We start from the raw sequence: 72,089 nt of genomic DNA, 5'->3' as shown, positions 1-72,089 counted from the left end.
ATGAGAAGAAATGAGTGTAAACTCTGTCCACTCACCTGCAGGGGTGGCCGTGTATATTGCTGAAGGAGGAAAGCTGTGGAGCCAGGGCAGGACACCCCAGAACTGGCATCTATGTTTGTAATGTACTTGCATGAACAAGAGTAGGATGCACATAACTGAACCAGGACTTCAAGGGGGTGGGGAATGGGGGGAGTGCGGGAAGCATTTTCTTTCTACTCCAGATACCACTAGTTAAGAAGATAATCCAGGGCTTCCCTGGTGGCACAGTGGTTGAGAATCTGCCTGCTAATGCAGGGGACACGGGTTCGTGCACCGGTCCGGGAAGATCTCCCATGCCGCAGAGCGGCTGGGCCCATGAGCCATGGCCGCTGAGGCTGTGCATCTGGAGCCTGTGCTCTGCAACAAAAGAGGCCGTGATAGTGAGAGGCTCGTGCACTGCGATGAAGAGTGACCCCCACTTGCCACAACTAGAGAAAGCCCTCACACAGAAATGAAGACCTAACACAGCCCAAAATAAATAAATTAATTAATTAATTAAAAAAAAAAAGAAGATAATCCAGTCCTTGCATGGACATTTTTCCCATGTCAGGTGAATGCCAGAGGCCCCTCTGTGAAGCCGTTCCCTGTCTCCCCGTCATCAGGCGCCTTCTCTCTCCTGCCTTTATTTCCCCCATGGAGCTGCTGCCGGTCTTCTTTGGCCTATTTTAGCACTCATACAGGGGTCTCATTTACCCCTATACGATTCTGAGCATTTGAACCCCTCTACCTAGGCCAGCCCGGCATGCAATGGGGGTGCAATAAATGCTTTCCAAAGCTCGGGAATGGGAAGAATCATTTAATCAATCATTTGGGGGATAAATTCCTAACAACTGGGGGAAATGACTCGCTGAGAAATGCACACAAATTCAACTCCAGGGACTTCCCTGGTGGTCCAGTGGTTAGGACTCCGTGCTTTCACGGCCGAGGGCATGGGTTCAATCCCTGGTCAGGGAACTAAGATCCCGCAAGCTGAACAGCATGACCCAAAAAATAAAAATAAAATTTAAAATAAATTAAAAAAAATTAAACTCCAGGAGAATTAAACAACTCAATTTAAAGAAACAAATATTCAGCCCATTGCCATGGTTCCCAAACTTCAGGGACGCCAGCACCACGTGGAGGGCTTGTTACAACACGGGCTCTGAGCCCCATCCCAGAGCTTCTGATTCCACAGGGCTGCAGCGAGACCTGCGCGTCTGCCTATCTAACAAGTTCCCAGGGACCACAAGGCCCCACATTGAGAACAGCTGCTCTGTGATCTCAGGGTAAGTTACTCCCTTTTAAGCAAAGGAAGAAAAGACAAACAGAAAAGTGAGATTGGACCCAGGCTTCCCAGGCGTGGTTACCCATCAGAATTAGACCCCTGGCTTCAGCTTTTTGAAATACAGAGTCCCAGGCCTGTTACCCTCTGAAGCTGAGGGCAGAGCCCAAGCGTCTGCATTTTTTGGAAACAAATTCCCCCAGGCATAGCCAGATTTGGAAACTGCTGGATTTACCTAATGTAAAACCTCATGGGCTGAAAAATAACACTAGAATATAAAAGAAAAAAACCAGAAAGGTAGGAGTTTTCATGGAATACGGTAGAAAGGTAAGTGACTCTGCTATATAGAGAGCTTGTTCAAATGTTTAAGGAAAACTTCGAAGCCCCAGTAGTTAAACAGAAAAAGACCTGACAAGATCCGATTCGTAGCCATCAGCCCCCTCCGGAACTCTCTAGAACCCTTTGCGGGTGACTTCTCTGATCGAACAATTCCCAATGCTTCTCTCCTATGGACCCACATGCATCCAGAGAGAAGACTTTAGAGCAAAGGGAGCTTTCACCAGACTCCTCCCATCCCCCTGGCTGGCTGTCTCCAGAAGCACTGCAGGGCCCCGGGGCCACCCCAGCAGACGTGGCCATGGCAACAGCAGTCCTGAGGGCATCAGTCACAGCAAGTTCCTGCTCTGGGTCAGGATAGCACCAAAAGCTTAGGGACGTTCTCATTTAACTCCTGGGTTATTTTACACGAGGAAACACAGGCTCAGAAGTGTTTAAATCCTATCAGTGGCAGAGACAAAAGGAAATTTGGGGCTCTCAAAATCTTCATGAGCATCTCAGCGCACCGCCCATCTTTAAAAATGACATTTTCTAGTTTATGTGAAGTCCCGTGTAAGTGCAGCTTCAAGACCCACCCCCAGAGAGCCCCTTAAGACCGTCCAAGTCAGCACTAAATAAAACCAACAACAGATACCATTTCTTGGGCCTAGGCATGGGCCCCTCGCATGACCTCATAACAAATCCGTGAGATTGTGCAGTTATCCCCATTTCACAGACAAGGAAGCCAACGTCAGAAAAAGGAGGCGATTTACCTGAGGTCCACTGGATGGGTTTTTGTTTGTTTGAAGAGTCCCAGCTGTGTTTTCTTTTGCTGGTTTTCCAAAATAAAAGATGTGGCTTCAGGCCAAGTGAATCCAGTCCCAGATCAGAGTCTTTCCTGCTCCACCACAAGGAAGCAAAGTCCTGAACTGTCCCCACAGTCCGGGCTCCAGGGCCAGCACCGGGTGGGAGCCGCAAAGAGGAGACGCAGATCCGGAGGCCCGAGCAGGAGCTGGGTGGGCGGCGCCAGCTCCTGGCGTGGAACACGTGGGGCACGTTGGCCCTAAGACTTCTGGGAAGGCGAGATCCCTCTGCAGCCCAGGTGTACCTCCTGAGGGCCGTGAAACAGGGCGAGGCTGAGTGGAAGCAGGGGGAGGGAAGGCCTGGGAGGATCAGCCCCTGCTCCGAGGACGCTGGGAGCTGCCCTGGGGGGACGGGGCTCAGGCCCTTCCCTCCCACCCTTGCAGTGCCCTGCTAGGGTGACCAGGCTAAAAGTGCACATACACACACACGTGCATACACACATGTACAGGATGTCCAGTTCAATTTGAATTTCAGAGACACAATGACATCTTTTAAGCATAAGTATCTCCCAAATAGTGCACGGGACACACTTATACTAAAAATTGATCGTGACTCTGAAATTCAACTTGAACTGGCTGTCCTGTGTGTTACCTGGCAGCCCTGTCTGCCTGCCTCCCCAAGCCTCCAGGGCGTAGAACTCGGCTGGTAGGGGACTGGCCGGAGGCCCCTTTAACAGCCTCCGAAAGCAGACCCCCATCCGGTTTCTAAACAGATCTGCTCTGGGTCAGGCCCAGCACTTAAGCTACGCGCTAAGCACTGAAATTTTCATCATTATTTCTTCACTGACCGTTAAGTTACTTAGAACTAGTTTTACATTTCCAAACGTGGGAGGGCATTTTTGCTTGTTATTTGATTTATTAACGTCTAACAACTGCGTGGGCCTGAGGGAGCTTTGCTCTGTCCGCTCTCTGCCTCGTTCCCTCCACTCCAGTCCCGGCGGCGGGGTTATTATTCCTGCTCTTCAGGTGGAAGTGATGGATTCAGATCGCAGAGAGGCCAGGTGCGCCCGCCTTTCTCCTTCCCTTCCCCCTCATTCTCACCAGCCTCTGAGAAGCACAAACAGTAACCCTCCCCGTCCCCACATGGCAGGGACACGCCAAGCACAGGGAGGTCCCGTGACCCAGCCCCTCCCGGAGCCCGTGTGAGGCTCATTGCCAAGAGTTGCCTCCGCGGCTGGAGAGAGCAGGTGGAAGGGACCCTGGAGACGCCCTGGTCCAGAGCTTCTCTGGCTGTTGTGGGCATCGGAATCCCCTGGACCCTTATTTAAACCTCAGGCCCCCAGGATACCCCCACTGGAGCCTCAGAACCCCTAGGGTGGGGCGTGGGCTCTCCAGGTGACTCTGAAACCCACCCCGAGGTAAAAACCGCTGCTCTCATTCCACCCCTGTATCGTTACTACTGGGAACCCAAGACCAAGGGAGGGAATCACCCGGCAGGTTAATGGCAGGGTTACGGCAGGAACTCAAGGGTGGGAACCCCAACGCAGAAGCCAGCAGCCTCCCCAGGAATCCCTTAAAGCAACTTTCTCTCCGTAATCATTGTGTTCTCTGAGGCTGTCAGTTTATCAGACTGAGTGCTTTCAAATAAATGAACAGCAACAGCACACGTTGAGGCTGGAATGATAAAGGTCACCAGAGCTTGGGGCAGGCCAAGCTGTTCCAATGTTGCCTCTTTTAATCCTCACAACTGGGCCAAGAGGCAAGATTACGACTGTGCCCATTTCGCAGACTGGGAAACAGCGACCTTGAGCGGACAGCTGATTTGGCTGGGCTCGGGCAGAACTAAGGCTGCACGTTGCCGCTGCCCCCAGGTCCCTAATACTTAGCCCGCCTGTGCGATGCTGGGTTTAGCCCTTTACCGAGACTAAAGCACTTCGGCATCAGATCAGCCCTGGGAGGTAGGAACTATTATTATTCCCGTTTAACCGATGACTCACTGACAAGAACGTGTAGTGAGGCTTACGGTGTAGCAGGTGCCTTGCCAGATGCTGTGTCCATGCCTCTTGTCACTTAATCCTTTCAACAGTAGGTCCAGTTTCTCTACCCATCTTAGAGACTGGGAAACTGAGACTTGGAGACGTGAGAGACCTGCCCAAGTGCACACAGCTGCTAAACGGCACAGCAGACTCCGCTCTGGTGCTCTTCGTCTTGAGAACGTGGGCGCCCTGAGGGCAGCGCTCTGGCTTTGCACCCCATTTTCCCTTGGGACCACGCACAGCGGCGGGCGCAGAGTAGATCTTTAATTAATCCAATTCAGTGCAATTAAAAATCCAACTCGATACAACAGACTGAAGTGTTAAGCCTCTCTTGGAAACCAGTAGAACCTGCCATGCACACCTCGCCTCCCAGGGCCCAGCACAGGGCCTGGCACCCAGTAGGTGCCAGTGAACATGGCTTCCAGAAGGAGGTGTTCTTTCCCCCTGTGTGTCCTTGGAGAGGGTCTGCAGAGCGGACTCTGTGTCAGCTACACAGCAATCCCCCCAGCAGGTGTGTGGCCCTTTGGAGAAGGCAGAGCAGAGAGCAGGAGCCTTGCTCTGAAAAGGCCGAGGTGGCCATGCAGAATCCCCCCGTGTCCCTCCCCCACTGCCCCATCACCTCCCGCTACTCCCTCGCTGCCCACTGACCCTGGGGACCTCCCTCAGCCCCTCCTGCCAATTGGCCTCTGGCTCCAAGGTCTTCAGGCTCGAAGCTCAGTCCCTGAAGGGACTCGGTCTAAACCCATGTGATGTTTTCCATGAAGCCCTTTAATGGGCTATTGTCTGTCACCTCCGCCTGCCCCGGAGACAGGGCCTTCTCAAGTCTCTCCTTGGACAGGAAGGATTTAGCTCCGTGAAGTTTTGATTTTGCCACTCAGTGTGCACAGGTGAGCCAGAGGGCGGGGAGCGGCCCAGGTCATCACTGTATCCCGTGCTCTGCTCAACAGCTCCAGGCAAACTCGGCGTCTTCAGGACCTGACTCCCCAGGTGGCCCTGTCTGGACTCTCCCCATCTCAGTGGATGGAAGTTGCCCGAGTCAAAAATCTCGACATCACGCTGCCTCACTTTTTCTCACCGTCCATAGCCCATCTGTCAACAAACCTTGTCAGGTCCACCTTCAGAACGTACCCAGAAATGCACCCCTTCTTTCACTGAGACCTTTTCTCTCCCTCTCTCTCTCCCATTTCTTTTCATCGCTGTCGATTTCTATCTCCATCTCATCATGCGGTTTTATTTCCTCCAAAGGACTTCGCACTTTCTGAAATTATCTTGTTTATTTGTTTCCTTGTGTTTATTTTGTCTCCCCCCACCATGAATGTAAGCTCAAAGAACACAAGGACATTGTCTTGTTCTCACATGGACAGATGAAGAAATAAAGGAACCAGAGAAGCTGTGTTCTTAAGAAACGGGCAGAAAGCTTGGCTCCTTAGCACCAGAAAATTGGCAATGGGAGGTCTGTTCTGCCTTTACACTAACGCTCTGCCTCTGTTTCTCAGTGAGTGTTCTTGTGGGTCCCAGTCCTAATTCGCACACACCTGAGTGTGTTTCACCCCGATCCCCTTTCAGATCCTATGGTTTGTCCTTCAAAATGCTTTTGGCACATTTAACGGCAAGGCTCTGTCGCCAAGCCTCCATATGCGTCTGCATATCTTCTGTTGTGGTTACTTTGAAGTTTGTTGAATTGTTTTGTTTTGACAGGACTGTCACATCTCGAAACTTATTGCTGACTAAAAACATATGCACGACTTTTTTTCCTTCTCTTTTTTCTTTATTTTAATTTTTAAGAACTCCATCACCGTCTTGCAACTAAAAACAGGACCACAAGAGGGCACCCTGAGGCCGTGCTTTCCTCCGTGTAAAATGGATGGAAAATTTAGAGATGCTGGGGATGGTGCAAAGCCCTGGGACCCTTAATCATTCTTCGTTCCAAGATCTGCATCTCTCAGGGGTTAGTACACCCTTCGGGGAGCAGGCTTGGAAGAGAACATTAATAATAATAACAACAACAGCACTAAATAACAAGCTGCAGAACTTTGTCCGGTTAGTAGGAATTTAACAAAAGTACCGTATTTATTCAAATATGCTTCTTTCTACGTTCTTTTATCAGGGTTGAGTGACAGTGTATAGATCAACAGCTAGAAGCATAAACCAAAGAAATCTGAAGATCCTGTAAATTACAGCCTCTGGGAAAACTTCCTGCATGATAGAATCTCCAGACAAGATGACTGATGGAGAAGTTGAAAGGGATAAAGTGGACTTAGGCACTCTTGTCACAAAAAGGGCCATTGCTACTCCATCAACTTCTTAGATAGTAACACCCTCAGAGGGAACTTTTGACCTTCAGTAATACTGTAAACAGGATGGTTTGATGGATGCATTGGAAAGAACTGGGGTGGGTGGGATAGGAAAAGGTTTTAAACATGCAAGTACATGTTATCAGTTGCCCTGACATAAGGTTGAGGCCAAAGGGAAAACTGACATCAGAGAACCCCTTTGGATGTTTAACTAGCTGTGTGTCATTAGAGAGATTAGTTAGCCTCTCTGAATCAACTTTTAAAAAAATTTCTACACTAGGATAATAAGTACCTATTTCCAGATTGGGAGTGTCAGGAAAAGCAAATCTAAATCATCTGATGCATGACGGATGCTTTGAAAGGGCTAAGCTAAATTATCATTTATCTCACATGCTCAGGCTCCTGGACAGGTCACATGACTGGAAAAATGACACCTCTGGGTGTCCATAAAAGAAATGTCTCTGTGTTGCTGTGGAGTATGAATTAGGTCCCCTTTTGAAATTCCACAAGAGATGCCAGGAAAGATTTCAGGAGTTTTAAATTCAAATAAATTCATGAAAATTATCACTGCTTGATAAATGCCATTTGCTTCAGACCTTCCTACCACAGCAGACAGAGAGATATTTAAGGACCTACCTTTAGATGTTGACATCAACATCCGGTCAATGGCTGAAATAAGAACATCTTCAAAATACTTTAGGAAGCATTTGAATGACACGGGTTTCACAGAGCATCCAAAGCCTGCTTAGCTCAAATTTCAGGGAGGAGAGGAGAGGAGCTGGGAAGAGGGGGACTCAGAAAGGCCACACTCTGCTGTAAAGGAGTCTCTCTCCATAAAAATGACAGGAGTTTCAACAACAAGAGTTACCTCAAGCATTCACTGGAAGATCACATCAGCAAAATGTAATTTCAGGTGTCTAGCGATCACAAGAGTTTGTAACCAAGGCTGGTGAGATGCTACTTGGCAAATTCATCTCTTGATACACCAAGATGTGGTTCCCAAACTTTGGGGTTTTATTAACTAGGACGCTTCTGATTTCTGCTCAGCAAAGCATCACATATTGGTTTTTACCCTCATCTGGGTCTCCTCAAAGGAGAAGATGGCTGTTCCCTTCAAGACTTGGGTCTGAGTTACATGTAAGAAGAGGATCCAATATGTGATGCTCAGGGGAGGGAAGAGAAAGGGCAAAAGGCAAAGGGCAAAGGATACAGAAGCAAAGAACAAAGCCCTTTCTCCCAGTGAAGAAGCACTCCCTGTGGAACTCTGCCTTCACATCACTGGCCAGAGCTGTACGACATGGCTGCTCCTGGGACCTAAGGGCCACTAGTCACCTCTGCAGCCTCTAGAGTAAAGACAGGCAAAGGGAAAGGGGATGATCATGGCTTTGAGTGTATCTGTCAATAGTCTGCCGCGGGGCCGAGGGTTCTCACTGTTTTATTTTACCAACTAAAGACACTAACACAGCACCATCTCTCCAGTTACCTCCATCATTTCATAAAAAAGAGATTTTAATGCTTCAAAGAGCAAAGACAATCTCAGAATAATGATGTGTTCTATACCTCACATCCATTTAGTTAAGTGAGAGATTCTCCACATCGTCCTTGGTTTCTGCATTTGTTCAAAACCCACTCTGGAAACGGTGTGAGGACGGGCTGCCCTTCTCATTGGCAGGGAGACCCTGTAAGACACGACACCAAGGAGCCTATGGTTTTTGGAGACACAACACAGAAAAATCCCTTTTTTTTTTTTTTCTGGATGTGTTCATCCTCATGACCATGGAACAAATCCTAGTGGAATTAAGTCTGGGCACAAACTTCTATGAGCTGTCGTAAATGAAGATGTACCATATTGGGCCAAACTCACACATCTGTCTGTTTCTGTTCCAGAGCATGACTAATATTCTATTATTAGAAACCAGGCTGGGACGAGCTTCTGAATGAGAAGAATGACGAGGGAGCAGCCAGGCGTCCGTCAGTCAAATGCAAAGAACTTCATGAAGGGGAGAGCGGTCTGGGCCAAGTCTTGACCAAGTGGACCTAGGGAGCCAGTCCTCCCAGGCTGGGGACCCCTGACTCGAGGCATCTGATGCCAACTCAATGGCTCCACCACCGCTGGGACCACAACTGGCAATGACAACCACGGTGGGACAGTAGCTCCAAGGGGGTGAGTTGTCATTTCTCTTCTGTGAAGACATAGTTTGACATTTTCCCTCCTTTCCCCAAAGAAGACTGCACCTCTCACAAGAAACCATCCCATGTAAAGGAGGAAAGCAAATTTCACCTGGAAGAGAAAAAAAAAAAACTTTCAACCTTTTGTCAATGGTTTTATAAATTATTTCTCCACTGGATAACTTATAGGTGTTTCAATTATTGGTAGTAACCCTTCAAGCCTGTTTTTCTGCTCATTTTTCCTCAACCTTGGTTAGTTTCTAAATTGTCTTAAATGTAGGACATAGCTAGCCATGAGTGCTTACACACCAGGAGGACAGCAGTACACATTAGAACAACAACCCCTTAGAACAGAGGTTAGCAGACTTTTTCTGTAAAGGGTCAAAGAGTAAATATTTTAGGCTCAGTGCACCCTATGGCCTTAGTAGCAACTACTCAACTCCGCCCTCATAGCAAGAAAAGATCTGTAGCCAGTACATCAGAGAACAGGTGTGGTGCATACCAATAAAACTTTATTACAGACACCGAATAAAAACACTAAGTGTATCTTTATGGCCCTTTATTGTATTTCAAATAATTTTCACGCATCACAAATTTTTCTTTTCTTCCCATTTTTTTCCCAACCATTTAAAAGTAAAAAACTATTTTTTACCTCAAGGGCCATACAAAAACAGGCAGTGGCCCTGCTGTTTGCCCACCCCTGAGTTAGAGAAATAAAACAGATAATGGATTCAGGAGCAAACTTAACAAGAAAAACATGCAAAACCTACATGAGGAAATTAAAAAAAATTTTGAAGTCAAAAAAAGTAAACTTGGGACTTCCCTGGTGGCACAGTGGTCAAGAATCCACCTGCCAATGCAGGGGACACAGGTTTGAGCCCTGGTCTGGGAAGACCCCACATGTAGCGGAGCAACTAAGCCTGTGCGCCACAACTACTGAGCCTGCGCTCTAGAGCCCGTGCGCCACAACTACTGAAGCCCGCATGCCTAGAGCCCGTGCTCCGCAACTAGAGAAGCCACCGCAATGAGAAGCCCGTGCACCGCAATGAAGAGCAGCCCTCACTCGCTGCAACTAGAGAAAGCCCACGTGCGGCAACAAAGACCCAACGCAGCCAAAACTAAAATTAATTAATGAAATTTTTTAAAAGTAAACTTAAACAGAAAGATATCGCATACTTGGTTAGAAAGACTCAACATCATAAAGATGCCCATTTTTCCAGTTAATTTAAAATTGTGGACCTTTAAAATGTTTATGATTGATAAACAACAAGGCATCTGATAGCACAGGGAACTATATTTAATATCCTATGATAAACCAAAATAGAAAAGAATATGAAAAAGAATATATATATGTATACCCAAATCACTTTGCTGTATAGCAGAAATTAACACAACATTGTAAATTAGCTATACTTGAATAAATTTTTTAAAAGATGTATTATGATCAAATTAAAGTACCAACAGATGATTTTTCTGGAATCATACAAGCTGATTCTAAAGTTCATATGATATAGCTAAAAATACTGTGTTATATATTGTAAAGTTGGTAAGAGAGTAGATCTTGAATGTTCTTACCACAAAAAAACACATGGTAATGAGGTCTTGGCTAACACTATTGGTTATAATCATTTTGCAATACGTAAATGTATCAAATCAACACGCTGTACCCCTTAAACGTACACAAGGTTATACGTTAATGATATCTCAATAAAAGTGGAAAAAAATTAAGTTCACATGAAAAAACAAACAAGCAAGATTAGGTCTGGAAAACCCAGAAAAAAAAGAGCAGTGAGGAGGAACCAGCTGTACTAGAAAGTAAAATACACTACGAACATCAGCACTGAAACCAACGTGGAATCAGCCCGCATATGGACAGAGCAACAGAACAAAGTGAAAATCCAGAAATACACCCACAAGCAGCAGCATAGCACAGGGAAATCGTCTTGGTGCTTTGCGATGACCTAGAGGGGTGGGATAGGGAGGGTGGGAGGGAGGCTCAAGAGGGAGGGGATATGGGGACATGTGTATGCATAGGGCTGATTCACTTTCTTGTGCAACAGAAACTAACACAGCATTGTGAAGTAATTATGCTCCAATAAAGATCCAAAAAAATTAAAATAATATATATATATATATTAAAAAATACAGAAGTATACCCAAATGCACCCAGGAATTTACGATGTGTTAAAGGTGGCCTATCAAATCATTGTGATAAAGATGAGCTTTTAAATAAATGATGTTGGGCCATAAAGACACACTACACATCAGGATAAACTCCTGATGGACCAAATATTCCATGTGAGAAATGAAACTATGGAACTTTAAACAGGGGAAGGCTTTCTAAAAATAAATTCTAAAGGGCTTCCCTGGTGGTGCAGTGGTTCAGAGTCCGCCTGCTGATGCAGGGGACACGGGTTCGTGCCCCGATCCGGGAGGATCCCACATGCCACGGAGCAGCTGGGCGCATGAGCCATGGCCACTGAGCCTGCGCGTCCGGGGCCTGTGCTCCGCAATGGGAGAGGCCACAGCAGTGAGAGGCCCGCGTACCACAAAATAAATAAAAAATAAAAATAAATTCTAAAAAAAATTAAATCCAGAAAAGATTAAAAGAAAAAACTCAAATTCAGCTACATAAAAGTAATGTTTGGCTTATGATTTTTTTTTTAAGCAAAAACCATAGGAAAAAGACCAACTTGGGGAAAAAAGATGATTGTAACCCATGTCATAGAGTAAGGGTTAATTCCCATAATATATAAAGAGCTCCTGGAAATTCTAAAGAGAAAAACCAACAACCCAGTAGGAAAATGGGCAAGTGGGTGTGGGAGGGAAATAGCAACAGCCCTTAAACACACGAGAGCCCCACAGGGTTGGTGATGAGGCCATGGAAGCAGGCACCCACCCTCACAGCTGGTAAGAGGACGGAATGGCATCACCCCGTGGAGGGCAATTTCTGGGAACCACCCAAATGATTGCAAAGTTACCTTTCGACTCAAGATCCCACTTCTGGGAATCCACCCGACAGTGCTGTGCATGAATCAGATGATATATTGGCAAGGTTATTCATGGAGGCACTATCGTAGCAGCGAAGATTGGAAACAAGTGTCTATCGCCCTATGGGATACAGCAGAGAGAATGAGGACGGTCTCTAGGTTGGGTGTGGGGTGAGCACCAGGACCTATTAACTGAAAAAAGCAAGGAGCACAACTGTACTCAGCAAGATACCTTCGGGAAGGACAGAGACATAAGACTATATATATTTAATTCGCTTGTATTTACATCAGGAAACACTGAAAGAAAAAGCAAGATATTAATAAAAAATGGTTACCTATAGAGAGTTGGGGGAAAGGTAGATGGAGACAAGGGTGGGAGAGAGCTTTATGTAATCTTGACATTTTAGGTATTCGAAAAATCTAAGTTAAAAAATGACTTCCTTCCCTGGTGGCACAGTGGCTGAGAATCTGCCTGCCAATGCAGGGGACACGGGTTCGATCCCCGGTTTGGGAAGATCCCACATGCTGCGGAGCAACTAAGCCTGTGCGCCACAACTACTGAGCCCGTGTGCCACAGCTACTGAAGCCCGCACGCCTAGAGACCGTGCTCCGCAACAAGAGAAGCCACCGCAATGAGAAGCCTGTGCACCGCAAGGAAGAGTAGCCTCCCGCTCGCCACAACTAGAGAAAAAGCCTGCACGCAGCAACGAAGACCCAACACAGCCAAAAATAAAATAAATAAATAAGGACTTCACTTGTTCATTTTTTAAAACTTTGATTGAACAATGTCTCAGGCTCCTATGAGTATGTGGGTGGGGGTGAAGAGTGCGGGGGTAGGTGGAGTGTGTGATGCATGGTCATAAATACGCCTATTTTCACATATTCAAAAAGCAATCTGAATATCTTCTTTGGTGCACATGGAAAACAATTAAGTCCCATTATTAAGAAGCCAAATCTGGTTATTAATTGGAAGGGCATGAGTATAAGAAAGAACAAAGAATCAGAGAGACCCTCCTGAATTCTCAGAGACAGACAGTGGCTGCCCTCCAGGGAGCTGAGCCCCTCTGTGGGGCACAACCAACACACTCAACACAAAATGTCTTTTTTTTTTTTTTTTTCCGTTACACGGGCCTCTCACTGTTGTGGCCTCTTCCGTTGCGGAGCACAGGCTCCGGACGCGCAGGCTCAGCGGCCATGGCTCACGGGCCCAGGCGCTCCACGGAATGTGGGATCTTCCCGGACCGGGGCACGAACCCGTGTCCCCTGCATCAGCAGGTGGGCTCTCAACCACTGCGCCGCCAGGGGAGCCCAAATTGTCAGTTTTTGACACCCGATTTAAGATAGAGCTACTGCTCCTCCCATCCCCCCACTGCCCATCGTCCTCCCTTGTTTCACCTGGGTCCTTAGAGGTAATAACTGTCTTACATACATTTCTACTTACCTTGTCTGTCTTCATTAATTGCTGTGTCTCCAGGCCCAGGTTCACAAGTAACCCCTTAATAAATACGTCTGGATGAACAAAGTAGCAAATCACTGCCTGGATTGACTGATGCCTCTTTCTGAGACGCTGGATTCTAGCATCCTGGTTTTATCTTCTCAGAAATCTGGATGCATCTCAATCACGGAGGGCCAGCGGGAGTCGTGGCAGTGGCCACAGTGAGGGCATGTGCAAAGTGGCCGTCCCTTTTCATACTCTTATCCCTCTAATCCAGTGATGTGCACCATGTGTGTCGAAATTAATCGCCACTGGAAATGTCTTTATTTTTTATTTTTATTTTTTGTTGTACGCGGGCCTCTCACTGTTGTGGCCTCTCCCGTTGCGGAGCACAGGCTCCGGACGCGCAGGCTCAGTGGCCATGGCTCACGGGCCCAGCCGCTCCGCGGCATGTGGGATCCTCCCGGACCGGGGCACGAACCCGTGTCCCCTGCATGAGCAGGCGGACTCTCAACCACTGCGCCACCAGGGAAACCCTGGAAACGTCTTTAAAAGGCTTATGCTGTGATCCCGCATTGAGACCACAAGTTGGCATGTCCCCCAACCAAAATGTGTGTGTGTGTGTGTGAGACCATGTCCTGAAAGTCACAGAAACGGAACAGCAAGGAGTAAATCTTTGACATTAGAAAAGCAAGTATTCGTTATTGGGAAAACGACTGAAATTACATATTTTCTTGCCAAGCAACAACCAAGAGTTTTGCAGAGTCTAAGAAAGAAAAAAATACCCACAAAGAAGTGAAGCTGTGTTTTGTTTCATTGCAGCACCATCACAGGCCACAGCAGGGCAGACGAACTGCAAACTTTGCCAGGTGACAGTGAGGCTGCTGTGACCCGCGAAAGGTCTGTGCAGGAAGAGCGCTCAGCCTGTCTCATGCTTCCATGGGCGGCTTGTTTTCTTACTTTACATAAAGTAGCGGTGTATCTTACAATGGAGATGGCTTGAAATATAGTATGTGGTTTGCCTGACAGATAATTCATCCTTCCCTCCACCACTTCCCCAGGGGCAAGGACATCTATTTCACACACAATAATTCTTTAAGGATTCCTTAAAATCCAACGGCTTGTTTAGTTGTTGTTGTTTTCCGTAGAGGGGGGTTGGAGGGGCTGATTTTTTTACATGTCTCAGTGTCAAACTGCTCACACTGAGCAAACAATGGCCGTAAGTCAAAATATCATGAGGTCCCTTAAAGGAGGCCTGTTGTTAAATAAATTATGGTTCATCTACCACTGAAATACTATGCAGCCGTTAAAATGACTGGGGTAGCTTTCCAGGTACTGATGTCAAAGAAGTATCACAAAAATATACAGGGAAGAAAAAAGGCCAAGGGTATCTCAATGTGTGTAATGTACATTCACTACGGAAAGGAAAGCCAGGGGAGAGGTAGGGACCACCACGGTGGTTTGCAATGGAATTAGGTTATCTTTGGAAAAATACAATTTCTTCAAAATGCTGCTTTTTTGAACTCATATGCAAGCAGCGCTTACTACATGCCCGACTCTTTTCTAATGGTTAATCCTCATAACAGCCCCGTGAGGTTGGGACCTCCTCCACATCTTACAGTCACAGGTCACACAGCCAGCAAGTGGCAGAGTTGGGACTGAAACCCAGGGAACCTGCCCCAGGATCTTGACTGTCAGGCACTAAGCCCGGCTGGAAAGGGCACCTCCCTTGGGGTTCAGGAGGAGGGTGAAACAGAGGGATTTGAAGGAACACTAGTAAGACAACAACAGTCTGGTATATATTGCTCTGCTCTATTTGAATTTTTGCCAGGTATGCATTATCTAATTTTTTAAATAAATTTTAAAAAATAGATGATATACTCAAAATGTCTAGCTGGAAAAACACGGGTGATTAAAAAAAAGATGTGAAGCTAGATTGTGAAGTTCATGGAGTGTGAAACCAAGTGCTTGGGTTTCTGACTGATGAAGCCTTTTGATGTACCTGAACTTGGGCAGGTCTGAGTGTCTCTGAGAACCTTCAGATACCGGAATGGCTTTCTCTCTGCTGCCCTACTAAGTCTACAGGTCTCCTACGACTAGACAGCACCTAAGCGTAATAGCTAAAAATCATTGGGCTTTGGAGTTCTCACCTTACACTTTCGAAGGGTCCCAGGGCAAGTTGCCTTTCTTTACATCAAGAACCCCGTCTGTAAAATGAGATAATATTAAGCATCTCATAGGGTTGATGGGAAGGTTAAATGAGATAATGCATTACACTTGCTAAGGATACATAGAGCATAACGTCAGCGCTCAGCTGGTGCTTGCCATTATTACCAGGTACTGACCAGGATTGAAACCTCGACTTTGATTCCAGCAAAATTGTTGTATTCCCCAGGGACAAACCCTATCTCCCCCTCCATGACTCTCCTCCTTAAAAGAAATACCAGGTCCTGGACTAGATCTAGCTTTATGCCCATAATTACCTTGAACGCTCCCAACAATCCTACCAGGAAAATAGTTATTTCCCCCACTTTACGAATGATGAACTGTAATTTTCCCAAGGAACCTCAGGTGGGGACTCTGAAGCTGTCACTTAACCCACGTCTCTGTACTCTGCCCATTGATACCGTGCTACCTCCTTGGCTGTCCTGCTCACCTCTCAAGGCCAAACTGCACCCCACCTCATCTGAGACACCTTCCCAGACTGCCACAACAGCACTAATGTCTGTCCTGTGCAAGTCGCAAGCTGCCTTTTGCTAAAAACTTGCCTAGTTATTGTTCTCCAAGCATGACTGAATGGACTGAGTTTACTCCTCTAGCCCCCCAAATACACAATTCATACAAGTTGCCACCTAAAAATTTCAGGTTCCCAGATTGAAAGTGGGAGATTATGTGCATTCCTAAATGCATGTGAATTCTGGTGGTGACAATTAAGCTTAACCTCCCATTCTGCAGCACTGCAAGCAATGGAAAGAAAAACAATGATCCAAAATGAAGACGGCCAAACACTAACCATGGATTTACCCCTCAAAGTCTCAGCAAACATAGGCACCATTAAAGGCCTTGCAAACGTATTCAACCGCCAAGATTTCTTGAAGCAAAGCATTATCGGCCAAATAGCAAGTCCCGTTAATAGCACATTAAAGCAGGACTTTGCGAGTTTAATGACACAACTTACCACTTCCAGAAACACCTGTCCCCAATCAGGCAAGGGTGTAGTGTGGTGACTTTCTATAGGTCAGGGGGGGCTGGTCACACAGTCACAGAACTTTGTTATTTGGACGCATTTTCTGGCGATTCAGTCTATCTGCCCCTGGATTTAGGAACATCCAATGGCCTATACTGCTCCCAAATCCACAAACTTTGCAAAAATGAAAGGCTTCAGGGATGAACTTGGAACCCTTTTAAAGCAGGGAGAAAGTAGTCCCAGGAATCAAGTGTTTGTGTAGCCAGTATCCACAAAGCCCACTTAATTTCAACTGTTACCACTTGCTAAGCATAGGACTAGCTCGCAAGATTATAAAAATCAGTAAACCAGTGGAGTCTTCTGACTAGGACACTGGGAGTTACTGGCATTTTTGTGTATTTGTCATTATTTTTAGTTAAAAAAAAATGCATTGCTTTTGGGAAGAAAAACTCTGAAAGCGTACAAATAAATCCAAAGACCCCAGACTCAACTGAATTTTACACTGGAAAAAAAAAATCTGTTAAAATACAACAGTAGTGTACTCTTCATTCTAGATGGGCAAGTGGTCAGAGATCATGCTTCTTATTCCTAATCAATAGAAGAATCAGTCTTCGTATCAGTTAACCCAAAACTCTATACTAGCTATAGCATTTAGTAAATAATAAAGTGGGGAGAAGTTAGAAATCAAAGATGAGAAGCTGAAACTCAATATTTAAATTCAGAAACATGCTGATTAATACTCCTATCTTCTGAGTCGAGAGCCACAGATGTCACCACTTACTATCACCTACTGTGCAGTAATACATAGGAAGAAATGAGAACCCAGAACTGAAAATGGAATCCACCCTCTCCATTGAGGGCAACTCTACACTTTTAACCATGTAGTTGTCTGAAACTGCCATTTCTAAAATGATTCTAATACAAATAGCGTAGATCTGTGCATGACAACTAGTGCCAAATTATGCCAAGAGAAATTTTTACATGGTAAATCTTGATTTTACTGATCCCAGGTACGAGTTGCCTAGCAGAGAACAATCGTCCATTCAACTCAGATGCACCATCTCTGTGGAAACACCCTGTTATCACTTAAGCAACAGAGCTGTAATGAAGTCATGCGGCTCCTCTCCCTATGGATCAGGAAATGCTTGTGCATCTTAACGTACCTAAGGTGAGAGAAAAGGGGGCACTGGAGGGAGGGAGTGTAAACTATTAATGGCAAATAAAGTAATTCCACACATAAAGATATTCTTCTAGTTTATATTTTATTGCATTATGAAAATAATACATTTATTTGGCAAAGTAATCTAGGCTCCAAGTTGATGAAATAAAATTCTGAAGAAAGTGTACTAATTATTTTTAAAATGTGAAATATTAGATGTATTCTAACCAATACATACTAGCATTCTTGCTAGGCCAATAGTCCAATAAACCTAATTATAATAATTCCATATGAAATTACAAGGTGTTTTTGCATTCATCCATTTTATGATTAGCACAAATCTCGAGAGAACTAAGCTTCATCTGATCAAAACCAATGTATTTAAGAAACTCCTGTTCAGAAGACATTGTGAAACACTATCCAAAATTTTTATTTCCTTTGGTTCTACAAATTGCATTTTTGTCCTTACCACACGTTACATTTCTCATACTCAAACATCGTAGCTTTAGATTCTGCCCCAAGTATCTTTATAAGTAAACTAGTATATTACAATTACATTATTTGAAAAATTGCTGACTTTACAAATGCAAAAATGCATAAGTACATGCCTATCTACACCAGCAAAATAAAACACTCTGAACCTCCATGCTTTAACAGGCCACGCCTTCTTACCCAGGGTTTCTGGGGATGCCTTTCCAAGCCAGAGGGTTTTATAGCTCTGACAGGCAATTTCATTGCTCCATCCACACTTCTGAAAGGTGTAGTTACAATAAACCCTAAGTGGATTAAATGTATCTGATAATCAAACATATAAAATATGACATTTTCCACTACTCATTTCTGTCTGCCAACATTTTCAGAACTGAAGATATATTTTAAAAAATGTACTGGGATAATGTTTTCACTTTCTTAAAAGAGAAAAGTGCTGAAAGTGTATTGCATGTATATTCTCGCTCTCCTCATCAACATTTTAAATTCTTTTTACATGTTGGGTTCAGAGTCTAGAGTCTAAAAGGTAAACGATCTGCTCAAGGCCAAAACAGAAAATAATATTTTAATCACCAAAGTCCTAATTCTTCATTTAGATCTTTTAATACGACTTTGCTGATGTGTGTTAAGAAAATGTGCCTAAAATTAGCCTTCTAAAAATACACATCTGAATCAGTTACTATTAGAACTGACATTTCCATGAAGCAAAGTCTGTGTAAGTGCACCTATGCATATACTCGAGGAAATTTACTTCCCAATGGACATCGTATCTCCAACCAGCTGAACAAGGTTTCCCAGTTTAACTACCTAAGTATTCCATCTATCCTAAAGAAAATATTCCATGAGCATTCTACAACTATCTGTATAAACAGCAACAAGTTTGATCTATGATCAACATAAGAATATCTAATAAATATTAAAACTATTAAACTATAGATTAAAATGCAGATCTCTCATAGAGTTGAGTGATGGCATTTTGGTACATTCACCATTATTGTACTTTATTTAATAAAGAAATACATTTGCCCTTGCCAAAACAGCAACTGCAAGTTTACAAATAAAACCACAGACCTCAAAGTCATGACGCTAAATCTTCAATTTATATTTAACAAAAGTAAATCAGTTTACAAGTGGTCCATGGCACAATTAAAATAAAAAATATCAAAAGGTCACAGAATCTTAAAGAATAGGTTTATTGACAATAATTTCATAAATATTCTAAAGAAAATTTCAAAATTTCTGAACTTAAAATGTTTAAAATCTGCTCTCATTGGCAAAATATCCCTCAAGAAAATAAAGACTAGGTCACTACAAATGAATGTCACATTTAAAATCTGCTTCATTAACATTTTTGCAAAATTTTTTTTAAAATTTACAACGTGTGATTTTTTTCCTCCCCTCTTGAATAACAGTAAATAAATCAATACTCAGTTTTTATTTCAACTATGAGACATATTCACAAATATATCATCTAGCTGCTGTAAACCTGACAGTCAAGTCAGTCAGTAGTATAATATCCTACAGACATAAACGGAGCCAACTCATTTTGGTATTTTTAGTCATAGCAACTGAAGTAGGCAAAATGCAAAACTTGTGGTTGCCGCCCAAATCACCCCAGAGCATATGATACAGTGTCAGAAAATGTTTGCATCAGTTTTATAAGTTCATCTGTGTACTTCAGGTATCTGAAATTAAAAAAAGGGATTCTTATATATTTTGATAAAAATGTACTCAAATATTTCATAACATTAATATTTATTGCTTTATATGAATACTGTATTGAAAGCCCAAGCATTCAGTTTACACACAGAAATTATACAATTATATACCGCTTCACAAAGGCAGTGAACACATTACATTCTACAAAATCTACTTTACAGAAATTTAAAAATTCTAAATATCAAAAGGTACAGCTGAAGAAACAGGTATAAATTTGGCAGCCAGTAATTTAGACAGGGAAATTGCAGCTTGCATGACTTTAAGTTATGTGAATTTGAAAATATTGAGTTTAGAGTAACCATTGTGCTTTGTGTTGATCTGAAAAATATAACACTGGCTGTCGAAGAAGCATGTTCAAAAATATTTAATTCACTTCAAAATGTCATACAAATTACGGTGGTTTTTATGTACCCCTAAAGCTTCAGTCATTTAGCTCTGGTACATTACTAAAGTAATATATTAATTCTTCCAGTACAGTGGTGTTTCATACCATTGACATCTGTATACTCTAGAATAATTTAGAAAGAAATGTGTAGTATTCACACTGTTCAGAAAAGCAAGCAAAAGGTAAAGAAACCTGCCTGGTTCTTCTGAGATGGTTTCATGTCAGCTTTATAAGCATTCATTCTACAAAACAGTAAGCTAATGTTTGAACACAATTTCCAAGATAAAGCACATTTTCTCATAAATAATGAAGTCTTTTTCTCAGGCACCTCAGAAGTATACAAAAGAATTTTAGTTTGAACAGATCTCTTGGAATGTGTTTAACCTGGCATTTCAACAGACTTAAGATTTCCAGGGTTCCACAAGGGCCAGATTTTATTTGAATTACTCAGAAGAGAAAGAAACTGTCTTCTGAAAGAGGTGAACTCAATCATTACCAATAGAAAAAGTATCCACTGTATTCATCTCTTATAGAAAAAGAAAAATATAACATTTCCCCCCTTAGAATAATATATATATATATATGTATATATGACTTAAAGTTCCATAGTACATAGTCAAACAATAAAATCTGGAAACCAACATGAAACCCTATAATTCATGTTAAAATGTTGAAACTATGACCAAAATATGAAAACTGCTAGAGCTGTCAGAAAGAGACAAGACAAAAAGCTTTCTTGCATATGTATAAACTAAATGTGATAATCTCCAAAAGTTTTCAAAATTATAATTATTATCTTCCAGTTTAAAATTTTTAACTCTAAATTAAAAAAAAAAACAATCTATACACAAACCACTGATCTGACCAGAGCAAAAGAAGTCAGCGGTAAGCAGGACCCCGAGGAGCTGGTACTCACAGTTCTTACATGTGCGACTCTTTCAGGATTGATCCCATACAGTACTTTATTTTACAACCTGCTTCTCTTGTAAAACTAAAGGTCCACTTTATTACATAAAAGTTTTATACAGTGTGAAACCAGAACTGTATGGAAAATACTGCATCTAAATATTTCTAAATAGTTAGTCTTGTTCCATTGGTTCATCTGTGACTTCTGTGGCTTCCATGGAAGATTCTGAGAGAATCTCTCCAGTTTTACTGGAATTGGATCCTATTAATTCTTCCGTTTCATGGCAACTGGAACTACTTACAGGGCCGGTATTTTCACTACCTTCAGAATGTAAACCTCTCTCAACTTGAGTCAGATCAGATTCCTCCATTTGATTATTTTCCTCAGAAGTCTCTTCATTCACAGTTAAGGCATCATCAGATTCTTTTTCTTGATTTTTCCTTTCTGGGATCATTTCTCTTGATGTCATAAAAGACTCTAAAAATAAGCAAATGTTGTTGTAGTTAAATTTCATTTTCAAAATACCTCCACAGTAAGTTTCATGAATTCTGATACTCTACAGTTCAAATCATATCCCTGAAACTCAGCAGCAACTACAGAACACATAAAGGTGGGAGAAAAGCCCAACATCAGCATTATAAGGAGTTCCATTATGTGACATTCTTTCACGCAAAAATGAAGTACAAGAATTTGAGGATCTCCTTACTCCACCCTTTTACAGATGGTCTCTAAATACCTTCTTCCTCTTCATCCTCTTCTTCATCCTCTTCTGTACAGTGCTGCCTGGTACAACTAATTTCTTTGTCGTTATTCTGAGATGAAGATGGAGCTTCTGTTTCTTCTACCATAACTGAAGAAATTTCACTGGAAGATGTCTGACTGGCCATCTCTCTGACGTCGCTTTCTTTGTCAAACCTGAGTCTTTTTACCTCACGCCCCTCAGCTTCCACAGCATCTTCATCTGGATGTTTATTTTTTATAGGGCTCACTGAGGAACCTTCTGATTCAGATGTCGAAGAGTCACTGTAAATATTGTTTTAAAGTGTCATTAGTAAGACTGTTTCTTCATCGTTTACATTCTCATTTTTAAGGTCTAATAATGTTTAACTGTATTTCAGTGTCAAAGTTAAATTATAACATCCGGGCAAAGAAAAACACAAGAGAATAATTTCGAGGACACCTAAACTGTTTAATAAATATTTCCCACTAGCAACTTGTCAATAAGTTACATGACCTTTCTGTTCAATTCTCCAGTAAGTTAAATGTCCTCCTATAATAAAACTACGAGTCTTCCACAGGGACATACTCTTTTCTTTTCCTTAAGTTATTGTGAAATATTTTTAAACTCACAGAAAAAGAACTATCATATCCCCCTAAAGCAGATCCCCTTAATTAGCAACTCACTGCATTTGCTCCATCACCCTGTCTCCATCTCTGTTTATTCTTATTGTCATTAGTAATTTTCTGAACCATCTGAGAGTAAGCTGTAGATAAGATGCTCATTATTCCTGAGTAAGTCAGAACAAAGACACCTTTCTGCGTCATCACCAATTTAAGAAATCAGTTCTGATAAGACCCTTCTGTCCAGGCAGGCCAATACTCTTTAATTCCTCTCACTCATTCTGTCTTCCTTCCCTTAATGTGATGTAGAAAATTTGAGATGGGATATAAATAAAAAGGTTTCCTTTTATGATCTACAATGAGAAATAATTCACAAAATTTCAACTCATTTATAAATATCTTCTCTTTTCAAGTAACTTTCAAAAAGAAGTAAAAAATGTACCATGACCACTTTCTTAACACCCTATTATAAATAAAATCTCCCCAAATTAGCAGTTTAAGTCTTTTCTCTGCCCATGGTCAGCATGTGATAATGCTGCAAAAAGCTGCAGCCCCTTTTAGCTGCATTAAAACCTTTTCTACCCCTCAAAACAACAGTAAATTCTAAATAATAAATAATGAGGGCTGAAAAACCATCAATAAATGTTAACTCTTTTGGAAAACATTTTTTCTTTTACATATAAATCACATACAAACCTGTGATTTTTATCCTCATTTTGCTTTAAGTTTGACTCTTTGCTGTCTGTGCTCTCAGGTAAGCCATTTGTTGTCATGGGGACTGACAAAGAAACCTTTGGTCGATTAAGTGGCCTGGGTGTTCCAGGACCATTTATATTAGACCTACAGTAAAATAAATGAACATCATTTTCCCATTTTTGTTAAAAAGTCATCCCTCCCAAGGTTTGTTTATATGAACATATCACAGAAACATTTTCTTTAATTTTGACTTTCAGAACCATGGATTACCAAATTAACTAATTCTGTTTGGTATATCCTAACCTGCCGTAAAATTCCCAATTCTTAATAAGTATATTGAATTTCCTAACCAAAATTAAGAAACTGTAACTCTTTGAATAATAAAAATCAATAATCTGACCTTTCAGTGTAACTTGGTGAATTTCCAGGAAACATAACACCATTCATTCGATTTAAACTATTGGAACTGTTCTTCCTACAAGAAAAGAAAAAAACGCTTTTATGGATAGTTTAATTCTTTAATTTTGATGAGAATCACGGGTCTAAAAGATCTTTTGTAAGATCTCACTGTCACAGAACCAAATGAAAGACTTCTAAGAAAAACAGCTATGGGATTATCTTAGTATGTTATTTAACAACATACAGGTACATTCTTCAAGAGTTCTAACAAATTCACTGTTATTGGTCTGTATGAAATCAGATATTTTAACCATTAAACCAGTGTTTCTCAACAGGGGGCAACATCTTCCAACAATCCCCCTTCCCTCACTCTGCATCCCCAGGGGACATTTAGCAACATCTAAAGAAATTTTTCACGGGAAGTGGTGGACACTACTGGCATTCAGTGGAAGCCATGGGCAGTGCTAAATCTCCTGCAATCCCAGGACATCCACTCATAATAAAATACCAGTGGTGCCAAGGAGTGTGCCCTAAATTGCAACCTTAATTTACTATATAAATCTTAGCAACTGGAAATAATTTTCCATCATGAAGAGTGATGTCATCAAGTAGCTATTACAAACCTAAGAATTATTTCCTAGAAATGGCCTGTCTCGGATGGGATCCCAGGGTCCAGACAGTACATAAATCCAACAGTGTTAAGACTGCAGTAAATCATGAATCTCTTTAATACAACTCTGTTCACTGGAAAAACATATAGGTAATGTTACTGGTAATATTCTACTTTGAGTACTGGATGGTAGTTTCATAAGCATTTACAAATATTATCATGCTTAATTACATATAAAATAAATGCAACCTATTTTTAAGACTAATACATTAGAAATGATTTAATAATTAGAATATACTAGAAAAAGAAAAATATCTATACTTACTCTGAAGAAGGATAAACACAGCTAACCACCATCACATTCTGCAATAACAAAATTGGTGATTAATACGAGGAAAAGTACCACAAAATAAATTTTAATTATTTGTTTTTAATTTCTCAGAATCTCCCCTGGTATTAAGTTTCCATTTTATTACATTTTTACTAATAAAAGAAATGGCTAAAAATAAAAATCTCTAGGGGCTTCCGTGGTGGTGCAGTGGTTGAGAGTCCGCCTGCCGATGCAGGGGACCCGGGTTCGTGCCCCGGTCCGGGAAAATCCCACATGCCGCGGAACGGCTGGGCCCGTGAGCCATGGCCGCTGAGCCTGCGCGTCCGGAGCCTGTGCTCCGCAATGGGAGAGACCACAACAGTGAGAGGCCTGCGTACCGCAAAAAAAAAAAAAAAAAAAAAAAAAGATAAAGGATAAAGAAAAATCTCTAATCAAGCAACGAAAACTAAAACAATAGCAAAAGCCCAAAATCTAATATCCCACTAAACTACTTTTTTGCCAGCCTCATTTTTTTTTTTTTACTCTACTCTAGTTACTTTAGAGCCCTGACATTATGTATTACAGATAATAGAACAGAACCACCGTCTCTTATTTGAGATAGAATCTCACCAAGATATTTAGAGTTTGAAGTATTTAGGCCTACTATAACGAATTTCCTTTTAAAGCAGTACCCAATCAAAAGCTTGATGTGTAGCACAATATACCTCAAGGAAAGAGACTCAAACCTTTTTTATAATATAATCTTTCTGGTAACAATAACTTTATTAATAGTCAATACTCATTGCAAGTTTGCTGAGCCAAAGTAAGAGCTTTTACATTTAATCCTCCTCACAGCCGCATTATGATCCACACTATACAGATGAGGAAAGTGAGACTTAGGTTATGTACCTGGTCCATGGTCACACAACTATGATTACTATGACACTGCCTCGTCATCCAAAGATTGCCCAAGTGGAATTACTGAAAGTCTCTGAACTGAAAATAATACTGAAGAACCATCTCAGTTTCCTGCCCTTCAGCAATCTTACTAAATCGAAGGTGTAGAAGCTCAACAAAACACATTAATCCAGTAAGGCCCTAAGATCTATTATAAATCACTAGGTAATGATTTTGGATTCCTGCTCCAAGGGTAAAATAAATTGAACTTCAATTAGAACCTTAAAATAACACTAGACTATGTTTTAGGATCCATCACTAAAAACCAATGGTTTTAACAAAACCATTGGTCCACAATCTTGGTTCCCATGGGGCTCCTTCATTCATTCTTTCCAGACAAGTCTATGTGTCTTGCTTTTCATTCTCTCAGACTGTTTCCTTTGTCCAGAATGCCCTGCTCCTTTAACATCCTCTCACCCACTAAAAACCTAATGCTTCTCTCATTCTTACACATGATATATATCCTTCTCAATATCTAACTTAAATGCTTTGTATCAGAGATTTTCCAAGTTGTGTACCTCTGAACTCTAGAACTAAAGAAATGAATTCTGTAGATAAACAAGTTTGCAAAACGCTCTATTATTAAAATATCAATTATAGAACTTCTTGGAGCTATTAATATGTTAAGGTATACTAAGAATTCCCACGAGACAATAATAAACTGCTTTTCCCAAGCTTAACTGACCTCAAGCATTCCTCCACCTCCCTCCTATTAAATCTTCCTCTGAAACTTAGGACATAATTTGGAAAACAAATTGGGAAAAACTTCAGATAGACTGAGAAACCTATTTCAAGAAAAGGTGCCTGAAACAGGGCCTACTCAAAGTTCTTTTCTGAAATCTATTATGCTACAGGTTAATATAATTCCAATAATAAAATAAATACCTTTTCTACTCCTCTGAGAAATTTGTCTGTTCCTGTATAGTTTCTCCTTGGATCTGTGAGCAATTCACATAGTCGCTGAATAGTAAAAGGTATACTGCAAAAGAATATAGTTTTATAGTTTGGGGTCATTAATTATTAAGAAAATTAGGAACATTATTACTCCTGCTATTTCAAGCTTTATCTAGTCACCCCTGTGTTAAGCTACAAAAGAAAATGCTACAAATGAATGGATGAGTCACTTAAAAACAGGCAGGGCAATAAGCACACCTGTCCTCTTATTTAAAAAGAAAACAATGTTCCCTCCCTTGCCTTAAAAAGCAATAAAGAACATTCAAAATTAACGGAAAGCTTCAAAACTGAGAAAAAATTTTAACATTCTTAATTCTGACAATTCAATTTTAAGTTTACAAGAGAGGCAACACAAATAATAATCAAGTCAGAGTTTATTTAAATACAGAAACTTTCTCAAGTATTCTTTTGCACACAAAGATTTTTTTAGTGTTCAAATAAAACTACAAATGTTTTGTTATCAGACAGAATAAGACAAGTGATTCCAATGAAAAAGTATTATAAACATAGTTATGCTCCATAATTAAAATTTTATGTACAACCTACATGTTTCATCAAACTTAAAATACATACAAATACACTCAATATTTTGGTAGGTACCTTACTGTTTGACAAATACTTCAACCACAATCAAATTTTCACTTGACCACAGAAAATACAAAACTGAAACATAAATTGGACCTAAAATCATGTTATAAACAGCAGTGTTTATCTCACACACTATTAGCATTCCTGAGTGTTACAATATGAACAGCAAACATGTGAGCAGAGAGATGACAAATGAGCTAAAAAGTGTAAACGTAAACTTTAGACTTCAGTTATTTGCCACACAAATCTATTTATTCTCCTTATAAAGACAATTACAAAGCCTCAGATTAACAGTTATTACCCACAAAGTTATTTCTTGTTGACAGGCAGATCAACACAAAATTCTCTCCCACCCACAAAGTAAGGCCACTAGTGATTAATACCGCAGGACTCAAAAACCCAGTCTAACTTCAAATCCCATGTTGTCCCTTCCACTACACTGCACATACGTAAAATCGTAAATGTTTATTTTCTAGTTGGACAATGTTTAGTTCTCGTATTCTTAGCATCAACACTATTCTTATGTTCTTTTAAAAATTCAAAAACAAAATTCAATATATGACCTATGACAAATTTTGAAAACGTTTAAAATAAATATTATTCATATGAAAACAAGTATTTTAGTTATGCGAGAGACCAAGTATCAATCTTCTCTCAAGTCGTATATCAAAGCCTAAAAGTCAGAAAACTATCATTCTGCCAAAAGATTGGGCACTAAGAGGCGAAACATTTGTCTCATTATCACAAATATTCAGAGGCAGACAGAAATACAGGACAACTTCTGATATTCATCAAGACTGCTATAGGAAAGTTCTTTGGTTTCTGAGAAAAAGTAATGTTTTTTTCTTCTTAAAATTCATAGTAGAGTACACTGTCAAAACTAATTATCTTTGTTTTTCCAAACTGTCTTTCTTCATATTTGACTGAAAGCTTCTTAAGGGCAGGATATCTTCACATACAAGATAGTCAATAAATAATTTATTTATATACATATATATCTGAAATGCAGTACCATCATGGATTTCAGAATATTACTGGTATACCTGTACCTTAGCCCCTCTTTGAGTTCACTACCTTCCAAATCCTAAACACACACACACTTCCAAATGCTATTCCCTCACTAATGACGTCAGAGTGATACTAAAAAGGAGTTTTTACCCATTTTTCAAAAACTAGCAAAATAGCACCCAGTGTTAAGAACATTCGAATACTATTTAACCAGCAAATACTTAAACAGACATTGTCTAGTTAGGTCTATTCCTCCAACTAAATTTCTTTCACACACTGATACTAGTACTTTCTTTTAAAATTAACTTGAAAAGATGAGCATCTTCCAACTCCCTGCTTAACAATGTTTTTACACTAAATGTTTTGGCTAATTTTCTCTAGGAAGGTAGGTAAAATGTTAGTCAATTATTAACACTGTATGCGTGGGTGAATATTAATACTGCTTTATGAGGAAAAATGTATTATGTTTGCATAACGATGTCAGCCTATGACAAAATGAGTTTACATTCTTAGACACTTTCAGAAGCTTTTGAAGTCATTTTACCAACTGTCCAATAGATGGCACTAAAATGTTACACAACTCTCCCTCAAGTGAACAGGCTTAAAATACAAACATTTCTTGTAAATCCAAGTATCCACTGGAAACAATATTATAATTCTGACAACTGCACTGAAGGTCTCTTCATAAAGTTTGTACTTTTTAACCTTTTAAGTAAACATGAGAGCCAACTATGAAGCAGAAATATTAACATATACTCAATAGCAGACCCGATAGACACGTAATGTAAACAATTACAATTAAAAACAACCCAATTACAACAAGAAATGCTAATAAAATCGCGTATACAGTGCTACGGAGATAGAATAAACTGCCAGGGAATCGAGGATAAACGTGGGAACACTTAATTTAAGGTGCGTCTTTAAAAGGAGGTATAAGAATAAACCAGATAAACCCCCAATGAACACCTGGTACAACTATATGAAAGTTCTGCTTTCTGTTACTCTTCCATTACACATAAGCACACAAGATAGTTTATTCTAACTTTGGAAAATATACCAAGAAAGCTGCTGAACATCAGAGAAAGACATCTAAGCTCAAATTAGAAATTTTAAACACTAACACTAAGCCCTAAAGATAGAATTTCCTATCCTGTATTTTAACTTGAGAAAGACTCTAAGTAACTAAAATTTATGTTTTGTTTTTAATTTATCTTAGTCTGTTTAAAGGTTTGATCATCAAGATGTGCCAATATTCTGGATATACACCAAGGTATGAAGAAGGCATCCAAAAAGAAGAAATGCACATTTCAGTCAGAGTCTAAGATTTTAAAAATCAGATAACCTATATCTTGCCTCTATGTCATTATATAAGCAACGTTCCTCATAAAAAAAGATAAAGGAGTATAAAACACAGAGGCCATTAAAGTAAAAGGCTAAAGAGATAACCACAAAACCAGACATCCTTTTTAAAAACTGCTAAAACAACCAATCACTTCTGTTTTATGCATAAAGGTGATTTTTACCACATCTTTATTTTCTATTAATGACCACATTTATACTGTGTCTTAGTTAACAGAATTACTCGTTTGACCTCAACTATGTAAGTAGAAATTAACTTATATATCTCTTAGATATCAAAGGTTAAATGGGTTAAGTTTTGTTTACTCTTAAGTCCTATAGAAGTCAGAAATCACCACTGGAATCTTGTGATATTATCTGACCTGAAACAATATGCTCTTTCTGGATCAGGATTTATTTAACATCTGTATAAATATACACAACATAAATATTCATTTGCATATATTTTACAACTCAAATCAAATGTTAGTAATTGAGATTTATTGAAAACAGCACTGTAAAATGGCAAGTATAGAAAATTAAGAAAATGAAGAATTAGCCTCTTACAATAATGGTAAATAACCATAAACTAGTATCTATACCATTCCCCATTAAAAAACAAATCTATAGCAATTGTCAACACTTTTAATCAAGTTTACCATCTTCTACAGTGCCTGAATTACTTTACTTGCCTCAAATAAAAATGTTAAGAAAAATTAATTAGGTTTCTGCTATTTCCTCTCTCTTTTTTAATACAGCAGGTTTATTTCCTTTCAATTATAAAATTTTATTAGAGAGAGCATCATATCAAACCCTATTACCACCAGACAAGGTAAGGCAGGAAGGAGAATAAGGAGGGAAGGTTACTAAATAATTCTGATTCTCAACTAGTTATGCTAAGAAAGGGAGTAAAGAAAAAGAAATAAACGAATTTCAGCTAAAGGATTCAATATGCTCAACAAATACTGGCACAAATAACTAATAAAAAATGCAATAATTCTATTTTTCTCAACAGAGGAGCAGAAATTCCAGCAAGCAATAAAATAGGTAAAAGGAGTAAAAGAACAAAGTAACAAAAGGCTGGAACCCATTCTTTCATCCCTGAATAATCTGAATAAACTGTAAAGCAAACAATACAAAATCAAAAAAGGAGTAAATGTTTTATATCTACAATCTAGATTTTGAAGTATTAAAAACCTTGTATATGAACCTTTAAGAAAAAAAAGTATGAACAGGCAAACTCTCAGGTGCAGAAACTTACAAGATATCTCCGTTTGTGTGCACATGCATATAAAACAATCACGTGAAAGTTTTCAGGACTAAGCAAAATCTAGTTAATTATGTACATTAAAATAACTTTAGAAGACCCACACGTAGAGAATGGACTTGAGGACACGGGGAGGGGGAAGGATAAGCTGGGACTAAGTGAGAGAGTGGCATGGACACATATACACTACCAAATGTAAAACAGCTAGTGGGAAGCAGCCACATAGCACAGGGAGATCAGCTCAGTGCTTTGTGACCACCTAGAGGGGTGGGATAGGGAGGGTGAGAGGGAGACACAAGAGGGAGGAGATATGGGGATATATGTATATGTATAGCTGATTTACTTTGCTATAAAGCAGAAACTAACGCACCATTGTAAAGCAACTGTACTTCAATAAAGATGTTAAAAAAATTTTTTTAATAAAATAACTTTAGAGAAGAAATTCTATAGTCAGACTATAATCATGCCAAAAGATATGCATTGGACGCCTTAGAGATGATGTAACAAAGATTTTTAGGTATCAAGCAGTTGTGCAGTGTGCCTAGAACCCCTCATAAATACATAGCCATGCTGTTTTAGTCAACTACCCATAGTAAGTGAAATTTACTGCTTATTTTAGAGAGGTCTTAGCTCTAACAGACTGTCAAAGGTGGAGGAAGACTTAAGTAATTAATTTACATTCATTATTCTTCCATTTCAATAATTAGGATTTAAAATAATCTTTTAAAAACTACTAGGAATGTAAGTTATTCTCTACCTCTCGAAATCTCTCTTTGGGTACCATTATAGGAATGAACTACTAGCTACAAGCAATTTCTAAAATTATATTCATGGCATCTAAGATAGGAAGAGAATTTTCATAAATGGCCTCAGTTTGAGTAAGCCTACATATACTCTTGTTGATTATAAACCCACATAGAGGGCATAAAATGGCAACTGTCGGGCTTCCCTGGTGGCGCAGTGGTTGAGAGTCCCCCTGCCGATGCAGGGGACACGTGTTCGTGCCGCAGTCCAGGAGGATCCCACATGCCGCGGAGCGGCTGGGCCCGTGAGCCATGGCCACTGAGCCTGCGCGTCAGCAGCCTGTGCTCCGCAACAGGAGAGGCCACAACAGTGAGAGGCCCGCGTACCACAGGGGAAAAAAAAACAAAAGAAAAAGGCAACTGTCTTTTAACCGACCATTCATTGAAGTTTCTAATTTCGTTAATTTTTAATTTTTGGTGTTTCTCACCTAAGAAACTGTAACTTCAGTTCTGGAGAGTAGCTATAATCCATCTTCCCCTATAAAATTTTAAAGTTCAAAAGTAATTTTAAAAGGACAAGAAAATATGACTAAAAAAATTTTTTAAAGAACTTTAAGCATTCAACTATGTAATTCTATCTACCCTGCCCCATGAAACAAAATACAGATACAGAAACATGCTTTTATTCCTTTCACTCACTCATTCCATACCTGTTTGTTTGAAAACCTACTATGTTCAGGCATTCACTGTGCTAGGCCTTATATGGAAAAGATAGTCCTCCCTGGTGTCCAGAATCTTACAGTTCAGGAAGTCAAGCAAACAAGTGAATGGACAATTTCCGCTTCAAAGAGGGAAAATTTATATACTGACAATACTAATTTTAGAAAACAGTTAATCTTTTCGTGCCAATATATATATTTTAAGATATACGCACCCTGCGGCACATGGGATCTTAGTTCCCTGACCAGGGATTGAACCTGTGCACCCTGCAGTGGGAGCATGGAGTCTTAACCACTGGACCGCGAGGGAAGTCCCCATGCCAAAATATATTGAAGCATTTAACACAGAGCTTTCACTAATTAAAAGCAAAAAACAAAAACAACAAAATGAAGTTACCAATAAGAAAATCACCAAAAGATTAAAAAAACCAAAAAAAGACATATGAAACCACAATTCATAAAAGAGTCATTAAGGACATGGATGTTCAATTTCACTTGCAGTCAGAGACACAAATTCACGTACATACCCACAAAAATACTGAAGAAATAAACTATCTGCATTTATATAAACATAGAAGCATAAATGAAAATTTTGTGAGGTGAATTTGGCAATATTAATAAAAATTTTAAGTGTGCATACACCATGACCTAGCAACTCCTTTTCTACAAATTAAAAAAAAGCAACAATAAATCTATACATATATTCAACATATGACATTCATCAACACAAAAACGTATTTACAAGGAGGCTCACTACAAGCACTACTTGTAACAGCCAAAAAAATAAATGCCCATCAGCAGTGGGAACAGAGAAAATGAACTATATAATCTGTTCATGTAACAGAAAACAATGCTGCTATTTCAAATAAACAGACAAATAGAAGACACAGCTGTAAATGTACTGATATAAAGAAGATTTCAAAGCTCTTCTAAAAGTAAAATAAAACTGGCATATAACATGTTCCTATTTTCTTTATATATTCCTAGGGCGACTGGGGATCTTTTTATAACTATGAACATACTTATGTCACTTTTATAATTTAAAAGATGATCTATTACAAATAGCAGGAGAGGCATACCGGCAAGGACATACTCTCAAACTAGCTAAAAAAGAACAAAATGCTACTTCTACCTACCACTCTTAGCAAAAAATTTTTTAAAAGCAACAGCTTGTCTATGTCTATTCAAACACAAAAGTAAAATTGAAAAATATTACAGACATGTTTTTATGTACCATGTACCAATATAGTATGATACAGACAAAAATGGCTGAAATGAAAAATATTAATGTATCACTGATTAACACTTGAACTCTGAACTTCCCTGGTGGTCCAGTGGTTAAGACTCAATACTTCCACTGCAGGGGGCACAGGTTCAATCCCTAGTCAGGGAAGTTCCACATGCCACATGGTGTGGCCAAAAAATAAAATTAAAAAAAAAAAAAAGACTTGGATTCTGCCTGATAAGAAAAATAATTCGTAAACCACCTTTCTGAAAAATCAGAGAAAAAAACATAAATTCAAAGTATTTATGGTTCAAAGATGAAAAATATTTTAAAAGTAATTATATTTATGTATGCTTAGGCATTTAATGACTGTTCAAGTCATTTTCTGAGGTAGGTCGACTACCTATTTAGCAAATTAAGACATTACAAATATTTAGATTAATTTAATACCTACATATATGTATTTCATCCAATTTAATTTGAAAGAATTGAAAATGGTATTACTAAATTCAGAATCACAAGTAGCTTCACATTCACAAAGCAGTGGTATAACTTAACCTGTTTGACCATAACTCGTAATTTTAAATGAGAGCCATAACTTATTGAAGTAAAAGATGAGTTACCATAATGTCTAAGTACTATCTAACTACCTCTGCACTATTTATAAACACCCGCAAGAAGTATTCTTAACCACATTCAATTCAACAGTAAATCTTACGTATACTTCTAATACATTGCATGTCTTCATCTTGGCATGTGCTTTAAAAAAAAAATCAGTATTGGTAAGTAAATATATACATACAGTTAAAATAATTGTCAACAGTACAATAGGGTACACAGTGAAAATAAAGTCTCCCTCCAATCCCAAACCCCCAAGAGCAGCTCAATGATAAAGCTTTAATTTCTCCCAAAAGAGAAGTATTTTGGCAACATACTTAAAACCAAAGCTTAAGAATTTGATATTTTAAGCCAAACTGCTAAGCAGGAGAACATAGCATATAATAAAGGGTTAGGTGATTACACTATCTTGTTGCAAATCCCATGTGATTAAGTAACTGAAGAAAAAAATGAGACCATTTATGCTACCTAAAACTACTCACAAATGAAATGTGATCAAATAAAAACTGCCCCTAAATATGAATTCATGGTTAACATACCCACAATTCATTAAATTAGGTATTGTCATTCCACACTCCAAATTGTTAATGCCAATTTAAATACGGAACAATTCGTGCTTCCCTGGTGGTGCAGTGGCTAAGAATCCACCTGCCAGTGCGGGGGCGGGGGGACACGGGTTGGATCCCTGGTCGGGGTGGATCCCGCATGCCACGGAGCAGCTGAGCCCGTGCGCTACAACTAAGCCTGCAAGCCACAGCTGCCGGGCCTGCGTGCCTGGAGCCTGTGCTCCGCGGCGGGAGAGGCCACCACGGGGCGCCCCCCTACGCTCCACGGCAGGTGAGTGGCCCCTGCTCGCTGCAGCTGGTTGAGGGGGGGGGGGGGGGAAGCACAGCAGCAGGGATCCAACGCAGCCAAAAATAAAAATAAATTAATTAAATACTGAACAATTCAACTTAACAAATACTTCTTCCCTTCAATAAAGGGAACCCTAAAAATACAAAGTCCTGAAAAGGAAGTATTTAAAATAACACAGAGTATGACACACAATTTAAAGGTCAACTTCATTTTAGTGGAGAGTAACTTTTCAGTACAATGTTTTACAAAGGGCTGAAAACGGTTACTTACTGGAGGGAAAAGAGGGACTCTAAAAAAATGTTTTAAAATAAAAAATCACTAAGTAGAATCTTTTCATAAACCGTTGCTTTTCATTTTAAAAGAAATGTTACTTATTTCGGTGATAGGTTCTAGACAAAGTATAAGGATTTATAATATCAAATATAAAACAGAAAGAAAAAATTTTAAAATATTTGATTAATGTTTCCACTGTCTTACACATTTAAAGTCTAAATGCCACTGACCCATATAAACGTGGTTCAAGTTTTTTTAAAAAAAAAGCTGTCAATATTTTAAATACTTGTAAGCTGGAAATCACTAACTACTATATAGATCACAAGACACAGAACTTGTTCTAGTGGATCATCAGTTATCAACCAGACACATCAAAACTTAAGAGAAAAAATCTGATGTTCTCCTAAAAATTAAACCTAAATTAAGTAGAATTAAATGCATACCCATTAAATCCAGTGACAATTTTCAGTATCCTTTCCTTCATTTCATCAAAGGGAATATATTCGACATTAGGGTTGGGAGGACCTCTTGGTTCAGGAGCTGAAGTTCTGAAATCATCCATCACTTTCTCCAGTTTGAAAATAAAATAGCCTTTAAACTGGGACCACTGAATCCTATAAGCAAAAAATTAAAAAAATATATAATACCATGTAGGGTCACAATTCTTGAAAAAAAGCACAAATACAAAATTTACCATGACACTAATGCTAACAAAATTAAGATCTGGAAAAGTAGTCGTGAAAATGTCTTCGTTCAGTAGTCTGCACCAAGCCTGATCAATCTGACTCACAAGGTCCAACTGGGTTCCATCCAATTCTCCCAAACTCCTGACCCAAACAAAATCTAAATCAGATTAAAATCTTTAAAATTAACTACTTCTGGCTGAAAGCTTATTGTCTAAGTCCCCCTCTCCACATTTTTAAAACATTATCTTGTTCTGACTCTATCTATCCCTCATAACAAACCTAACCCAGGAGGTGTTACTGCCCCCATTTAAAAGCGGCTATTGGAAATTGGCCCAACCTTACATTTATAAATTTAAGTGGACAAATGACTCCATACCCTAAGCTCTTAACATCCAAGGTATAATGCTTATATAGACTAGTAAATGTTTCTTGTTTTTTATCTCTTAAATAGCAAAATAAACTTCAATTTCTCCTTTTTCTTTTGCTTTCAACAAAACTTTTTAGTATTTTGTCATTTAAAAGGTATATATCATAGGTTCTATCCAAGATGTAGCCTGCAATGTAAAAAAATACATAATATCCTTGTGTAATCTTCACATCTGTTCATGAACTTTTAATATAAACATCCTTTTACCCCTGCTCCCTCACATTTTACCACTAATATAAGGATATTTTGTGATACCTGCCTAAATAGCCTAAAGTCTAGGAGATGCAAGAGTCAGGAATGCCAACCATTCCTCCAAACACTATAACCATTACTGGCAGCAGATAGATCTCTTACACAGGAGATGACTTAAGCGAGACAAGACTGCTAGTCTGCAACCACTCTTCCATCCCATCCAGCAACCCTACAAATTAAGGCAGCAGTTCTCAAAGCGAGGCCCAAGAGGTCAAAGCTATTTTCATAAGAATATAGAGTTGACTTTTTCACTGAGTTGACATCTGCAATGACAGTAGGTGCAAAAGCAGCAGTGGGTAAAATGGACAACACTTCAGCACAAATCAAGGCAGCAGTACCCAACCATACTAGAAGTAGTCGTTACCTTCTTTATCACCAGACTCACAGTTTAAAACAAAACAAAAAAACCTGTTTCACTGGAAAGTTTAATAAAACAAATTTACTAACTTAATTAAATCTGAACCTTTGAAAACACACACACCTTTTTAATATCCCATGTAACAAGATAAGAAGTATACATAAAGGACTTCTGTTGCATAACAAAACATTATGGACATCTCAAGTCACAAAAAGTTAAATACTGCTGCCGGTTGAATGAAAGCCATTTTTACTTGAAAGGAATGTCAAACAAACAATGCTTATTCAGACCAAGAGAAATTGCTAGACATCACCTCAAAAATGAACATGTGACTCTATCACTTGAAGAAAATCAACTGCAATACTGGTGGCCACTGATAAAATTTCAACTTCAAAATAAAAAATGTAAAATCTAGAAAATGTTTGTTCTTCACTGTGAGCTTCAAAGGTTCCTGATACATTCCCAAGACATTTCAAAACCTACCACTGTTGATATAAAAAATATTGTGACACGCCCCGCCCCAAAGTACAAGCAACAAGAGAAATAAATTGAGCTGTATCAAAGTCAAAAAGCTGTGTATCAAAGGACACTATCAGCAAAGAGTGAAAAGGCAACCCACAGAATGGGAGCAACTATTTGCAAATCATCTATCTGATAAGGTTTTAATATCCAGGACATATAAAGAACTCCCACAACTCAGCACCAAATAAACAGACAACTCTATTTTAAAAACGGGCAGGGGGCTTCCCTGGTGGCACAGTGGTTGAGAGTCCGCCTGCCGATGCAGGGGACACGGGTTCGTGGCCCCGGTCCGGGAAGATCCCACATGCCGCGGAGCGGCTGTGCCCATGAGCCATGGCCGCTGAGCCTGCGCATCCGGAGCCTGTTGCTCCGTAACGGGAGAGGACACAGCAGTGCGAGGCCCTCTTACCGCAAAAAAAAAAAAAAACACAAAAAAACAAAAAAAACAAAAACAAACAAACAAAAAAAAACGGGCAGGGCTTGCCTGGTGGCACAGTGGTTAAGGATCCGTCTGCCAATGCAGGGGACACGGGTTCGAGCCCTGGTCTGGTAAGATCCCACATGCCACGGAGCAACTAAAGCCGTGCGCCGCAACTACTGAACCCATTTGCCACAACTGACACATCTGCACACCTAGAGCCTGTGCTCTGCAACAAGAGAAGCGACCGCAATGAGAAGCCCACGCACCGCAATGAAGAGTAGCCCCCGGTCGCCGCAACTAGAGAAAGCCCGCGCGCTGCAACGAAGAACCAACGCAACCAAAAATAAATAAATAAAAAGTAAATGTGCATGAATAAGCATTTCTTTAAAGATACAGAAATGGCCAAAAAGCAAATAGAAAGATGCTCAACGTAACTATTCAGGGAAATGAATATCAAAAATCACAGTAAGACAGAACTCCACATCCATCAGATTGATCGTTATCCAAAAAAACAAACCAACCAACCCCACACAAAAAAAATAACGACGACTGCCTGGCAAGTATGTAGAGAAACTGAAACCCATGTGCATTGCTTGTGGGAATGTAAAATGGTGGGGTCCCTGTGGAAAATAGCATGCCGGTTCCTCAAAAAAATCAAAGAATTACCATATTATCCAACAATTCCATTTCTGGACATCCAAAAGAGGTGAAAACAGAAACTCAATCACATGAAACTCACTTATACACAATGGCAGAAACTACCCAAGTGTCCCTCAACAAATGAGATAACCAAAATGTGGTATATACAATGGGATATAGCCTTAAAGAAGAAGAAAATTCTGACACATACTAAAACAATGATTAATCTTGAACACATTATGCTAAGTGAGATAAGCCAGACACAAAAGAACAAGTATTCTGATTCTACTTTTCAAAGGTATCCAGAATAGTCAAATTCAAAGAGACAGCAGAAAGGCATATGCCAGGGTCTTGAAGAAGGGATGGGTGAGATGTTACTGTTTAAAGGGGTACATAATTACAGAAGATCAATAAATGGCCAATAAGCACATGAAAAGATGCTTGACATTATTAGTCATTAAGGAAATGCACATCAAAACCACACGACACCATTTCACACCCACTAAAGTTGTTATAATAAAAATGACAGACAGTGCTCGCTTCAGCAGCACATATACTAAAACTGGAGCGATACAGAACAGGATTAGCATGGCCCCTGTGCAAGGATGACATGCGAATTCGTGAAGCGTTCCATATTTTTCGTGGATGGACCTAGAGACTGCCATACAGAGTGAAGTAAGTCAGAAAGAGAAAAACAAATATCGTATATTAACGCATGTATGTGGAATCTAGAAAAATGGTACAGATAAACCGGTTTGCAAAGCAGAAACAGAGACACAGATGTAGAGAACAAATGTATTGACACCAAGGGGGGGAAGTGGGGCGGGGGGGGGGATGAACTGGGAGATTGGGATTGACATATATACACCAACATGCACAAAATAGATAACTAATAAGAACCTGGTGTATTAAAAAATGAAATACAAAACTACAGGGTTTTTTTCTGATTATAAAAGTAATAAAGCTCATTGTAGATACGTCAAGCAAAACAGGAAAAATATAAAATCATCTGCAATCTCACCTCAACATGACCATCAATAATATTATTAAGATCCTCCAGAGAGTATTTATGAATTTTCATATGCACTACTTCTTTCATTTTATGTAAATGAAGTTTGAATTATGTACTTTTTTCCACTCAACAATGTGTCGTTCACATTTCCATTTTCGAAATATACTAACTTTCGTTATTCTAATGGCTCAGTCCACTGAATAGATGTATGACAATCTCTTACTGACATATATATATGTGTGTGGGCGTGTATTTCGTTTATCTTTCACAATTAATGAACTAAAACCTATATTCTGGTAAACGTTCTTGTGCATACCAATTTATATTACCAATAAAGGTATATGCAAATACTTCTAAAAAGAAAATGATGGACAATAAACAAGTGTTGGGGGACTTCCCTGGTGGCGCAGTGGTTAAGAATCCGCCTGCCAATGCAGGGGACACGGGTTCGATCCCTGGTCCGGGAAGATCCCACATGCCGCGGAGCAACTAAGCCCGTGAACCACAACTACTGAGTCTGCGCTCTAGAGCACGTGAGCCACAACTACTGAGCCCAAGCACTACAACTACCGAAGCCCACACGCCTAGAGCCCAAGCTCCGCAACAAGCGAAGCCACCGCAATGAGAAGCCCGCGCACCGCAACAAATAGTAGCCCCCGCTCGCCAAAACTGGAGAAAGCCCACGCACAGCAATGAAGACCCAACGCAGCCAAAAATCAGTAAATAAATAATAAATTAAAAAACAAACAAGTGTTGGGAAGGATGCAGGGCAACTGTTGACGGGAAACACAAAATGGTGTTGATGGGAATGCAACCTACACATTGTTGATGGATGCAGGGCAATTGTTAATGGGAATGCAAAATGGTGTAGCCTTTTTGGAAAACAGTTTGGCTTGGCAGTTCCTCAAAAAAGAGAGTTGATGTGTGACCTGACAACTTACTCTGTTAAATGAGTGAATTATACGGTAGGTAAATTTTACTACTATTATTTTTAAAATATGGTGAGGGTGATTATCTAAAGCTATCTGCATGACTACGTTTTCCCTCCTTTCCCTAGTCTTCTTTGGGAAGGGGAATTAGAGGTTTAACAAGCAGAGGCAGCATATTATAATCTCTAACATGCCTAATATTAATTTCTGAGTAGTATACAATTGTCAATGGTTACTAAAATTTATCTTTAAATTTCACTAGACTCCCTACAGTCATTTAACTAATACTTAAACACACCAGGGGAGGGTACTGAAATAGGAGTCTTACACTTTTCATTTCTTAAATTAAGAATCTTTTTGTAGTTTTAATAATCACCCACTAAGTCATAACGTGTTTCATGAATTAGAATTTCCATATCACATGGGTTTTTTAACCTACCTTTCCACGAACTGCTTGAGAATCCACCCATGACATCCAAACAACAGCAGCAACACATTAATGGCAATAGGGAGACAAGGAGTGATAGAGACCAAGTAAAGCAAACTATGAGGAGCTTCAAAGACTCTAGGTCACCAATTCTAGGTCAGACAGTAATTAAGTCCCATAAACTGAAATGAATTATGTACAATTTGTGTTTTAAGTTCCAAATGTATCAAGCACAGTTACTCTAAATCAGATCCAATAGATGCAAGTCAAATTCCTATGCCATATATAATTGAAAAAATGCTTCTATAAAATGTGAAAGATAACGCTTTTTGATGTAACACAACTGATAAAAACAAAAGCAAAAAATGCTTCCCTGAAAATTATGTAATTTGAGCACAAAAATAGGCCAAGAGTAAATCAACTAAAAATTTGGCAACAGAAATCATTTTCTTAGGAATGTACTCACAGGACAAGAAACTACAAAACAAACAAAAAAAAACCTTATTTTTCACATGAAAATAAAATTATTCTAAACAGATGCTCATGAAACATAAACATGCTTTCAACTTTAAAATCAACTCCTCCACATAAAAATTTCCTCCAAAAATAAAATACATACTCAGAATTTAAATCTACTTTGCTAAAATTAACTCGAGAATTTACTGAATTTCATTACTCATTAATTTTTTAAAGTAACTTCACCTCCCTTCACTTCCTTTTCTTCTCTTTCCCTTCCATTTTTCCCTTTATGCAGTTTCTCCTCTACGAAGGCAAAACAACTCATATCACTAATAAATGCAGCCTCCTTCCAAACACCACACTGACCTTTTTCTTCCACAGGAACTCTCAAGTACTAAAACAAACGTGTTTCCCTCACAATTCTCAGGTTAAAGGTATCTTTCAGAGACTCAAGAGCCGAAAATCCATCTCTTATTTCCCAGCTAGTTCTAGAACATTTTAGCGGCCAGCAGCAACATCTTAATTTGTTGCCCCTTACAGTTCCAAATTCTATTAAGATTACTTCCTACTCAGACTAATTGCTTTCCACACAAAATCTGTGTGGGAAGCTAAGAGAAGAGAGCACAGGAGAGCCCTACACTATCTCCAAGGGAGAGCAGATACTGTACCATTTGTAAACAAAGGGGAATATGGAAAAAAATGAATGAATGAAAACAAAAAGAAAATTAATAGGGCTGATCACTGACACAAGGTGACAGGCTTTGAATCAGGAGACTTAAAAGTGCCACAGAATTTAGTCGTAACTATCTGACTGGAGCAAACAAAGACAAGTAAATTTAATCTGAATACTGAATTACATGAGTGATAAAGATGGGCAAAAATCAGAACACAACTGCTCACACAAAATCTTGACAACGTTTTTAAGAACTTCCTTTAAAATACAAATCACTAGCTCAGAAAACCTACAAGTGGGGTCCAAACCAAGAGAACATTCCTTGCATAATTTCTTTTGCATAATTATACCTTTAAAATATATTATACTTTATCAATTAATTGAGCAAGCATTAAAATATCAGTGGAACAGAGAGACCAGAAACAGACCCATACATAAATGGAAACTCAGTATATGGGAAAGGACAGATTTTTCAGCAAATAGTCTGAGAAATGACAGAGCTACTACAAAATTTTACTAGAGTTTAAAAATTTAAAAGAGATCTGTTTCCCCCTCTTTCTGATTATATAAATAGGACAGTCATTGGAAAAAATTACAAAACATAGAAACAATGAAAATTGTCCGTAATGTGCCCAGTAATTATTACTAAAGTACATGTTTAGTGTATTTTTTCACTAATATTTATTTATTTAAATTGGGTATCCTTGATTAATATCCCTTTGTTTCCCTACCTCATTCACTGTGGGTATTGTCACGGGACCAGTAGTCTGAAAAGTAAGATTTTTAATATATATCACATATGGTAGTACCATTATTTAATAACCACCATTTTAAACAAAGAATTTAGGTTTGCTTCCAGCTCATTACAATTAAAAATAACTGCGTTTAATATCCCAAGAATAAACTTTGTAGGCATCTGTTTATTACCTTAGGATAAATTCCTGTAAGTGGAATTACTGAGTCAAAAGTATGAAATGCAAGAACTTCTGATACATATATTCAAAAGCCCCTCAGAAATGCTGTACCACTTTATAGTGCCATCAGTATAGAAACACCTATTTTATTCCAGTATTACACGCTTTCAAAACTGTATATTTAATAGTAGAAAAACACTTTAATTTGCCTTTCATTCACTGCAAGTGAAACTGAGTATTTTTACCTATGTTTACTACCCACAAAACATTTCTTTTGGGTCTGAGTAGGTCCTTTGCAATTCCTCATCCTGCAGTCCCTCAATTTTGGCACCACTGACACTGTAAGCCTGATAATTCTTTGTCAAAGGGGGATGTCCTGTGAACTGTAGAATGGTGAGCAGCAATCCTTGATCTCTACCCACTAGAAGTCATTAGCACCCAACCTTCAACTGCCCCCCAAATTTTGACAATAATAAATATCTATAAATATTGCCAAGTGTTTCCTGGGAGACAAAAAGTATCCCCAGTTAAAAACCACTGCCTACTCCACCCCTTTAAAATTGTCTTTTTCTTACTCTCATGTTATTACAGAAAAAGTAAAATTACTATGTAACACAAGTATGAACAAAACTTTTGCGTTCTCATTTTGTACCAACTGCTGCAAAAATAAAAATTGTTGTTTTCATATAAATGTTGAAGTGACACTAAAATATTTATCTAATTGTTCCTATGTTGAAATTATCTTTGAAATGCCATACATTTCTTTGCTCAGAAACTCACACCTGAAGATGGAATGGTACCTGCTCCAAAGCAATAGAATTATGACACAAATTCTGAAGGGAAAGTATTTGGCACTAGAAGTGAAGTTTTCAAATTAAGAGTGCTAAATATCTAATGATAATTGTACACAAAAAGGATCCAATCAGATGGAAAAGAAAGCTTCAGCAGGTAACGCTAACGCTCAGGTAATACCTTAGTGCAAACTTGGGTTTCTTCTTTGGCAACTTGTATATTCATGATAAGGACTCTAACATGTCTAAAGATTCAAGTTACACTCCTCTACTCACCCATCTCTCTCTACCAATTAAAACAAAAAGTTCAAGAAACAGTGTGTTCTGGTTAGCTTGATTTATGCTTAACTCTTAGCTAACCTTTGACCCTTTTTTGAAAATCTTTCTCAAATTTATTAACAGATCAACACGGATCCTTCCCTTCCACACAGACAGCTGAACCAAACAAGTATGAACCAAAGATAGATCTCCTCTAACAGTATGACTCAGGCTGAAGACAGCCAATTTAGAATTCAGAGGGTACTAGTTTTTTTTAAATAGCACTAGTTTAATGGCTGCAGTGGATCTACCCTCCTCCCTGCTACTGGAGAGTCACTCTTCTCATTCCATTCACCACCGATGCTATCACTTCTTCCATAATCCATTTGATACTAATGCCAAACTGTCATCAACAGAGATGAGTCCATTCTTTTACCACCACATCTGCCAGAGCCTAGGTAGGCCATGGGCCCTTTTTTCATTCTACAAACTCACAATGTAATGTCAGTGTCAACAGCAGTTAGAAAGCCCAGAAACAATGTAAGACATTGATCCTTCACAAAATTAGTTTGAAAAACAAGATACATAAACAATAAACAAATAGAAATAAAACAGCATAGACTATCAGATGCAAAGATTTCAGTGATGGTATAATAGAACAAAGAAAACGGAGATGAAATGTAGGTTTAGAGTCATCAAGAAAAGCCTCAGGACAAAGTGGGACTTTAAAAGGTGAACCTGAAAAGCATGAGTAGAGTATGAAAAAGGAAGTGGGAAAGTATAGGACTTAAACATAGAAGAAGTTTAATATGGACAAATGACTTTTTCAAACTCAGCACTATTGACAGTTAGGCTGTAGAGCTCTGTATTGTGGTAGGCTGTCCTGTGCATTGTAGGATGTTCAGCAACATCTGCGACCCCTACACTGTAATGCCAGTAATCCCCATCACAAATGGTGACAATCAAAACTGTCTCTAGAACCTGACAAATGAACCCTGGGGTTGGGGGGAAGGGAGGCTTGCTCCCAGTTGAAAAGCACTGCAATACACAATCTCTTTTGTTGAGAATTACACTGGTTCCTGAAAAACAGTAAGGCTGGCAAAATCAGAGGTGCAACACCAAACTCTCAAAAAATCTGAAGAATAAAACAGCACGAATATATATATTTTAAGAGACAGAGGAGAAATTCTAAAATGTACATGAGTCATTCAAAAAATGCTCATTAGCATTAAAATCTATCTCATGAATCACTTCTAGTCGTACAGGAAAATGAGCTGTGGAGATATGATCTAGAATTTATTTTTCCTAGGGTGTAGTCTTCTGTTCATTGAGAAAGGTGAAGGAAAAAACACAACAAACAACAGCAAAAAGTCCTTCCACCTGGACCCAGATATCAATTCATGCGGTGCAAAGCAAAGGAAGTTTTAAATACTCAAGTTTTTAAAGGAGATTGAATGAACATACATAAATGGTTTTATAATTTGTTAACGAAATATAAAATGAGTTAACACAGCAGTGGTGGCAGATTACTGTACACTTTAGTACACCGGTTTCATCCTGGAGAATCCTTTTAGAGTCTGAAGGTGAAGCTCAAAGTGTCTTTATAGTGTTTGCAATATTGGCTTTTTATAGTGTGGTATGTATCTATTTTGTGCTATTCCATTTACAGATTATTTTTATTAGTGTTTTGAAGTATGACCCAGAGTTATGCTACCTTACAATTACTAATAAAATATAATTATTTAGAAAGCATTTTTCTCTATCTACACACTCTCAAAACAAAGAAAAAATAATAACCACTAAAAGCATAGTATCTACTGAGAAAACAATTTGTACTCTAGTCTAAGAACTGTCTGAACATGTGAAAAATGAACACAACAACACTGAAATGGATAACCCTTCCTGAGAATCTCCATCTACGTAAGACGAAACTAAGAAGATTAACTGGAAATTTTTTTTTCAGGGAAATGTTTTTAAAACAAGTAACTGACAAGCCCAAAGCTAACATCATGCTCAGTGGTAATTAGCTGAAAGCTTCTCCTCTAAGATCAAGAACAAGACAAGAATGTGCACTCTCACCAGTTTTACTCAACATAGTACTGGTAGTCCTAGCCACAGCAATTAGGCAAGAAGAAGAAATAAAAGGCAACCAAGTCCAAAAGAAAGAGTAAAACTATCTCTATTTGCAGGTAACATTATATTATGTATAGAAAAGTCCAAAGACACAACCAAAAGACTGTTAAAACAAATGAATTCAGTAAAGTTGCAGAATACAAACTCAAGATAGAAAACTCAAGTGTGTTTCTACACACTAATAATTCACTATTGGAAACAGAACTATCCCATTTACAACAGCATCAAAAACAATGATATACTTAGGAATGAATTTAAGCAAGGAGGTGAAAGATCAGTACACTGAAGATTTTAAGACACTGATGAAAGAAAGTGAAGACACTTTCAAATGCAAAGATATTCCATGCTCATGGAATGGAATAATATTGTTAAAATGGCCAAATACTACCCAAAGCAATCTACAGATTCAATGCAATCCCTACCAAAATGCCAATGGCATCTTTCAGAGAAACAGGAAAAAAAAAATCCTAAATTCGTATGGAACCACAAAAGACTCTGGACTGCCAAAGCAATCTTGAGAAACAAGAATAAAGATGGAGGCCTCAAACAATCTGATTTCAACTATATAACAAAGCTATAGTAATCAAAACAGTATGGTAGTGGCGTAAAAACAAACAGATCAGTGGAACAGAACAGAGGGTCCAAAAATAAACCCATGCATGTATAAATACAGTCAATTAATTTTTGGAAAAGGAACAAAGACTATACAACGGGGAAAGGATAGTCTCTTCAAGTAGTGGTGCTGGGAAAACTGAACAGCCACATGCAGAAGAATGAAACTGGATCACTATCTTACACCTACACAAAAATCAACTCAAAATGGATTAAAGACTTGATCGTAAGACCCAAAACCGTAAAACTCTTAAACATGATTTTTGGACCTGACTCTAAAAGCAAAGGCGAAAAATGCAAAAATAAAGAAATGGGATCACATCAAACTAAAAAGCTTCTGCACAGTGGAGGAAACCATCAATAAAATTAAAAGGCAACCTATGAAATGGCAGAAAATATTTGCAAAGCAGATAGCTGATAAGGTTAACATCCAAGATATACAAGGAATTCATACAACTCAATAGCAAAAAAAAAAAAACCAAAAACCTTATTTTTAAATGGGCAGAGGATATGAACAGAGATTTCTGCAAACAAGACATTCAAATGGCCAAGAGGTACAGGAAAAAGTGCTCAACATCACTAATGCTGAACTGTACACTTAAAAATGACTATATGTCAATTATATCTCAATAAAGCTAGTGGAAAATGATTAAAATGGTAATTTTTCTTTTTTCTTTTTTTGCGGTACGCGGGCCTCTCACTCTTGCGGCCTCTCCCGTTGCGGAGCACAGGCTCCGGATGCGCAGGCTCAGCAGCCATGGCTCACGGGCCCAGCCGCTCTGCGGCATGTGGGATCTTCCCGGACCGGGGCACGAACCCATGTCCCCTGCATCGGCAGGCGGACTCTCAACCACGGCGCCACCAGGGAAGCCAGGTAAATTTTATATTATGTATGTTTCACCGTAGTAAAACAGAATATAAATTTAAATTGCCATATTTAAAAGATACTACTTTTCAAACTGAGAGAGCCTCATAAAGGCTGACAAATAGATTAGGGGGTCAGACATCGTAGTAAAATTGCATAATTCTGGAAACAAAAAAAAGACTCTGCAAAACTCCAGCGATACAAAACAGATTACATACAGGGCTTCAGACTTAACAACAGTGCAGGAAGAAAGCAACAGGAAAATGCCTTCAAAATTCAAAAAAAAACTCTTTTCAACCTAGAATTTTGTACTCCAACTATCCATTTAAGTAAATGGGTAGGAAAAAAAAAAAACATTTTTGTTGAAAGTACAAAAAAAGATGTATTTCCTATCATGCTTTCTCTCAGTCCACCAAAACAATGAAGTAAACCAAGAAAGAGAATGTGACATGCTATCAAGGAAACTAAAGACCCAAGAGGAGAAAGTGAATTTCAGAATAATGATAAAGGCAGATTCCAAGAGCGGAGGAATAGGGCAGGTCTAAGAGCAACCACTCCAGAACAGAGCAGTTAAGAAGGCTCCACAAGAGATTTTTAAAAAAATATAAAATTGGCAGAAGACCTAATATGTCATATTTTGCAATGAGATCTAAACAACTAAAGTTTGGGGTGGAATTAGCCATAAGTATACAGAAAATTAAATGGAAAACATAGCATTCACTAAGACAATGTGTGTAACACATGCTGAACTGACCAAATTTTCAATATAATTATACTGAAGACATTGGGCAATGGAAGTGAGAAGTATGTATGTATGGAGTGAAGGAGAGGAAGTAAAAAAAACTAAATCCTCACTGTGATTATTATGAAATCAATAATTAATTCTAAAAATTTAAAGAAAAAAGGGATTTTCTAAGACTGTAACTTAGAAATGGGCAGATTAACACCCATTCCCCCAAGAAAACAATGATTTTAAAGTGGTTATCTCTAGGGAATAGGGGAAAAAAAGGAAAGAACACAGAAGACTTTTTTCTGTTCCCTTTGTCATATTAATAAACTCACTAAATCCTGTGCATGTAAAACTTCGATGAAAGTAAAAATCACATGGTAAAAAAAAAAAATTAAAAAGCATTGGTGCTAGAGTCTGAAAGTTTGGTTGGGTTCAAATTTTAGTTCAGCCACTTTTTCATTTGTATGACCTAAGAGAGATTAACTCCAGACTCCCTTTGTTTCCCTTCTCTAAAATGGAGGTAACAGTATCTACTTCACAGAACTGCTGTGAGGGTTACATTAGTGTAAGCAGACTGCTTAGCAAAGTGGCTGACACCTAGTAAGTACTCAATCAATGGCTGTTTGTCCTCAAGAAACTCAGGATGTGGAGAACATCTGAGTAATACTGCAGAAATATGCAGAGTTTTCCAGACGGCTTTCCAGGTGTAAAAATGGATTGGGACAGTGAGAAAGACCTCTTTTAGGGCATAAGATGGTTGAGCTTATCTTATATACTCTCACATAACAGATATATAACAAATTGAGGCCATCTCTCCAGCCTAAGAGCACTTCTAGAGCCTCTTTAATTATTCCCTTCTATTAGAGAAAGGAGAAAATTTACCCAATATTCCTTCTTCACCCATTCACAAAATTATTTCCTTTTAAAAAGTAAACATAATACTTTAGCTAATGTAAGAATTTAGAACAGGGAAAAAAACCTACACTTCACCCAGCTTTGTCAAACCTTACCTAGTCATATTTTTAATAGTTCTAAACTAGAAGATATTTAAATATATTGCACTTACTGCAAAAGTTCTTTGACTCTACCAGTACCTCCAATCCATTGATCCTACCACCTTTTTACTGTCCCTCACCACCTTCATTATCAAGATTAAATTATAATTAATCATTAACCATTAGTCATCCCCTTGCATACAGCTGCCCTCTCCGGCTTCACTGTACTCACAAAGTCAACTTTACTAGTAGGTTAAAATGCAATCCCCTGGAGGGGTGGGATAGGGAGGGTGGGAGGGAGGGAGACGCAAGCGGGAAGAGATATGGGAATATATGTATATGTATAACTGATTCATTTTGTTGTGAAGCTGAAACTAACATACCATTGTAAAGCAATTATACTCCAATAAAGATGTTAAAAAAAAAAAAAAATGCAATCCCCACCAAATCTGTGCCTATACAGCAGCACACATGGGCACAAACACAAAATTACAGAAAAATGAATCACCATGCTGGCTTGTTTCAAGTACACTACCAGATTAATATTTTATTTCCCTAGTTTATCCACTTCCAGACTATTCTAGGTAACTATTTCATATCTTCTCTCTCCTCAAACCCCTACTGAGTTCTCCCTCACTCTCACAATTAATGACCTTGAATTTCCAGAGTCCCACCACATTTATCCATCTACTAGTAGGCTCATGCACACCCCGAATTCCCACCTGTTATAAACTACCCATGTTCTCATCTACTTACATGCCAGATTCTCCATTTGCACACCTGCTCAAGAGCATCACTTGTGTAGTTCTCCCCTTTCTTCTATCAACCATATCAACTTTTTAAATCTCTAATGGATCATTTCCACTACCTTACAAATACATCTATATTTCTCCCATCTCAAAATTTTGTTCTTCCCTCCACTTACCCTCCTAGCTCCCCCATCATTTATTTGCTCTCCTTTGAAGGAAAACTCCTTGAAATAGTTGTCTCCCTCCCATTATCCCTCAAACCCACTCCAAACAAGTTTTCACTCCCACCACTAAAATTAATCTGCTCTTATCAAGGTCATCAATTACCTCCATATTGCTAAATCCAATGATCATTTCTCACACCTCATCTTAACAGCATATAAAGAGTACTTCACACAGTTAGTTGATCCTTTTTCCTCAATTACTTTCTGATACTGTCTTTTAACTTGCTCATCTTTCCTACTCATTGTCCTTTTCTGGTTTCACAAAATGCTCCATGCTGGAGTAATCCAAAGCTCAACCAATCAATTCTCTGTCTACACCTGGTGATACTGTCAAGTCTGGAAGTTTTAAATACTATTTGCCCATGAAATCTCCTGATCTCCACATTCACCCATTCAACCACCTGCTCCACATCAAAATAGCATTCAGCATGCCCAACAGTGAACTGCTGGTCTTTCCCACAAATTGCTCCTTACACACCTTTTCCCATTTCAGGTGTGAAGAAATTCCATCCTTCTAGCTGCTATGGCAAACCGGAGTCATTCCTGACTCCATTTTTTCTCTCACACACCACACCCTATCTTCAGGAAATCCTGCCAGCTGCACCTTCAAAATGTATTAAAAATGTTGACTAATTCTCACCACCTCCTACCACTTAATCCACCTCTTCAAAAACACTATTATTTTCAATAACTGCTGCTTCTAGTTTACTTTACCTAAAGTCTATTATCAGCACGGCCGTTCATACAACTCTCTTAACACTTAAGTCTGACGATGTCACTTCTCAACGCAAAACCCCACACTGGCTGCTGATTTCACTCAGAGTAAAGTCTAAAAAGTCCTTACCATGGTCCACATTGCCTACATGATTTGACCCCAATCTCCTTTAACCTCTCTGATTTCCTCTGCTTGGTCAGTCTACTCCAGCCACAGTGGCCACCTTTGTTAGTCTGCAAAAAAGTGAGACACACTCCTTCTTAAGGGTCTTTGCACTGGAAGTCCTCTGCCTGGAATGCTCTTCTACTAAATATATGCATGGCCAACTTCTTGTCTCGCTCAACTGTCACCTTCAAAATGAGGCTTACTCTGACCACCTTATTTAAAAGTACAACTACCTCTTCGGGCTTCCCTGGTGGCGCAGTGGTTGAGAGTCCGCCTGCCGATGCAGGGGACACGGGTTCGTGCCCCGGTCCGGGAAGATCCCACATGCCGCGGAGCGGCTGGGCCCGTGAGCCATGGCCGCTGAGCCTGCGCATCCGGAGCCTGTGCTCCGCAACGGGAGAGGCCACAACAGTGAGAGGCTCGCATACAGCAAAAAAAAAAAAAAGAAAAAAAGAAAGAAACTTTCTAATAAAACCATTCAAACTGGAAACTAAAAAGCAAAGTTGATCCAATTACATTTGTAAAGGGCTACTGGCATTTCTTTTTCACATGTGCCTGAATTTAATTCCTCAGAACACAAAGGTTTGCTCAAGTATGCTATAGTTTTTTCTGATGACTTTTTTTAAAGCTACTATTAAATTCTCCTTCTTTTTTATTTTACTGAAGTATATAAATATTAAGCATATTTGGGGGCACAGAAATGGGAGTGACTTTCACTTCTTTTATGGAATACTGCACTGTTCAAATTGTTTTAAATAAGGTACCCTATCCTGATCTTATAATTAAAAAAAAAAAACATTTTAAATACTCGGCCACATTTCTCAACACTACGCCTCACATCAACACCAAATTCAATAATTTTAAAAATTACCACATTTAGAAAACTTCATTCCATTAATGCGATTCTATAATTTGAAGTTTTTGTACAGTTCAACTACAAATGTTTCAAAAAGCAAAACCTTCAAACAATCACAAACAAGAATATGATTTTATCCACAAATCCTCATACCAACAACTTTTAAAGACTACCAACTAAATATAAAAGGAATATACTTTTAAAATGTTTAAAACCTTTTCTTATTTGAAACATACCAACACTTAAATCAATCTACTTACACTGTAAACTCAGAAGCCTTTCTTTTAAAATAATTCTTCCAAACTGTCTGTACTACCCATCCAAAACACTTAAATATGTACTTTTCCTAAACCTTCAAAGAGCTAACAACACTGTATTAATCAAATCTAAATCAGGAGAAACTGTAAGACTCTCCATTATTTTAAGAAAACTGGGACACTATTGACGTTTGAAAGACATTCAGTTTCAAAGATATAAAAATGTGGAAAAAACACACGCTGATGAGGAATATTTACAAAAAATTAATTTTAGAACGTCTTTCTGGGTAGCAAAGAGATTCTAGGATTAAACTGTTAATTTAATAAAATTTGTAATTATGTCAAAATTTTGAGGTATATCTGGAATTTATATACATAGCATAAAAAAATTCAAAAAGCAAAATCTTAAAGCAATTTCAATTTTATTCCCATCTAATCTGACCAAGCTCTACTGCACTTCACACATTATTAAGCTAGTATTGACACTAAAGCTTTCACCTCCCCACCCAAAACTTAAAAATAGAAATGTATATCAAAAATGGTAATTACTGAATCAGATTACTCTTACAGCATATGCTGACTTAAGGAGCAACTGAAAAAAATTACTCTTAAGGAACTACACATTTAAGTTTCCCAAGTCCTAATTTTAAAGATAAACTTAACACATAGTTGATACTGGCAAATACTGATAAAAGCAGTTGAGCAAAATATTAAATGAAATGTAACACTTTTAAAATAATAAACACTATAACGGACTGTGGTTTGTGTGCTCACCAGTGCATCCCAAGGTACCTAGCACAGTACCCAGATAGAATATATGCTCAATAATCATTTGTTGACATCTCAATAAAGATTTGAAGGAATTTAAGCAAACTTGATACACAGAAATTACACAAAAACTAACTTGAAGAACAGTATATAACAAAGCCAGAAAGCTTCACACCAGCATTTGTTACATAAAATGTCACATAATATGCATTTACTATCACACACTATGCATTCAATAAATCCCAGCCCCTTTTCCTTCCACTTTCTTTTTAACAGTGTACACCTAAAATGTTTACTTCATAAAACTCAATTAACATCAAAACCTTTAAGAATACATCTGCATAAAACAATCCATATCTGAATGTAATCAGTAAAAATAAAAAGACATACAAATCAGTGACGAATGTTACAGACTGTGTTTGTATCCACCCAAATTTCTTTTGTTGAAGGCCCTAGCCCAGTGTGATAGCATTTGAGGATAAGGCCTTTGGGAGACAATTAGGTATGCGTGAGGTCCTGAGAGTAACACCCTCCTGATGGGACTACTACTTTTAGTAGAAAAAGTGGGGGGTGTGGAGGGCAGGCAGGAGAGCAGTCCCCCAGGCCCCACCCCCTCCATGTGTGGCCACAAAAAGAAGGTGACCTTGGGCAAGCCAGGAAGAGTTCTCACCAGAACCCAACCATGCCAGCACTGTGAGCTCAGACTTCCAGCCTCCATAACTGTAAGAAGATAATTTCTGTTGTTTGAGCCACCCAGTCTACGGTATTTTCCTACAGTAGCCCAAGCTAAGACAGCAAGTCTACTACTTTGAAGGAACAGTGACATATGATACAGAAGCATATAATGATCAAAAAACAAATTATGGCCTCTAAGGGCCTAGCTTGGTAGAAGAAATAATACTTATATTAAAGTACCCATACAGGGACTTCCCTGGTGGCGCAGCGGTTAAGAATCCGCCAGCGGGGGCTTCCCTGGTGGCGCAGTGGTTGAGAGTCCGCCTGTCGATGCAGGGGACACGAGTTTGTGCCTCGGTCCGGGAAGATCCCACATGCCACGGAGCGGCTGGGCCCGTGAGCCATGGCCGCTGAGCCTGGGCATCCGGAGCCTGTGCTCCGCGGCGGGAGGGGCCACAGCAGTGAGAGGTCCGCGTACCGCAAAAAAAAAAAAAAAAAAAAAGAATCCGCCTGCCAATGCAGGGGACACGAGTTTAATCCCCAGTCCGGGCAGATCCCACATGCACAGAGCAACTAATCCCGTGCGCCACAACTACTGAGTCTGCGCTCTAGAGCTAGCGACCCACAACTATGGAGCCCGCATGCTGCAACTACTGAAGCCCATGTGCCTAGAGCCCGTGCTCCACAACAAGAGAAGCCACCACAACGAGAAGCCCACGCACCGCAACGAAGAGTACCCCCACTTGCCGCAACTAAAGCCCACGCACAGCAACGAAGACCCAACGTGGCCAAAAATAAATAAATAAATTTACTTTAAAAAAAGCCAATTGATGAAACCATTAAAAAAAAAAGTCCCCGTACAGAGTAGAAAATGGTAAAATGCAGACTTTAGAAAGGCAAGATTACTATCTTGTTTTAAAATCTAGGGAGGCGTAAAAACAAGCAAAACTGACAAAGGATAAATAGAATCTGCACACAGGAAAAAAACGGAAGAGATAAAGCAAGCAAACTCAGAATTTTCACACATACACAAAGCTCAAAATTCTGATACCAATAATATTTTCTATTTTTTTCTAAAGAAAAGAATATTTCTTTAATAGATGAAGACAAGATTCTTATTTTTCTCCCATTTAGATATTTAATCCAGCTCCTAACTCTGCGACACGTTTTAAGCGAGGCAATTTCAGCGCGCTCAAAGCCTACAGAACCACAAGTGGAAACAGACTAACAGAAAATATGATCAATGCATGTCATAAATATGGTAGTTTCTATGGAGAAAAGGAAATCCAAGAGAGCTTCTCAGGCGATCTGTATGTATTTGAATGGAGCTGTCTGAACAGTCTTAAAAGACAAGTTGAAGTTATCCCATGAGGAAGAATGTCAGAGGCAACAAACAGAAAGATGCTATTAGAGGGACTTCCCTGGTGGCGCAGTGGTTGGGAGTCCGCCTGCTAATGCAGGGGACATGGGTTAGGGCCCTGGTCCGGGAGGATCCCACGTGCCGGGGAGCAGCTGAGCCCTTTCGCCACAACTACTGAAGTCCGGGAGCCTAGAGCCCCTGCTCCACAACAGGGACAGGCCACTGCGGTGAGAGGTCCGCGCACCGCAGCAAGGGGTGGCCCCTGCTTGCCGCAGCTAGAAAGGGCCCGCGTGCAGCAACGAGGACCCAACGCAGCCAAAAATAAATAAATAAATTTTTTTAAAAAACAGATGCTATTAGAATTTAATACTAGCAAAACAGAGCACTGCATACTCAGTGAACTGCAAGTCACTTGGCAAAGTTACATACAGTGGCAAGAGACAAATTGGAGAGGTAAAAAAAGCCCAGATCAAGAAACCAGTATAAAGAATAAAACAGTATTTGCCTAACTAATAGGATAAAAGTATAAGAATGAATGATACAAACTAGTAATGCTATACAAGGGAGAATTCAAAGGAAACAGAGAGACAATACATCCTAGTTAGAACAGTCCTAGTCTACACCTGGTGTTCTGCCCAGTTTACCATGTGTATCATATTTAATGAAGTATTATTAATAATTACACTAGGGACTTGCCTGGTGGCGCAGTGGCTAAGAATTTGCCTGCCGATGCAGGGGACACGGGTTCGAGCCCTCTTCTGGGAAGATCCCACATGCCGCGGAGCACCTAAGCCAGTGTGCCACAACTACTGAGCCCACGTGCCTAGAACCCGTGCTCCACAGCAAGAGAGGCCACTGCAATGAGAGGCCCCCACAACACAGCTAAGAGTGGCCCCTGCTCCCCGCAACTAGAGAGGGCCCGTGTGCAGCAATGAAGACCCAATCCAGCCAAAATAAATAAATAAATTTTAAAATAATAATAATTACATTAAAATATGCAGGTTTGGTAGACCTCTCTACTTTGTACCTCCAATTTCTCTCACCTTGTCAGACTGTTTTTGAAATGCATGAGTAATGAAGAGAGTCCTCACTTTAACACAGTTAAATCTGAAAAATGACAGAAATCTTTGTCACCTGTTCCAGGCTCAACTTAACCCTTCCCTTTCAAAGACAGTATGCAGCGGGTGGCTATGGCTGCTAACTCCTTTGGAGCTGGGAGAAGTGGTCAACACTGCTGCCACTAATGTCCCATTGGTGTACTGACCAGGTGTGTAGTAATCTGTGACTTTGTGAGATACACATAGCTGCCAGGCTATCAGTCAGCAGAGTTCATGGGTAATTACAGATTAGGTATATGCAGAGCAGTTAATTAAGACACAAAGCTAGCAATCCACCAACGAAGTGAGAAATTCAAGGTTCTCTCTCTCCCCTACACATATAAGAATGGTCCAATGAAGCTAATGGACATATTTGTGCAGTAATAAGAACTATGTGCAAATCAAAACTACAATGAGACATCATCTCACACCGGTCAGAGTGGCCATCATCAAAAAATCTAGAAACAATAAATGCTGGAGAGGGTGTGGAGAAAAGGGAACACTCTTGCACTGTTGGTGGGAATGTAAATTGATACAGCCACTATGGAGAACAGTATGGAGGTTCCTTAAAAAAACTAAAAATAGAACTACCATGTGACCCAGCAATCCCACTACTGGGCATATACCCTGAGGAAACCATAATTCAAAAAGAGTCATATACCAAAACGTTCAATGCAGCACTGTTTACAATAGCCAGGACATGGAAGCAACCTAACTGTCCATCGACAGATGAATGGATAAGAAGATGTGGCACATATATACAATGGAATATTACTCAGCCATAAAAAGAAACGTTATTGAGCTATATTTGTAGTGAGGTGGATGGACCTAGAGTCTGTCATACAGAGTGAAGTAAGTCAGAAAGAGAAAAACAAATACCGTATGCTAACACATATATATGGAATCTAAGAGAAAAAAAAGTCATGAAGAACCTAGGGGCAAGATGGGAATAAAGACACAGACCTACTAGAGAATGGACTTGAGGATATGGGGAGGGGGAAGGGTAAGCTGTGACAAAGAGAGAGAGTGGCGTGGACATATATACACTACCAAACGTAAAAGAGATAGCTAGTGGGAAGCAGCCGCATAGCACAGGGAGATCAGCTTGGTGCTTTGTGACCACCTAGAGGGGTGGGATAGGGAGGGTGGGAGGGAGACGCAAGAGGGAAGAGATATGGGAACATATGTATAACTGATTCACTTTGTTATACAGCAGAAAGTAACACACCATTGAAAAGCAATTATACTCCAATAAAGATGTTTAAAAAAAAAAAGGAACTATGCATACTGCTGTCTGCTCCCAGATCCTAACAGAGTTCCTAAAACCCTTGAAAATAAAGGTGCTAAGAGAATCTTCTGTTGTAAAATTTAGTCTCTGGCCCCAGTTCCTGACACAGAGCTACTAAATCCCTTGGAATTTCCTGGGTGATAGAAATGTCTTTTATTCTAACGAGGCAACTCTGACTCTTGGTAGGCTCCTAGATGGGGGCTGGTCACCAGAAAGATGGAGTCATGATTAGAAGCTTGGTACTTTCAACCGCACTTCCCACTGTCATTCTTTGGAGAGGGGCTAAAAGTGGAATTAATCATCGATTATGCCCACCTGATGAAGCCTCCATAGACATCTATCAACTATGGGGATCAGAGAGGTTCTGCGTTGGTGAGCAAGAATGTATCCACCTGCCGGGAGGGTGGTGCACGCAAACTCCACAGGCATCTGTGCTCAGGACCCTTCTGGACCTCCCCCTATGTATCTCTTCATCTGGCTACTCCTTCATAACCTTTAACATCCTGTGCAATATTAATAAACGAATAATCTAGATAGTAAACTTCCTGAGTTTTGCGAGCCACTCTAGCAAATTAACAGAACCTGAGGAAGGGGTCATAGAACCCTCTAATTTTTAGCCTGCTGGTCAGAAACACAGGTATAACAGCCTGGACTTCTGACTGGTGTCTGAAGGAGATAGGTAGGTGGCAGTATTGTGGGACTAAGCCCTTAACATGTGAGATCTGATGCTAACTCCAAGTAGAAAATGGCACTACTGAATTGTCGGAGACTCAGGTGGTATCACAGAATTGCCACATATCTAACGTCAAAAGCGTTGTCAGTATGACCAGCAAGCAGAAAGAGTTCTAGACAATATCTGATCAGATAAAGGGCAAAACATTTGGGACTTTCATCTTAACTGAAAGTCAGGAAAGACAACACTTTAATTAAACTATCAAATCTTCAATAAGTAGTATTTATTTCCCAAAATCAGACTTTTCTAAGTTTGTCAAATAGAAGCCTGAAAGGTATCAATAAAACTAGAAGCCTTGGTTAAAGACCTTGATGGTCTTATAATACCCATCACTATTTTTATTTCACAGGTCACAGAACAAAACTATTAGACACTTTTTAAAGATTAACGTATGCTTTTTCCTATGAAGCAGAATCTTTCAACCTCAGCACTGAGATTCTGGGTCTGATAACGCTTTGTTGTTGGGTGTTACCCTGTGCAATGTAGCATTCTTGGCTTCACACTATATGCCAGTTGCGTCCCCCACTTGTAACAACCAAAAATGTCTCCAGACGTTGTCACCCCTGGTTGAGAACAACTGTTAAGAATTATTGAAACAGAAAGTGAAATAAATATTACAGAATTAAATGCAAATTTGAAGAAAAATCCCACATCTCAAAAATCTCACACATCTTCAATTACTTTTACTTAGACACCATTAGTATTTTACGTACATTTAAATAAAAGTGTGTATTTATTCAAAACTAATTTTAAGATAGTAGGAAACAATCTTAAGATACGTCCCTTTTTTGGGGTAGTATTTTCATTTCTTCTGCTTGACTAGGACTTTATGACACTTTTGAGATCTCAGCGTGTTCTCAGTATTCAGCCAACCTAAGGACAGAATGTAGTTTTGTTTTGTTTTTTTTTCTCTCAAACTAACTGGTTGTTTTGGCCTATTTACAAATAAATAGACCAGGACCACATGTGTGTGGGGGGGGGGGGGATTTACCAGGACAAAATTTCAAATACAGTCATAAAAATGAAAGACATTGCTCATACTTTGTATTTGAAGTTTCCTTTACTGATAAATATGCCTACCTGTCTTTGGAATGTGAATAAAAAGACAGATACATGCCAGAAATAACAATTCAACCCACCCATGATAACAAAGACTATCCTTTGCTATAATGTCTAGACCATCCTTTTTAAACAACTTGCTGCTTGAGACTGTCTTTTTCTTTTTAGAATGAGAATTTTTTTTTAATTTAATTTTATTTTTGGCTGTGTTGGGTCTTTGTTGCTGTGCGCGGGCTTCCTCTAGTAGCGGCGAGCGGGGGCTACTCTTCCTTGCGGTGCGCAGGCTTCTCATTGTGGTGGCTTCTCTTGTTGCGGAGCACGGGCTCTAGGCACGCGGGCTCAGTAGTTTCGGCTTGTGGGCTTACTTGCTCCGCAGCATGTGGGATCTTCCCGGACCAGGGATCGAACCCGTGTTCCCTGCACTGGCAGGTGAATTCTTAACCACTGTGCCACCAGTGAAGTCCTTGAGACTGTCTTAAACTCAAATTATTCCTAACACAACAAAAGTATAACTTATTTAGAAGTTAACTTTATCAAGGTACTCTATTATTTTATCAATAAAAATCTAGCCAAAAAAATTAAGAAACAAATCATAGCTTAATAAATGAGGGAGACAGAAAACTACAAATAGCAATAAACAAATGGAAAGATGCTGGCATAAAATTTAAAAAAGCAAATTAAAATGAGATACCATTTTTCATCTATCTGATTTTCAGACTTAAAAGCCTAATAATGTTCAGTACTGATACTGGACAGGTAACTTTGATACACTGTTTCTATAGGCATATGTTGAAACAAAAAGATTTCTGAAGGCCAGATAATAATGCACATAAAGTCCAACCCATAAATCCCATTCGTGCATCTGTGCCAACATAATTATGCTCACTTAAGCATTGTTTTAACTGTAAACAATCTTTAAGACCATCAAAGTGGACAGGTTAAATGAATTACAATACAGACAAAATGATGGAATACTATGCAACCCAAAAAATGATGTGCTTCAATAAGACATACACAAATTGCAGAAGTATGATATAATATTTTTTAAAAGAATTAACATATATACACATATATGCATAGAAAAATTCTATTAAGAATACACACGAAACAGGTTAACAACAGTCTAGTTTGATTTTTCTTTTTTCCTGTGAGTACTTTGTAATAAAAAACTTTTAAAACTAGACAGGCTTATCTAAAGGAGTATTAATTTCCATAATCTTTGTACATGAGTTTTTTCATATTATGGGCACAATAATAATTATTTAATTTATGTGATCCATTGAACTCAAAATGCAATTATTCTCACCAAACTTCTTGTTAACCAATATGGAGATGTGAATTTTGAAAGCATATATATGATATTCTCCATATTTAAGATACTTTCAGAAACACTGAAAGTTCTGCATTTATATTTACCACCTGTCCATATACTCACCTAATATCAATATTTTGGAATTTTTTAAAGTGGCCAAATCCTAGCTGTGGCATTCACTTCTGCCATATGCTACAGCAACTAAGATAGCAAAATCAAATGCCACAGACAATATTTACAAGAAAAGTGGATGACAAGGTAACAAGGTATTATCCCCATGAACCCTCTAGTATGAACAGTTAGGACAAGATTAGAGAGGTATTAATAGCTATACAGGAGCAAGAGAAAGACAACTTGTCTTACAACAGATTAACAGGAAAACCCATGGTTCACCAACAGTCTTCACTGGGGAAAAAAGAAAACCAGGCCACATTCTATCCACATTTAAGATTACTCCTTGCAGAAATACTCTTAATGTGCAAAGGCTCTAGAAAAGGCAGACTAGTCTCCACTTAAAGAACCACTTTGAGAAAAAAAATACCCACAATCTCAAAAGTTACCCTGGAGTCCTCATGAATAATATCCCTAAAATAAGACCAGAATAAAACTATCTCCAGAAATACTAAATTCACTTTAGCACAAACAATTCTGAATAGAAATATTTTGTTGTTAATAAAAAAGCTACCTCACCCGCCTTCCCAGCAGTACACAACAGTGCAAAAATTACCAATACACCTGTAAGACCTCTTACGTATCTCAAATTTCAAATCCTTCTATAATATGTAGTTTCTTGTTTCATCACCTGTAAATATTATCAACCTATCTCCCAATACTGCAAAGGTAAGATTTGGGGGTGACAGAATAACAAATCCAAGATGCATGTATTAAAGAGGCTTACACATTCTACCTAAAATACATACATCAGTTCATCACCTATATGCTTCGTATGTATACTGCAAAATTACAATTATTGAAAGGTTTCAGCATTGGGGGTCACCAGAAAATGATCAAAATCACAAATGTTAGGGTACATCAACTCACCTACCCTACTGACCCTTTCAATAAATATCCCCTAACATAGTTTTTCTTAAACCACAAACCACCACACCCCACCTCCCCATACTTGCCACAATCCCTCCCCCAGGAAACCACCTGTGGTGTCAGTGCCTAGAAGGTCACATTATACCGTAGCACAAGGAAAGGAGGGGTGGCCAGGTATGTGGGATCTGGCTTAGGTAAGCAGCATGAAAGTCTTAGAATTTACAAAAATAACAGTGGTAATAGATTCCTACCAAATGCATAGCTTCAAATTCTAAGTAGTTTCGTAAGGATTCTAAGATAGCTACAGTAAACAGGAAAGATGTGAGAAGACAAATGAACAAGTGAGAAGTGGTATAAAGTACTGGTTATGGGAGAATCTGAAGTCAGAATGGCTGAGTTTAAATCCCAATTCTGTCACTCACCAGCTGCACAATCAAAATTATTTAAGTTCTGCAAGCCTCAGTATCCTTATTTTTAAAAAGGAGACACCTACTTCAAAGAGTACTAGTGAAGATTAAATTAGGGTAGGCATATGAAACATCTGATAGTTTCTGGCACAAAAGAAATGTTCATTAAAAGTTTGCCTTTTAGGAAGAAAAAAACCTGATAACCCAAAACAGAAGTTCTTATGTGAAAATCCTAGTCCCTTAAAGATTTCTGATTCACCACTTTAAAATCAATCAAAGACTCTAACTAGGTAGGAGTACTCACAAGCACCACATACTACAAAAAATAACATTAGGAGAATAAGATTTAAAGAGTCAAAATACTCAAGAGGCTCCACCCCCTGAAGGGAGCCCAGACAAATCATAGGGAGATAGTACAAGTACAGGTATGCACAAGTACAGGTACGCACATCTAAGTCAGACCTGGCTACAGGAAAGAAGGAAACGATAATAGCTGAAGTAAAGTTTTGGCAAGAAAAAGGAACAGCTAGCTCAGTCACAAGTATAAAGAAACTTGATGAGATTAGGGAAGTCTTGGACCTGAAAACAGATCACTGTTACTCGTCAGTATGTTTTCATTCTTAGGATTTCATTTCAGTAAGCTGCAAAAACTTTTAAGTATCAACACTGGTATCAAATACGTGTTATTTTTACTATGAATTTTTATGTTTTACATCACAGCATATAAACAAGGCATCTAAGATTTGTTGAATGCCTGCTATTTCACAAAAACTCTGCAACCTAAGTGTTGTTATTCATATTTTCAGCTGGGGAACAGAGGAAAAGAGGGCGTAGGTGACTAACTTGTTCCATCATGGTCATTCAAGTAGGTTACAATGAAACTAGAATTTTAACCAGGACAGCCTGCTAACCTAGAGTCAAGCAGATTATAAGCAGAGAGACAAGAGATACCTTGACATACACAGCTCCAAGTGTGTCTTCACTACAATAAAGCTATCTCCCTCGCCCCCCCCAACAAAGTCAAACTGGTAAGTGGTAACAAAAAAGCTCTACTTGAACTACCACATATATGGCACATTTTTTAAAAGCAATGGGTCACTATTACTATTATTTTACATTTTTATTGAGACTTAAATTAGCTCTTATACACTTTACAGTCAATGGTGTACGTTCTCAATAATATTCAATCTATTTTGGTAGGAATGGAGTTTGGAGGGTGGTTACAAGGAGTGCCAAACCCAGGCAGCCTGATACACGAAAAGGATCGCTGTGGGTGAAACCAGAGAGAACAAAGATGAGCAACTGAACACATATGAAGGCCTAGCAAAAATGAAGATCTAAAACACATTTCTCACATTCATCAGGTATTTTAAAGTACAATGCTTTCACAGGCATATGTATTAAATGAAATAACAGTCAACGTTCTCCCCTTCAACTGTCTATACTCTGTTTTAGTAAGTGATTTAAGTTTTTTTGCTATCATACTGATTTAGGTAGACAGACACAAACATACACACACACTCACTCACCCCCCCAGCCCCCCAATAATAAACTCCCATATCAGAAAGGTAAAAGACCTACAGTCCACAGAACAGAGGGAAACGACTGTAAATCTGGACCATAAATTCCTCATCTTCTTACTAATAAGATGTTCTGAAGCCACATGAAGTTGGTGACAGGCTTCCAGTGATAGTCCATAAGCTTTATGAACTCCAATTTATTGGCAGGCACAGAGAGGCTCTCTGGATATAGATAAAAAGGCACACATGTAGGTAACACTAAAACACACACTCTGGGAACCGCTCTGTGGCTCTCATGAGTTAGTGGTAACACTGACTGGTCTCTCTCATCCAAGTGATTCTCAATTTTTTTACTGTCTCCAAACCACTAACCTATGTAACATACTCCCAAGAGATAACATCTTCACCTTCAGCAGACATTTAATGACAACCACTGTGCCTGTGCCCCACCCTTTACCACTGTTACTGCAATACCACCCCTGGTAACTACTGCCACAACACAGACTCCCACAGGCTTCTGAAATGGAAGGAAACCTGGAAATCATCTTTTATAAGCTCCTCATTCAGTACCTGAGGGAAGTGTGGCCCACAGTAATTTAAGTGACTTACTGGAGACTAAAATAGTAGCTATGGGGAGGAGGGAGTTGTCACTATGCACTAGTCACAGCGTTAAGCACTCATAAAGTAAGAACTCAGTGAATTCCCATAACATCCCTTGAGATGGATTTACTTTATTTCCCATATCTTACGATAAGGAAATTAAGGCACAGAGAAGTTGGCCTTGGTGACAGAGTAACTAAGTGGTAGAGCTGGGAATTCAAACCCAGGTCTGTCTTGTGCTCTCGTGACTCTCCAACCAGAGCTCTTTCCACAAGATTAAGTACCTCACACTTGTTTCATGAGCCAAGTACACTCTATTTATGCCCAACGCACAGACAATTCTAACTTTTACCCTCTCCCAAATTTTAGTATCTATAGCTACATATTTTCATTTATTCAAGTCCTCACACAAGCTGAGGCAACCTCATGGTATAAACCCCATCTCTGAAGTGAGGAAACAAGCTCACAAATTATTTGCCCTAATTCACACAGCTAATTCTGACAAGCTAATTTCAGAATCAAGCCATGCTCCTTCCCAGAATGACGTTACCACACGCTAATTCTCATGAAATTAGAGGACTAGCCAACTACTAATAAAAACTGGACTGAACATGGAAAATATGAACTCAACTGCACACCAGAAAGATTGACGATTTGAAGTTAATTCCAGTCAGAAAACTGTGTTGACACATCTAGCTTCCAGTGCATCACGCAGTAGATTTTGTACAGCGTATATGACACATCAGATTTACAGGTTTGATGTGATGAAACAAATGAAAACTACAATTTTCTTCATGTTCCTATTTAATCACTGCAGTTACTAAAATATTTAGATGCAAAAGGGCAACATTTAACTAATACCTACTGAAAATCTACTGTGCTTCCTCTGTGTACCACTGTGATAATGGTACATGATAGGAATTTAGGTGGCACATGGGTAATTCATATTAATTAATATTTTAGTATTTACAGATTTTAAAATGACAGAAAAATATAACTAATGCAACAAACCACTGGTTTCAGACCTCCTTACTTCTCACAAGACTAAGAGGAAGAAATTAACATGTTGATTATACTTCTGGGGAGGGGTCAAATGAGGGCTTAATCTCTATCTGTAGTATTCTTCCATCTTAAAAAAATCTGAAGAAAAGTAAGCTGACCTCAGAAAGAACATTCAGTAAATAATTGTACAGATGCTACAAGGATGTGGCAAAAAATCCCAAAGGTAGTATGTGAAACTGACATTTTAGAAATAATGTTCAAGCGTTTGATACTATGTTAGACAAAACAAAATTCCCTCCCTAAAGAAAGCCACAGAAGAAGGATCTAACAGTCACATGGACTTAAGGAGATTTTATTTATAATAATGCAGATCTCAGTTGTTGATTACTACTACTTTTTAAGTAACTTTTATTTTCTTAGTAGTATTTCAAAATTGCTGAACACAAAGAGTTTGAAACTGCAGGGAGGGAAAAAAATTAGACTCAATATAAGCATTATCAACACGATAACAACTACTATTTATTGAGTAAATAAATAATGTTAACACTGTTTATGAAGCAGTGTATTTCCGTGTATTATGTACTCATGCTATGAGGTACTATTACTATTCCGTTTTATAGATGAGGAAACTAACTTAACAGGGACTGACTTAAAAAGTTCTCTTAGGGACTTCCCTGGTGGCGCAGTGGTTAACAGTCTGCCTGCCAATGCACGGGACACGGATTCGAGCCCTGGTCGGGGAAGATCCCACATGTCACAGAGCAACTAAGCCCGTGCGCCACAACTACTGAAGCCCGCGCGCCTAGAGCCTGTACTCCACAGCAAGAGAAGCCACTGCAATGAGAAGCCTGCGCACCACAACAAAGAGTAGCCCTGCTCGCCACAACTAGAGAAAGCCTGCATGCAGCAATGAAGACCCAATGCAGCCAAAAATAAATTAAAAAAAAAAAAAGAAAAAGTTCTCCTAAATAGTGTAACTCTGAGAGGATGGCAGAGGTGCTACAATTTTTCATCTCTCCAAAACCTCTTATGTCAAACGTAACTAACAGCAAACCCAAAACCAATAAGCAAAAACATTTACAACAAAACTCCCTGACAAGGTTACCTCACAAACCCCAAAATGTAAGTTAATGAGGAAAAACTTATGGTCACATGACCAGTATCATTATCAGAATCTGTACAAGAGAAAACAGAAGTCGTAGTGAACCGGAAGGGCCTACAAACAGGAGAACCACAAAATTGCCAACAGGTGTTCACAAGAAATCATGGCAGGTCAATGTGAGAACAGTAGCTGAAACTGAGATAGGTTTTGCCCACTCACAGTAATAAGTGAAGAGAAAGGACGTCCAGTAAGGGCTGAAAGGGACAAAGTCTTGCTTCATGAGCTCTTGAAAGTGACCCACCAGACCTCCCATCCAGAGGAGACCCCAAAGACAAGAGAAAGAGACAAGAGAGACGAAGGAAAGACAAGGTCCAAATAAAAGTATTGATAGAACAGAGCCTAGAAATTTCAGAAAGAACACTCCATATTCTAATACTTCACAAAAATAATGAGCAAACTCTGTGAAGTTAAGGACAGCTACTCTGAACCATGCCTCCTCCTCAAAGTGCAGAAAAACTATTTTCACATAAAAATGCAAAACAGAAAAATATCAAGGTCAAATCTAATATGAAATTGTTGTAAGAAAAAAGGAGAATAAGGAGCAAAATAACATCCCTCAAGACAGCAAAGAGAAGCTAGAAAGACTTGCTCAGAAACAGATCACAACCTTATACTATTTTCAAAATGAGCTAAACATATTGAGAAAAATGATACAAGTCAGAATTAGAGAAACTCAGAAAATGAAGCAATAGAATACAGCAAAGAATGAGAAAAGAATTACTTCAGGAAATAAAGACTAAACTAAAAAGCATACAAGAACAAATGATCACAACACACAATGCAGTAAGAATCCTTCAAAAGAGGAAATTTTGAAAAATCAAAATGGAATTAAATTTAAAATTTCACTTTAAAAGACACTGTTAAGAGAATAAAACGACAAGCCACACAGTGGTAGCAAGTATTTGTAAACCACATTAATAAAGAATTTGTATCCATAACATATAAGGAACTCTCAAAACCCAATAACAAATCAAACAAACCCCATTTTAACATGGGCAAAAATGCGAAGAATCAATTTACTAAAGGAGATATACAAACAGCAAATAAATAGATGAAAAGATGCTCAACATCATTAGTCATTAGGCAAATACGAATTAAAACCACTATACAATAGGCACCTATTAGAATATCTAATGTGAGAAAGATCGACCGTACTGTGTTGGAAAGGATATGGAGAAACTGATCTCAACTCCCATGATACTGGTGGAAAAGCAAATTGGCACAATCACTCAAGAAAACTGTTCAGTAGTTTCTAAAGTTAAACATACATGTACCATATGATCCAACCATTCCACTCCTGGATGTATTTTTACCCAAGAAAAAAAGAATGCATACAAAGACACATACACAAACGTTCACGGTAGCTTTATTTAATAAAGAAAAAACGGGGGCTTCCAGGGTGGCACAGTGGTTAAGAATCCACCTGCCAATGCACGGGACACACGTTGGAGCCCTGGTCCGGGAAGATGCCACATGCTGTGGAGCAACTAAGCCCATGCGCCACAACTACTGAGCCTGCGCTCTTAGAGCCCACGAGCCACAACTACTGAAGCCCACGCCTAGAGACCATGCCCCGCAACAAGAGAAGCCGCTGTGATGAGAAGTCTGTGCACCTCAATGAAGTCACCGCAACTAGAGAATGCCTGTGCGCAGCAATGAAGACCCAATGCAGCCAAAAATAAATAAATTTTTTTAAAAAAACTGGAAATAACCCAAATGCCCATCAACCAGTGAATGAAGCAAGAACTGTAGGATATCCATGTAATGAATACAACTCAGAAATAAAAAGGAATGAATTGTTGATTTCTGAACAACGTGGATCAATCTCAAATTATGCGGAGTAAAAAAAGGCAGACAAAGAATATACTGTATGATTCCATTTACATAAAATTCCAGAACATGCTAACTAATCTACAGTGACAAAAAGCAGATCTTTAGTTGCCTGAGGGGAGGAGAGCACACACAGGGAGGGGGGATTACAAAGGGAACGAGAAAACTTCTGCGAGTAATGGATATATTCTCCATCTGGGGTGTGGTGTTACTTTCATGAGTGTAGATGTCAAAATTTACCAAACTATATATTTTTAGTAAACTAAACTTACTGTTATCAATAATTGAAGTTTTTTAAAATAAGCATTATTAAGTAAAGCTATTTTCTAAAAACAGAAATGAGGAAAAAAATCCAGGAATTCTTACCTTAAGAAACTCATCCATCCTAAAACATCAAAGAGATCTGAACTGCTACCTTTTAGATTTTCATTCTCGTATTTACAGTCTTAGAAGTTAGACAAAGCTCAGTTTAGCCATAAATGATGACAGAAACTGCAAATTTCAGTATCAAAAGTTAAGGCATGGGCTTCCCTGGTGGCGCAGTGGTTGAGAGTCTGCTTGCCAATGCAGGGGACACGGGTTCATGCCGCGGAGCAGCTGGGCCCGTGAGCCATGGCCGCTGAGCCTGCGCGTCCGGAGCCTGTGCTCCGCAAGGGGAGGCCACAACCGTGAGAGGCCCGCGTACCGCAAAAAAAAAAAAAAGTTACGGAATGCCCATATTGATTTAAAAAAACAAAAAACCAAAAAAGACTAAATAAAGCTAAATGTAAAAACACCAGCTGTTTGAATCATAAATTAAAAAATATTTTCCAAACTCCATAAAGAATCTAACACCACCAATCACTTTAATACAAAATACTCTCAGTAAATGTACAAAGACCTAAAGATTTGGGGAGGTTGGAGGGGTGGACAGGGATGGGACAACTGATGACCTTTTTAAGTCCTCTCTCAGGACAAATAATTGTCCAGAAAAATCAGGTTGAATTTCCCTAGCCACTTAGTGATCCAGTCAAACAGGATATTAAAGAGCTTTCTTGTAGAAACTTTCAACTGTTTATACATTTACAGCCAAAGTATTTTATAAAAACGGGACGGCAGGGGCTTCCCTGGTGGCACAGTGCTTTAGAGTCTGCCTGCCGATGCAGGGGACGCGGGTTCGTGCCCCGGTCCGGGAAGATCCCACATGCTGCGGAGCGGCTGGGCCCGTGAGCCATGGCCGCTGAGCCTGCGCGTCCGGAGCCTGTGCTCCGCGATGGGAGAGGCCACAGCAGTGAGAGGCCCGCGTACCGCACACACCAAATAAAAGGGACGGCAGTCTGTACACACCTGGTAAGAGGCGTTAAGTATTTAACTCCAAATAATCTTGTTTATCAAAACTATGAAGTAAAATGCTTTTCCTCTTGATACCGTAGAGAGGTATTAGTTCGGACCAACTACCAATCAATATAAATACAAATTATTCTGCATCAAGTTTTTAAAATCAAGATGTTCTAGGAGACTATAATTCAAAGGCAAAAATTACCTTTCTTTCCTGAAGGGTTCTATTTTTTAAAAGCACTAAATAGAAATTTAAGATTGAACACATCACAGTCACATTCCTAAGGTGACTGGTAATTTTAATAAGCACCAGGGAGTTTCAGCTCGTCTGCAAGACCATTAAAGAGGGTTTTTTTTTTCCCCTTTCTAAAATCAGGCCAGTTATTAGAAGGCTATGCTGCAACCATAAGCAAATCTTGTGAGAAATGAACATTTGCTAATAAAGCCAAAGAAAGTATACATCATTTGCTGAAGCTTACACTCTTTTATTAGGCCTCAAAAAGAATTTTAAAACTAGACATGAAGTAGAGGAGCCAAAAGAAAGCCCATTTTTTAAAACTACCCCCCAAAAAAACCTCTCCCCTTCCTGTTCACTGCCTCCTACACAAAGGCTACAAGGTACCAAATCTGCACTGCTCTCTACAAATAAAGTTAGCCTGAGTGTGAAAACAACTCCTAAACAACTACACACACAACAATGAACTGAAATGTTCCTCTGAAAACAGTGCTAACTTCATAGTATAAGTTTCAGATTCACAGCATTTGCAAACAAGCCTAATAAAATGCTGAGCGTATGTTAACAAGTTAGCTATCCTAGAAAGTTTACAGGACAGTCAAGATTAGCATCTGGAATTTGTCAGATAATCACCCAGAGTGCTCAAGAAAATAAATATAAGTGACACTTCAAGCACCCACATATATAAATATGACAACAAAAGGTTGGATACAGGACAATAGGAGAAAATACCACCAATAAAAGAATCTGAAACAGAATCAAAGCCACAGAATTTGGGAAATAAGCCTGTTTGTTATGGCCAAAAACAGCCATAATGGAATATGCATTCTTCTTTTTCTCTGGCTCTTCTAGACTAACACATTCTAAATGCGCAAAAGCATAAAGAAAATCTTAACAAAGCTCTAAAATTCGTTACAGAGCGCATATGAAGTAAATAAAGCAGATACACTTAGTAAATGCTTTAAATTACTGGAGCTTGTGCAGTTTAGACAGATGGAGTATTCACTGCTTCTGAAATACACTTCTGTCCCTTTCCTGAGCAATTCTGAAGGATACACAGATCTATAACAACGATTACATGTTTTCAACTCACATTGTTTCTCCAGTCTTGGCTACATGACAAAGAAACTGATCCAGGACCGGACAAACTTCCTTTTTCCCCCTCTTCTCAAAATCTAGATAAGGGAAGAAAGAAAAGTTATTAGTATTTCTAAAAGTCCACCAACCATTTCCAATGCCTTCTAACAACAAACTTTCCTCTCACTCCTTCCTCATATTAAGCAGCAATTAAAAAAAATTTTTTTTAATTTAAAAAAGCCTCTCAACGAAATATCCACCTCTTACTCTCCAATTTCAAATGTCACTCTTCACAGGTAACGAGAGCCCTCCTAAAGGGGGCACTCAACTTCGCCACAAACCAGCCCTAACGCAGTGCTTCTCAAACTGTGGTCCGGGGGAACACCAGGACCACATTCATCTCAGAGACCGGCTAAAATACAAAAACCCCAGATCCCGACCCCACAGACTGTTTATTTACGTGAAGTTCATAAATCTGCGTTTTAAGAAAACACCAGCTCCCTCTCGTAGCCGTCCCCCAGTGATCCTGGGTATCAAAGCCTAATTCTCAGAACGCTGAAATCATGCTCTCCCAAGTTTGAGAACCACTGTTCTCAAGCCTGTTGCTTGGAAGGCGAGCAATTCAGAGCCGGGAAGGCGACCACCTGAGAATGAGGGCGCGTGGAAAGATGACTTCAGAAGCCCTGAAAAAGGCTCCTTGAGACACTTGAAAGTTGCTTTGCCGCCCCCTCTCCCCCCCCCAAACCTTTCACTTTTCTTCTCCCCGCCGTGGCCCGGCGTGCGGGGGCCTGATGGAGAACGAAGCCAGCCTGGGAAGGCGCTGCGGGCCCAAGACCCGTGCCCCGGGAGTGGGAGAGGGGCCGGGGCCCCCGCGAGAGCTTCCCGGCTCCCCTCCCCCAGCCCAGACGCCGGCGGCCGACACAAAGCCCAGAGCAGGGCGGGAGGGAGCTGCCCACGGGGCTCCCCGCCCCCGGGGAAGCGGGAGGGGGATGGGAGCCGGGGAAGCGCGCCCTCCCCCCCAGCCCGGCCCAGCCCCGCGGAACCACTTGCCCCGAAGGGAGATAGGACCACGGAGGGTGAGAAGGAAGGGAGAGGGGGCAGCTACCCCCACCTTTCAGCGCCTCCTGCAGCCTCTCGACGTCCATGGCTTCACGGAGCCCCTCGCAGCCTCCGCCTCCTTCCGCGGATCTCCCGGGGACTGGAAGGCCTCCCCCCACCCCCCCGACGCCCTCCCCCTCCCTTGCACACACTCCGGCACGCAGGCGACCGGGGGGGGCACCGAAGGGAGCCGGGGGAAGCGAGCGAGAGAGCGAGACCGAGAGAGCGAGCACCTCCCCGAGCCGCTACCACCAGCCCTCCAACATGGCGCCCGGCACGTCATCGCGCGCACGCTCCCCGCCGCCGTCCTCGCGCCCGCGGCGCGCCCAGACCCGGAACCCGAGAGCGCG

At 39.5% G+C, this 72,089-nt stretch overlaps 1 protein-coding gene across 3 annotated transcripts; it reads right to left on the bottom strand.

The window, feature by feature from the left end:
• Positions 1–17,772: 17,772 nt before the first annotated feature.
• PPP4R2 (protein phosphatase 4 regulatory subunit 2) lies at positions 17,773–71,875 on the bottom strand. Of its 3 annotated transcripts, XR_013830192.1 has the most exons (10): positions 71,753–71,875; positions 70,658–70,739; positions 35,533–35,703; positions 26,387–26,480; positions 24,560–24,597; positions 23,626–23,700; positions 23,226–23,369; positions 21,925–22,211; positions 21,198–21,665; positions 17,773–19,862 (listed from the first exon to the last, which is right to left on the bottom strand). XR_013830192.1 is itself a non-coding variant. In XM_079934242.1 (9 exons), the coding sequence occupies exons 1-9, from the start codon at positions 71,784–71,786 to the stop codon at positions 21,361–21,363; spliced, it is 1,230 nt and encodes a 409-aa protein (XP_079790368.1). In that variant the 5' UTR covers positions 71,787–71,875; the 3' UTR covers positions 17,773–21,360. The 3 variants fall into 3 exon arrangements, 2 of the variants coding, with proteins under 2 accessions (XP_079790368.1, XP_079790369.1); XM_079934242.1 differs by having other exon boundaries at positions 17,773–21,665; XM_079934243.1 differs by lacking the exons at positions 35,533–35,703; positions 70,658–70,739; positions 71,753–71,875 and adding an exon at positions 31,888–35,499 and having other exon boundaries at positions 17,773–21,665.
• Between the last annotated feature and the right edge of the window lie 214 nt (positions 71,876–72,089).

This window comes from Stenella coeruleoalba (assembly GCF_951394435.1).
Source record: "Stenella coeruleoalba genome assembly, chromosome: 10".
Taxonomy (NCBI): Eukaryota; Metazoa; Chordata; class Mammalia; order Artiodactyla; family Delphinidae; genus Stenella; species Stenella coeruleoalba.
This window is presented reverse-complemented; position numbering and strand designations above follow the sequence as displayed.

Bases quoted from the DNA above. Each gene is read 5' to 3' on its own strand.
- PPP4R2 (XM_079934242.1), bottom strand. From the start codon at position 71,786: ATGGACGTCGAGAGGCTGCAGGAGGCGCTGAAAG. The intron at 23,701-24,559 runs GTAAGTATAGAT...CTTTTCTTGTAG, and splicing joins TGTGTTTATCCTTCTTCAGA to GAAGAACAGTTCCAATAGTT. The intron at 23,370-23,625 runs GTCAGATTATTG...ATTTTACTGTAG, and splicing joins TCACCAAGTTACACTGAAAG to GTCTAATATAAATGGTCCTG.